The 71777-nt window shown below is 45.3% G+C and overlaps 4 protein-coding genes across 5 annotated transcripts; all 4 read right to left on the bottom strand.

The window, feature by feature from the left end:
- Positions 1 to 29370: 29370 nt before the first annotated feature.
- LOC130118671 (protein rapunzel-like) lies at positions 29371 to 33303 on the bottom strand. The gene is made up of 2 exons (XM_056287115.1): positions 32810 to 33303; positions 29371 to 30064 (listed from the first exon to the last, which is right to left on the bottom strand). Exons 1-2 carry the CDS (start codon positions 33301 to 33303, stop codon positions 29371 to 29373), a joined length of 1188 nt encoding a protein of 395 aa, XP_056143090.1.
- A 14039-nt stretch (positions 33304 to 47342) lies between these two features.
- Positions 47343 to 56692, bottom strand: LOC130117691 (protein rapunzel-like). The gene is made up of 2 exons (XM_056285846.1): positions 56633 to 56692; positions 47343 to 50625 (listed from the first exon to the last, which is right to left on the bottom strand). The coding sequence occupies exon 2, from the start codon at positions 50567 to 50569 to the stop codon at positions 49889 to 49891; it is 681 nt and encodes a 226-aa protein (XP_056141821.1). The 5' UTR covers positions 50570 to 50625; positions 56633 to 56692; the 3' UTR covers positions 47343 to 49888.
- On the bottom strand, positions 51568 to 53052 carry rpz2 (rapunzel 2). 2 transcript variants are annotated; one of them, XM_056285847.1, is made up of 2 exons: positions 53012 to 53052; positions 51568 to 52417 (listed from the first exon to the last, which is right to left on the bottom strand). In XM_056285847.1, the coding sequence occupies exon 2, from the start codon at positions 52312 to 52314 to the stop codon at positions 51775 to 51777; it is 540 nt and encodes a 179-aa protein (XP_056141822.1). In that variant the 5' UTR covers positions 52315 to 52417; positions 53012 to 53052; the 3' UTR covers positions 51568 to 51774. The 2 variants fall into 2 exon arrangements, with proteins under 2 accessions (XP_056141822.1, XP_056141823.1); XM_056285848.1 differs by having other exon boundaries at positions 51568 to 52351; positions 53012 to 53049.
- A 5918-nt stretch (positions 56693 to 62610) lies between the features above and the next one.
- Positions 62611 to 71459, bottom strand: LOC130118557 (uncharacterized). The gene is made up of 5 exons (XM_056287002.1): positions 71236 to 71459; positions 70858 to 71132; positions 69867 to 70160; positions 68307 to 68403; positions 62611 to 63034 (listed from the first exon to the last, which is right to left on the bottom strand). The coding sequence occupies exons 2-5, from the start codon at positions 71096 to 71098 to the stop codon at positions 62611 to 62613; spliced, it is 1056 nt and encodes a 351-aa protein (XP_056142977.1). The 5' UTR covers positions 71099 to 71132; positions 71236 to 71459.
- Positions 71460 to 71777: the final 318 nt, after the last annotated feature.

Here is a 71777-nt window from a genome sequence, read left to right as displayed (position 1 = left end):
TACACATACAATTATACAATGCAATATACAATAATCCCTCAATGACCCGGGTCCTAATACAGTAAGCGCTTTTGGTTAAATAAAGAAAATAAAAATAAAAGTGTGTGTGTGTGTTTTTCAGAGTCCTTCCACACCAGGCGTGTGGGAGATTTGTGGGGTTAGATTCAGTGTCCTACCACACCAGATGTGTGTAAGATAGTAGGTGGAGAATCTTCTCTTTCTTTTGGTTCCGAGCGGTGGCTCGCCAGTTCCTCGTCAGGAATAATCAATCACTCAAAAGACCCAACCTGTATTACAAACAGGGTTTAGTCACTATATCAATTATCAATTATCAACTAACTGTACAGCAAATATTCTCACACAACTGTAACATATGCTTTCACAATTGAATAAACTCAATATATATATATACACAGCAAATTGCCTGTATACTACAAAATAATAGCCATTCAAAATAGCTACAGTCAGCTACAATGGTTTTGTAGTTCTGGCCCCTGGACTACTCTCGGTAAACGTTACACTCGAGTTCAAAAACAAACATACACAATGTTCTTCTAACATTATGAAACATACTGACATGTAAAATAACCCAAAGTGAAGACTTTCTCTTCAACCGTTTTCAAGTAAAATGCTTTTTTCCAAATTCACATTATGGTGAGGTTAGCTACATCTTCCAGGCTGGCTAGTTAGCTTTTCATGCTAGCTACATCGTCTGACTCACCAAGACGAACGTTTCTCACGCAGCAACGATGCAGAAATTCCACCGGAGCCCCGGTGGAAAACAGGAATGCTGGCGATATCTCTAACTTTCATCAACTCAACTTAAGACTTCTCTGATAACAAATCAACACAAAGACACGAGAAGACAGGACGATTGTCTCCCCGCTGACGGACAATGGCGAATTCTTTCGTTCACTCTTTTTTCCTCTCACTTTTAGCTCGAGAGATCGCACGTGTGTTTTCTGTGGCGCGTTCTAACAATCTCGCGCACACAGCAGCTGACTGCAATGGAGGCAGGACTTCCAGATAGACAGACGCTTCTCATTGGCTAGAAAGCATTGCTCTACACAAATCAATCAAAACACAATATTAACCCTTTGCTGGGATAACTGGATCACATCTAACCAGATATTATTAATAACCCATTGTGTGACTGGGTTACATCCTCTCCTTCTAAATTAACATGAGTCCCTTCATGTTCTTAAACAACTGCTATCGGCTCAAGATAAGGGTTTTCATGACTCTCAAAAACATCAACAAGCACTTTGTTTAACCCTTCTAACAGACTATGAGCAAAGGAAACAAGTGGATTCCCAAGCTTTAGTACGTTATGCGTCCAGGTGCTCTTCTAGAACGCTCTGATCTCCGAGGATCATCATCAGTTCCTTCACTGGACTGAAGATTGGTTGCTTCGATCTCTGCTGGAGGGATATCATTGTGACCCCTTTCATTGGAACTTCGTCTTCTGGACTGGACAAGCCGAGCATCGGAACATCATCATCATCTTCAACAGTTTCCGTAGGCACTTCTGCAGGGAAGTTCGGAATATTTCCATCCTCCTCAGTTGGAGACTCCTCAGGCATGGATATGTCAGAAGGCCTTTCAACGTGTTGCTCTTCTTTTCCAGCCTCCTGAGAAGACACATCAGGTAGGTTCTCTGTTTCCGGCAGGACTTGAGTAGACTGGACAACCTCAGTAGTGGAACTCATAGGTGAGTACTCCATCTCTTCAATAGGACTGGCTACGTCCGTAGTCTCTTCCATTCTCTTGGGGATATGGAACTCTAGTAAATCTTCTCTCCTCCACAGGATTTACAGGAGTGTGGAACCACTGAGAGTTGTCAGCTTCATCTTCCGACTCGTCGGTTTCCTCCTCTGTTTGGATAGGATCCTGCCTAGTCCTAGGCTTTTGAACGGGTTTGACTGTTTCCTCCTCTTCTGTCTCAGACAAGAAACCACAGGGAAGTAGGAGATCACGGTGCAGCATCCGTGTGGGTGATTCTTGACTTTCTGGACACACTACATAGACGGGTAGGTCTCCTGCTCTCTTCTTTATGATATAGATCGTAGACTCCCACCGATCAGCAAGTTTGTGTTTGCCGCGGGGACGGAGATTTCGCACAAGGACTCGGTCACCTACTTCTAGAGTAGACTCTCTCACATGCTTGTCAAACCGCTATTTGTTCTTGTTTGCGACTTTCTTGGCATTTTCAACAGCAAGTTGATAGCTCTCTTCTAAGTGAGACCTCAGGTTTTTTACATACTGTGAGTGGGATGTTGATGAACAGTCCCCCCTGACAGGTAAACCAAAGGCAATATCAATGGGCAACCTAGGCTGGCGGCCAAACATAAGCTCGTATGGCGAAAACCCGGTAACTTCATTTCGTGTACAGTTATAGGCGTGTGTGAGGGGTTTGACATGATCACGCCACTTTGACTTCTCTTTGTCGCTTAGAGTGCCCAACATACCTAACAAAGTACGATTAAAGCGCTCAACCGGATTTCCCCTAGGGTGATAAGGACTAGTTCTGACTTTACGTATACCAGCTAATGCGCAAAGTTCTTTGATCGTCTTAGATTCGAAATCCCTACCCTGATCACTATGGAGACGCTCTGGGAAACCATAAAAGATAAAGAACAGGTCCCAGAGGCATTTAGCTACTGTTTTTGCCTTCTGGTCTTTCGTTGGTATAGCGAAGGCATACTTTGTAAAGTGGTCTGTGATAACTAGAATATCTTTTGTGTTATGGCTATCTGGCTCGAGAGACAAGAAGTCCATACAGACCAATTCCATCGGTCTGCTGGTCTGGATGTTAACCAAAGGAGCTGCTTTCTCTGGTTGCTTCTTTCGGCGTACACATCTTCCACAGGTTTTCACCTTGTTTTCTACGTCTGCGGCCATCTTTGGCCAATAGAACCTCAATCTGACCAGCTCAAGGGTGCGTTCTATCCCCATATGCCCCATGTTATTATGAAGAGTTTGAAGAACGGGCTGTCTCAGTTATTGGGGAAGGACTAACTGACACACTGCTCGATTGTCACATTGACGTTTCCTGTACAACAGGCGATCGGTTAGTTCTAGACGGCTCCACTCCTTGAGCATTAAGCTTAGCTCATATGACTCGGCCTTGAGACTGGCATCTGGCTTTTCTCCTGACTCTAACAGGTTAATGACTCGACTGATGACAGGATCTGTTCTCTGAAAGTTGACTAGATCTTCATCACTATACTTTGGGACGGTGATGAGACCCTCTTGATACTCCTCTTCCTCAACTACAGCAGGGATAGCCCCGGGATGTATGGCTATAGACTCGACATAGCAGAAAGAAGGGAGTTTCTCAGACACTTGACTTACAGTATGCTTTTGACAGGTAGCTTTAACTACGTCCGTAGTAAAAGGACTGTCTTCTGGTGGTATGAGGTGATGAGAAGCGAAATGATGGATCCTAGTATCTTCCTCCTGTGAGACGCTGTCATTTGCTAGGGCACCATGGGGTCGTCTTGAAAGACCGTATGTATCCTGGTTTTGTTTACCAGCTCGGTACTTGATGTCAAAACTGAATGTAGAAAGGGCAGCTAACCACCGATAGCTGGCGGCATCCAGTTTTGCGGTTGTCAAGACATATCTCAATGGATTGTTGTCGGTCACGGCTGTTAAAGTGTTTCCGTATAAGTAGTCATGGGATTTTTCTGTTACGGCCCATTTTAAAGCTAAAAACTTCAACTTGTGAGCGGGGTATCGAGCTTCGCTACGGGACAATCCTCGTCTTGCGTAGGCGATGACGTGACTTTGTCCATCTTGTTCTTGGTACAACGCCACTCCCAAGCCCGTAGTACTGGCATCCGTATGAAGAATGTAAGGTAACTTTGGGTTGGCAAATCCCAGAACAGGAGGTGAAGTTAGCTTATCGATGATAAGTTCGAAGGCTTGCTGACAGGCGGTCGTCCAGCGCTTAGCAAACGGCTCCTTGAGATTGTAGTAGCCATCACTCGGTTTTGCCCTGAATCCTTTTCGAGATGGTGGCTAGCCAGCGGTGAGATTGGTGAGAGGCTTCACGATTCTTGAGTAGTTCTGCACAAACCTACGGTAATAACCAGAGAAACCAAGGAAAGATTTGAGGTCTTTCATGGTTTGGGGTCTTGGCCAGGTCTTTAATGCTTGAACTTTCGCTGGATCTGTCTCAACTCCTTCTCTTGACACGATGTGTCCAAGATACTTAACTGAAGTTTGGTAGAAACTACACTTCTCTGGAGACAACTTGAGACCATGCTCTCGGAGACGTGTGAGAACATGTGAAAGCCTTTCCTCATGCTCTTCCAAGGTGCTGGAAAACACGATAAGGTCATCCAGGAAAACCAGCACTTCTTTTAAGTTGATGTCTCCCATGCACTTTTCCATTAGGCGCTGGAAAGTGCTCGGCGCGTTCGTGATACCTTGCGGCATGCGATTCTATTCCCAAAAACCTAATGGGCAGACGAAGGCCGTTTTCGCTTTGTCGCTCTCCTCCATTTCTTTTTTCTTTTTTAATTTATTTCTGATTTTTCCCTTTTTTCTCCCAATCTTAGTGGCCAATTGATCCCTATTTTAATTCAAACACCCACCCTCGTATTGCACGCGTTCGCCAACTGCATCTCTCCGGCCGGCAGTCTCGAAGGAGACGCCTCCCCACTTTCGTGACAAGGCGAATCCAAGCCGAACCACTGTTTTTCCGACACACACAGAGACGCATTCACATGACGAACACAAGCCGACTCCGCCCCCCTCCCGAAGACAGCGTTGCCAATGATTGCTGCTTCATCGAGTCCGGCCATAGTCGGATCTGACGAGACCGGGGCGCGAACCCCAGTCCCCAGTGGGCAAGTGCATCGACACCAAGCCGATGCTTAGACCGCTACGCCACCGCGGACCACGCTCTCCTCCATTTCTATCTGATAATAACCAGACTTGAGATCCATAACTGAAAGCCACTGGGATCCATGGAGTGCAGAAAATGACTCCTCTAGATTGGGAAGTGCGTAGTTGTCCTTGATCGTTTGGGTATTGAGTTTTCTGTAGTCCACACACAATCTTACATCACCATTTTTCTTTTTGACTACAACGATGGGTGATGAAAATGGAGACTCGGATTCTCTGATGACACCTGCATCGACGAGGGTTTGGAGATGCTTTCGAACGGCTTCGTAGTCTTGCGGGTGTATCGGGCGTGCCCGTCGTTTGAACGGTGTTTCATCTTGAAGTTTGATGTGATGCTTTACTTTCGTTGCATGACCAAAGTCTAGGTCATGATGGGCAAAGACATTAGAGAAAGTGTTCAGCTTCTGAGTCACCCTAGTCTTCCATTCTTCTGGAATTGGAGAAGCATCAAAATCAAATGACAAGTTTGTACTAGACTGCTGACTAGAACACTTGGCTGTGCCAGCTTGACCATCAGTATTTTTCATAAGCTGCTCTGGTACATTTAACTCTGCAATAACACAGTTTGTTGGCAGACTAATGTCATGGTCAGTTTCGTTCCTTAGCAGTACAGGGAGTTTGTAAGGATACTTAGTCGGCAGAGTGACTAGACAGCTGTCTGCAAATACCCCACCTGACAGAGATGAAATAGATGGCTGCTCTAGTAAAGCCCAGCTCTCGTTACTCGTTGCTTTACAGCAGAAAAAACCCTCTAAAATAACCTTCTGACCAGCTGGGAGTACTTCTGGTGTAAGGCCATTAAGCTTTACTAAACCAAGTCGACCAGTAGTGGTCTGCTTCTGTCTCATCTGAAGGGTTTTGAAGACCCGACAGTACCCAGAGAGAGATGTGGTGAGGTTCTTGTGGTGGCAATATTGCTCATAAAGGGTGTCAGGTGTGTTTGTTCCTATGAGTAAGGGCATATCAATGTTAAAGCGGATGTCGGGTACAACCAAAGCTAATGTTTGTACTTCTGTTTCTGTGTCGATTAACTCTTTAGGAAACTTAACACTGATCTCTACATAGCTCACATATGGGATAAACTCACCATTTGCCCCCTCTACCTCAAGAATATGGTTCACAGGATTAATAGGTTGCTCTGAAAGATGCTTGTCGTAAAATGACAGTGATATCGTGGTAACCTGAGAACCTGTATCTAATAAACAGTTACACTCTATACCAGACACAATGACATTGGCTGTGCATACATCACCAACCAGATTTTGGGGGAGTTTCACTTTCTGGCCTACACTATGTGAGTTAAGGCTTGCTTTGCTCTTTTTATTGGATTCGGGACAGTTCGTTTGACTTTGAGTTTCTGTTTGTCCCTCAACAGAACTCACTTCTCGTTTAAAGAAGAACCCTCTGTTCCATACTTTGTTTCCCAAGCCTGTTGCTTTTCTTTGAGCTCTCTCTTTTTTGCTGTGACAGGTGTGCCTAATAAAGTGGCCGGTGAGTGTATTTCACAGTACAGTACACACAACTCCCGGCTGGCTCGCCAAATTTTTACCGTGTAACCCACTTGGATAAGGAATAACCTGCAAGGATGATTAATAACCATCTAAGGTAAGTAGTAGTAACCATAGGGTAAGTACACCTCTTAACTAGGTTCGTAGGAGTCTTGATTAACTGGACTGAGAAATGACAGGGGCCGGACAACCAGGATAAAATGGTAAGTAGAAATATTTAGTGTTGTAGTTGCAACACTCAAAGGTACACATACAATTATACAATGCAATATACAATAATCCCTCAATGACCCGGGTCCTAATACAGTAAGCGCTTTTGGTTAAATAAAGAAAATAAAAATAAAAGTGTGTGTGTGTGTTTTTCAGAGTCCTACCACACCAGGCGTGTGGGAGATTTGTGGGGTTAGATTCAGTGTCCTACCACACCAGACGTGTGTAAGATAGTAGGTGGAGAATCTTCTCTTTCTTTTGGTTCCGAGCGGTGGCTCGCCAGTTCCTCGTCAGGAATAATCAATCACTCAAAAGACCCAACCTGTATTACAAACAGGGTTTAGTCACTATATCAATTATCAACTAACTGTACAGTAAATATTCTCACACAACTGTAACATATGCTTTCACAATTGAATAAACTCAAAATATATATATACACAGCAAATTGCCTGTATACTACAAAATAATAGCCATTCAAAATAGCTACAGTCAGCTACAATGGTTTTGTAGTTCTGGCCCCTGGACTACTCTCGGTAAACGTTACACTCGAGTTCAAAAACAAACATACACAATGTTCTTCTAACATTATGAAACATACTGACATGTAAAATAACCCAAAGTGAAGACTTTCTCTTCAACCGTTTTCAAGTAAAATGCTTTTTTCCAAATTCACATTATGGTGAGGTTAGCTACATCTTCCAGGCTGGCTAGTTAGCTTTTCATGCTAGCTACATCGTCTGACTCACCAAGACGAACGTTTCTCACGCAGCAACGATGCAGAAATTCCACCGGAGCCCCGGTGGAAAACAGGAATGCTGGCGATATCTCTAACTTTCATCAACTCAACTTAAGACTTCTCTGATAACAAATCAACACAAAGACACGAGAAGACAGGACGATTGTCTCCCCGCTGACGGACAATGGCGAATTCTTTCGTTCACTCTTTTTTCCTCTCACTTTTAGCTCGAGAGATCGCACGTGTGTTTTCTGTGGCGCGTTCTAACAATCTCGCGCACACAGCAGCTGACTGCAATGGAGGCAGGACTTCCAGATAGACAGACGCTTCTCATTGGCTAGAAAGCATTGCTCTACACAAATCAATCAAAACACAATATTAACCCTTTGCTGGGATAACTGGATCACATCTAACCAGATATTATTAATAACCCATTGTGTGACTGTGACTGGGTTACATCATGCTTTCTCATGATTTTCCATAGACCCTGTTGCCACACTCTGTCAATGGCTTCCTTAAAATCAACAAAGCTATATTATACAAGTTAATTTTAAATGCAATGACCCTTACTTATTATTGTAGTGAATTCGGGGGGCAGTCTGGGAGACCGTCGCCACAGCCGGGACGCGAACCCGTGTTTTCTGCTCCGCAAGCGACAACGTTAACCAGTCGACTAAAGGGTCCGACCTGTTAGACAAGGACCAACGTGTCTACTTATCCATGCACGTTACAGTATTATGGGTATGCCTCTGTCTCTGGCTGGGGCTCAGTATTGCTCCCTGCCAATCAACGTCACTGCCATGTAAACCGTTTTACTCAGACTCTTACAAAGATTTTCATATAATACGGAGGGTGTCCGGGTAGTGTAGCATTCTATTCCGTTACCTACCAACACAGGGATTGCCGGTTCGAATCCCTGTGTTACCTCCAGCTTGGTTGGGCGTCCTATTGTATTTTTAAATCACGTCAGGACACAGCGCTGTCGCTCGACACACCCTCTCCGTGGCATTCTTTATTTAGACTGACACAGCATCAAAGGCAGACCCGATCAAACAACCCAGAGCCCGCAGGCATCACCAATCGATCCCAGCACAATAGAACAGCACCAAATCAAATGCAGCACTGTCGATGTGTGCATACATAACATCCCCCCCCCCCGGCAGGATTTCAAACATGAAAGGTTGACACAAAGTCCTCTAGGTGGCCAGGGCGTAAACGTGTGCGAACAGGTCGCGGGGCGGCCTGAGGCTGGGCAGGCCGAGGTGGGGAGGGAGATGGCAGGGGAAGCTGAGGCCCAGAAATGTCTGGGGCCCGTGTAGGAGCTGCATGAAGCCCCGGGGCGTCTCGCCATGCTGAGGGAATGGCTATGGTTGTGTCACCAGCTGTGTGTGGCGGAGCTGACACCTTCCGTAGACGACTGGAGTGCCACCGAGTGCCATCACTGAGGAGGTAAGTGGCTGGGCCCAGCTGACGGGTGACTTGGAGAGGAGAGCACCAGTATGAAGCCATTTTATTGTCCCTGTGGGGCCTGCGGACCCTGACCCAGTCTGACACATTGATGTCTGGCACCCTGGTTCGTTTTGACTGGTCAAACCGTTGCTTCATCCGCGTCTGCTGACGAGTGACTGAGGCTCTGACCCCAGAGGGAGGTGCCTGAGGTGTGGAGGGGCAGAGCCTGTCAAGGGGCATGCACAGTTCCCGGCCTAGCATGAGAGAGACTGGGGAGACGCCTGTGGTCGAGAGCTGTGTGGCCCGATAGTGCAGCAGAGTGTGACGGATGGCCTGCGCGAAAGAGCACCCTTGGGCCATGTGTGCTCTGAGGCCGTTCTTCAGTGACTGGTGAAAACGTTCAACGCCGCCATTGGCCTGGGGGTGGTAGTACGCAGTGCGTATATGACGGATGCCCTTGCTTTCGAGATAAGCAGTGAACTCAGCAGAGACCAGCTGAGGGCCGTTGTCAGTGGTGATGGCCTTTGGGAGGCCGCAGCGAGAGAAAAGAGAGTCCAGGAAGTCGATGATGATCTGTGAGGTCACAGTGCCAGAAGTGGTGAGTTCAGGCCATTTTGAGTGTAGATCGTAGGCGACCACCATGAAGCGTTGGTGGTGGGGAACTCCATGGATCTCACCACAAATGTCCAACTGCAGGTGTTCCCAGGGCTGAGAGGGCCAGGCGAGAGGTTGCAGGGGTGGGGGAGCCTGGTGGCCAGTCTTGCCACTCACAAGACAGGCAGAACAGTCCTTCACCAGAGCCTCAATATCTCTGTCTATCCCCGGCCACCACACCAGGTCTCGGCAGCGCTGTTTCAGTTTCACAATGCCCAGGTGGCCTTCATGCGCCGTATTCAAAACACGTGCACGGAGAGCAGCTGGGACCACAGTGCAAAACCCACGCGCCACGCAGGTGTCGTTCCAGCAGGAGAGCTCCTGTCTGACTCGGGCGAACGCAGCCAGCTCCTCTGGGACCTTGTGAGGCCAGCCGTTCTGGATGTAGGTGCGGAGCTGGGAGAGGACAGGGTCCTGTTCGGAGGCTGCCCTCAGCTCCTGCAGAGAGACAGTGGCCTGGAGGGGTGTGTGTAGCATTTGGACAATGTCCTTTTCCACACAGTCAGTGTCCGTCTGTGGAGCTGGGGTGGAGACAGAGCGAGAGAGCAGGTCGGCGACAACATTGTCTCTGCCTGGGGTGAACTGCAGGCTGAAGTTGTACTGGCGGAGGCGGTCAGACCAGCGGTGCAGCCTCAGGGGTTTGTGGCCTGTCCCAGATGTGGACAGCAGCGCTGTCAGGGCCTGGTGATCTGTCCTGAGGGTGAAGGAGCAGCCATAGAGGTAGAGGTGCCACCTTTCACAAGCCCAGATACAGGCTAACGCCTCACGCTCACCCACGGAGTACCGCTGCTCGGTCAGGTTGAGGGCACGGGAGGCGAAGGCAATGGGCTTCTCCACACCGTTCTGGGTTTGAGACAGCACGGCCCCTATCGCTGTGGCTGATGCGTCACAGGTCACAAAGGTGGAGCTGGAGATGTCGAAGTGAGCCAACACTGGTGGTGAAGTCAGTTGAGTCTTGAGATCACGCACAGCGTCACTGCATGCCTTTGACCACACCCATGGCTCGTCCTTACGCAGCAGCTGGCGCAGGGGGGCTGTGGTCGCAGAGTACTGGGGAAGAAACCTCAGGTAGTAACTTGTCATACCCAGGAAGGAGGCGACCTGGGCGGCCGAGCTGGGCTCAGGGATGGCCTGAATGGCGTCCACGTTGGATTGTAGTGGAGTTACACCGCTCGCTGACAGCCGGAACCCCACGAAGTTGATGGCTGGCACAGAGAGGACACATTTCTCAGCATTGAGAGTTAGCTTGTGCTTGGACAGGGCTGCGAAGACCATGTTAAGGCGCTTGTCGTGGATTTCACTGGTGGGCCCGTGTACCACTATATCGTCCAGATAAATGGCCACGCCCAGTATGCCAGCCATCACGGAGACCATGATTTTCTGGAAGCAGCTAGGGGCGGAGCTGAGACCGAAAGGCATCCTGGTGTAGCGAAACACTCCTGCATGTGTCACAAAGGCTGTGAGGTTTCGGCTGCTGGGGTGGAGGGGCACCTGTAAGTACCCCTGTCTGAGGTCGAGCTTGGAGAACACCTCAGAGCCATAGAACTGAGCAGTGAGTTCTTCTGAGGTGGGCAGTGGATACTTATCAGGGACCACTGCCTTATTTACTGCACGTAGATCGATGCAGACACGCAGGCCCCCCGACTTCTTCTTAGCCACCACGAGGTTTGAGACCCAAGGTGACGCGTCCACCGGTTCAATGATGCCAGCTTCCAGCAGTTGTTGCAGCTCGGCGGAGACCCCATCACGGAGAGCCAACGGGATGCGGCGCAGTGGTTGGATGACAGATTTCACAGCAGGGTTGAGGAGAGGTTGATGGGTGAAGGCGGAGAGGCAGCCCAGCCCCATAAACAGCGATGGCCACTTCTGCTGCCAAGGTGTGGCGACAGTCAGGATTGCTGCCCCCCTTGTGTCTAAGAGGGAGAACCCCAGAGCGGAGAACAGGTCCAGGCCCATCAGGTTGGCCCCACGGCGTGCCACATGAAAAACTGCATTGGGCACCAGCTTGGTTCCATAGCGGACAGTCAGTTGGAGAGAGCCAACCAGATCGATTTTGGAGTCACCATACCCACAGAGGACAGCTGAGGCTGCGGACAGTGGCAGTGAACCGAAAAATTGACTGTAGGTATCAACATTCAGGAGAGACACACTTGCACCGGTGTCCAACAGCAGGGGGATGCACACATCATTAATGTTGACTGTGCATGATTTGAATGACACTGGCCCAGAGCTCACCTTGTGAATGACGGCGGTTGAAGACTGGGGGGTGTGGCCCTCTGACCCAGCCGGGGAAGATCGACAGACGTTGGCAAAGTGATTGTGCTTACCGCAGCTACGGCATGTCTGGCCACGGGCAGGGCAGTTCTGAGCCCTTGAAACATGAGACCGAGACCCACAGTTACCACAGGACTGTTGAGGGCGGGGCCGAGAACGCCGTCGTTGCAGTTGCAAGACGTCCCCAGGGGAGTCGGCGCCCGCCTCGCTCTGGTTGGGTTGCGTCCCGAGGGGCAGCCGTGAGTAGAGGGAGGAGTCGTTGGCAGCTTGACTGGAGGTGGCCACTTGCTGTGTATTTAGCATAGCAGCACACTCAGCTGCTCCCTCAACCTGTAGTGCGATGGTAATTGCCCTGGACAGCAGCAGATCGTCTTTTTTCAGCAGGAGAGTCTCACGCACCTTTGCGTTGTTGGTGTGTTCGATTAGCTGGTCGCGAACCATCTCGTCCTGAAGCGCGCCAAACTTGCATGAGCTAGCTAGCCCTCACAAATTAGCTACGTACTGCCGCACAGACTCACCAGGCAGTTGGTGTCGCTGACGGAATATAAATCGCCGAAGGAGGGCACTCTGTGGAGCAGCGAAATGGGTGCTCATAAGTCCCACAGCTTCGTCAAAGTTTGTGACGTTCCCCAGAGTCCCGAGCACACGATGACCCTCTGCTCCCAAGCAGTGTAGCAACAGAGCCGTCTTCCTAGCCTGGCTCACGTCGTCGAGCCCTGAGGCGATGATGTAATTTTCAAAACTATGTAGCCAGCGAGTCCATGGTACCGGAGGCTCGCCAGGTAATGCCAGGAAGGGGGCAGGTGGTGGGAGAGAGATATCAGCCATCCTCGTCGCCAATATCGTATATTTAAATCACTTCAGGACACAGCGCTGTCGCTCGACACAACCTCTCCGTGGCATTCTTTATTTAGACTGACACAGCATCAAAGGCAGACCCGATCAAACAACCCAGAGCCCGCAGGCATCACCAATCGATCCCAGCACAATAGAACAGCACCAAATCAAATGCAGCACTGTCGATGTGTGCAGACATAACACGTCCCTATAGACACATGTCTGCCGGTGGGTATGTGTCATGTGGGTATGTGTCCTGGTGGCTGCACTAGTGCCTCCTCTGGTTGGTCGGGGCATCTGTTGGGGGGAATAACGTGATCCTCGCACATACTACACCCCCTGGGGAAACTCCTCACTGTCAGGTGAAAAGAAGCGGCTGGCGACTCCACATGTATCGGAGGAGGCATGTGGTAGTCTGCAGCCCTCCCCGGATCGGCAGAGGGGGTGGAGCAGCGAGTGGGATGGCTCGAAAGAGTGGGGTAATTACCCCAATTACAATTGGTATAATTGGGGAGAAAAGGGGCAAAATATAGTATTAAACACGAGTTACTAAACATTGGTGACGTATAAGTAAGTTATAGCCTTCTCTATGGTCTTCCATCAGAAAGCAAGCTCCACTATGTACATAATGTTGCATGTGTGCAACGTTGTATAATATTATAATATCTCCATAGCTCACTGCCAGTAAGATTGAAAAGTATTACTACAAGAAGATGTAACTGCAGAGTAAGATTTGAATGGGTCACTCAGGTTCAGGAGGTGTGGTTACACCGATTGTTCAGGGCTGGAAATGACCTGACCCGGGGTCCAATACTATACTTTTTTAATGAGGGCCAGAAACCCTGGCAAACACGCACGCATGCACACACCTTTATTTTCCCTTGGTAGTTTTTCAGTGAGATTCCATTTTATGCAATTTAACTACACCCTGGCGTCCTACTTGTCCCCCAGGAAAGTATTTGTGATGAACCAACACAAACCGTGTGAGATAAACACATATTTTCAGAGGAATGCATCTTTGACTTTTGGTTTCAGGAGGGGTTTATATGTTTGAGTGTGCAGCGTGGACCGACCAGCCTCCCCTGCAGATGTTTCCAGGTCACGGGGAACATGCCGCATGGTGACAGATTGAGCATCTCTTGGTTGGAAGACATTGTTGGGGTGGGGGAGGGGGAGAACAGAGACAAAGTACTTCCATAGAGGGATTAACGGGAAACTTTACAGGATGTGGGGACAGACAGAAATGCTATCCACACTTTGTTTTCCATCACCCACTGGGTAGTGTGAGCAATAGGTGTAAAGTCTAGAGAGCTGGAAGAGAAACTGAGATAGAATTCCATTGATAAACTGCCTCCTACACCGCTCATTTCGTTGACCATGCTGTTTATGTGCTTTGGAAACATAAACCTGAATTGGTTAATTACCGGTTATCAGTTTATTACCTGAGTCATTCAAAAGCTCTTCAAAAACAATCGCTCAGCTGCTATCATGAAGTCTAGTGTGGACCAAACTTACTCTATTGTACTGCTTTGTAGAATTACCGTAGTGTCCTGATTTTGTCAGTGGTTTTGCTGGAGCCGTTGTAATAACGTCTGAATGGCAGATATCTCGCTAGATAGAAAAACTGTATGTTTGTATCATTAGGTTCAGCTACCCATTTGGAGGGCATGATTGTTAAATTTACTGGACTCTGACCTGGACCAATAAGCTGTCACCTTCCTCGGCCTCACCTTCTTTTTCACACGTGCTTGTGTACAGACGGTTTATGGGATCTACAGCAGACATATACATATAACATGACTGACCTGTCCGAGTCAAGCACCAGTGATCTGTACGCACCCTGAGGGGCGTTTTAGTCTGCCTCGCAAACCACAAAGGTGGACACCGGCCCATTTGTCATTGGTACAGATCGATGCAAACCAAAGCTGGATGGGAGGAAACGGATGAAGGTCCAGAGGTTTGCAAAGGGCAGCTTATTGATTGCAGGGCAAATTTACCCCCGAGTCCGTCTTTGCCCTTACGAAACCGAGTGATGCTGTCTTCAAGCTTCATGAAAATTGGAAATCCAATTACTCTCCCTGCCAGGCATTTTTAATCATATCATTTTATTTCCGATTTGGTGGCTTTTCCCGAAAGCCAGTAGAGGAAGGCTTGTATATTCGGATTTTATGCCAGGCTGGGCATTACCGAAATGGCTGAAATGAAAACCAGCTGAAATTACTCCAAATTCTGAATGTCTTTTACACTGGATTTCTTTTAGGTATATTATTTAGACATATTATTTACCTGTCATAACTAGTAAAGTAGTGGTAAATAAAAAGGGGTGTAGGGTCCGCGGTGGTGTAGCGGTCTAATTGTGTCGATGCCGTTGCCCACTGGGGACCGGGGGTGCGAATTTACGAATCCTACTATGGCCACGCCAAGACCCCGAAAAGACACGCCCGCTTCTATTTCTGATTGGTCCGTCACAACACGTCACCCCTATGCGTGATTTTTTTCGTGCCCATTTTCCGGGAACTCTGCCTCTGATTGGCTAGTACTCGTTGCCTCCGTTGGTTAGGTTGGTTAAGGTTAGGGGGGGGATAGGGATAGGGTTAGCCAATCACAGACAGAGTAGGGCGGGTCTTGGCGTGGCCATAGTAGCATCGTAAATTCGATCTCGTCAGATCTGGCTATGGCCGGACTCGATGACGCAGCAGTAATTGGCAGCGCTGTCTTCGGGAGGGGGCGGAGTCGGCTTGTGTTCGTCACAGGAGTGCGTCTCTGTGTGTGTCCGGAAAAGCAGTAGTTCGGCCTGGATTCGCCTTGTCACGGAGGTGGCGAGGCGTCTCCTTCGAGGCTGGCGGCCGGAGGGATGCAGTTGGCGAACGCATACAGTACGAGGGTGGGTGTTTGAACTAGAATTGGGAGCGGTTGGCCACTAAATTGGGAGAAAAGGGGAAAAATCAGAATAAATAAAAAAGGAGCGTAAAACATTGATTTTTCAGTTTTCAGTGGTCCCAATTTGCCAACCAACTACCATCACCATGGCGGCGCGAATTCACGTTTGGGGTGGTCTGACCCAGTCCCAGTACCGTCCTTGCAGTGTCTTTGTCCATGTCTGCGTCTAAGTTTTGTCTTCGTTTGATGGCTGGAAGAGCTTGGTCTGCTGCGTCCTGTGGGCCCACAGCCCTGCCTGGAGCTGCGCCCATGGAGGTAACACTGAGGGCGGTCACAGGAAGCGGAAGCGGGGCAGGCTAAGCTAACTGGTAGCCCATGTAGACCGGCAGTTCCGATAACACCGAGGGTGGTCTGGCGGCGGCTTCGCCTGGCATTGACTGTGTTTTGGGTGTCGTCGTGGAGTGCGGGGAGGTGTGTCGAGGGTGTGTGGCTGGGAGAGCTGAGGGAGCCTGGTCTGCTGCGTCCGGTGGGCCGAAGGGCCACGGCCCCTGCCCGGAGCTGCGCCCAAGAGGAAACACCGAGGGCAGTTTCACAGGAACCGGAAGCGGGGCAGGCTAAGCTAACTGCTAGCCCATGCAGACAAGCAGTCCCGACAATCATCCTGGCTGGCGTTCGTTCCCTTGGACAGTGATTTTTTTTGTTTAGTTTGGATATATGTGTTAGTTTGGATGAGCGTTCTTGTAGTTTTTGGAGACATGTTTATATCTTTGTGTTGCACTGCTGAGGGCTGGGGGAAACGATAAGTCGTTTCACAAATAAAGTGTTCATGATTCCTGATTATGGGCAAAATTCTCAGAATAGCATACATTTTCGTATTTTGCCATTGAAATACACTATTCACACCATTCTTTATAATTTTTAAATACACACTGTTATAATAATATGCTATAATAACATCAGTTTAATACTATTTACATTGATGTAAACTATGAATTGATGTAATAGAACATTTAGGTCAGCCCTAAAGCCGGTGGGCTAACGACAGTATAGTCTGCAAATGGTGAATTTACTCCCCACTCCTCCACTGGTTATATCATCAACCAAATGAGGTGGCGTTCAGTTCTGGAATATTTGATTCAATATGTGTACGGGTGGATGACCAGACTGGCAGTCATGTGCTTTCCATGCATGATTTTTATTCTGATGGTCATTTGAATGCCCCCCCCTCCCGTTGTGGACCCGAATCTCCCATCCAGCGGGAGACACACTACTAAACAAACACGGCCATTCATACAGGAAATGGGATCTTGCCACGGTCCTTTAGGAAAGGACACGCAGTAACAATATTAGTCACAAACACATTGTTCAGGCCCATTTCAACTTATGATGCTTTCCTACCAAAGCCGTTAAGTTTGCAGCGGATTTTGCATCGATCAGTATGGCAGGGTAAGGCAAAATCTGAAAGAAGTTGATGCCATATTTGGTTTTTTTGTTTTGTTTTTTTAACATCATTTTAAAGTTTCCTTTCCCCCCCGAGAGCCCGTGGAATCATGGGAGAGGAGATGGACCGACAAGAGAGACGAAGAGTGTTTTACAGCGCGCGCCCGAGCAGATCAATATACCGATTACAACTTTAATTCACTAATGGGTTTGTGGACAAACAAGCCTGGGGGACTATTTATAGTCCTGCAAGGTGGGCTCTCCTCTTCAATGTTAAAGTCTCACATCACCCTGCGTCCCTCTCCTAAAATAATACTGCCTATTAAAAAACAAAACAAAAACAACAACTCATTTTCTTGTTCACAGAGGAACCTCCTCTACTGTGTTGCTTATGGTACTGCGCTATGCACGGTGCCGTGGTGTAGCCATGTTTGGCTTAGATCGTTGCTGTGAACTGATAAAGAGAGTTTTATGAAATCAACACTTAACTGTTTAATTACTGTTGAACCTTCTGCACTTGACCATCATCATCATCATCATCATCTTCATTTGTGGATGACAGAGGCTTGGAAGTAGAGCGGGTCGTCTGGAGGGTTGCTGGTGCTCTGTCGGCTACCTATCGAGATGTGCAACATAGCGGCCCTGCACATGGTTAGGGGAGGTTAGGGGAGGTGATAGCGTGAGACTGCTATCGATCCGCGGTACGGTAGCATAAATCGTCAGAACACCGGTTCGATCCTCGGCTCTGCCTTGCAAAAATGTCGAGGTGTCCTTGAGCAAGACACCTAACCCCGATGTGCTCCCGGTGAGCTAGCTGGTTGTTAGCACCTTGCGTGGTTGACACCCCCGCCGGTGTGTGAGCGTGTGTGCATGGGTGAATGTGAGGCATTCATTGGTTGTAAAGCGCTTTGAGTGGCTGTTGCAGCTAGAAAAGCGCTACAGAAACGCAGCCCATTTACCACAATCAGCATCAACACGTCTGCCCTCACCCGCCATTTTATTGTCTAACATGCAGACCAGGTTTCTCACCAAAACCTCTTCCTCTGGGTTTGCAGACGTTCTCATGAAGACGCAGTGTAGGGGATTGAGCTTGTTTTTTCTGTAAGCGGTTATTTTCTTGCCCGGTGCGGGATTCGATACGAGGTGTACTGCGCCACAAGGCGACATCACTAACCGCTCGACTAAAGGATGTGTCTTATTAGTAGTTCACATTTCTACGTGATGAAGGTGACACTTTATACTTTAACAGAACAGGTTTTTCCTGCCCCCCTCCTCCCCCCGCCTTCACTTCCTCTTTCTCACGCTTTCTCTCTTATGACGACCCCCTCTGGTGGGATGAAATCGTCCCGATGGACCCCTCCCAATTAGCTCTGAACAGCCTCCCTCCCTCGGCTCTGTGATGGCTGCCATTGATGAAGGAGGGTAGTTTATTTTTTCTAATCACCTAATTAAACTAACCTTAAAACGATATGTAACAAACAAGAGAGTTGCTTTCAAAATGTTATGAGTCCCCAGTGTGGCTCACCTTCACACCACCGTGACCCCTGGCGCAGTCAAGCGAAACAGTCCATTTCAGCGATTCAGCTAAAGTCCCTTCAGTAAATTATCAGTACCTTTGCTGCAAAATGTCATAGAGTCATATAGTATTGTCTCATTATCATTTTTTGCTACGTCGCCTATTTTCACGACCTCACTTGTGGCTACTAAATGTTGTTTGTCCTTGTTTTTATCTTGTTTCTTTGAATCATTTACCTTGTCTAGTGCTGCTGGTCTGAGAGTCACTAAGTGAAATTTCACTGTGTGCGCACAATGACAATAAAGTATCTTATCTGATCTGATGTAATCATCATGGATTATGCTGCTAACTGAAGTGCCGGTCTCCATCAGAGCTGTTGACTCATTTGCTTCCTTCAAGACCTGGAAAGGTCTTTAAAAAGGTTCCTGGAGGCACTTTGTAGCTCAGGTGAATCGTCTGATACAACTATTTGTGTCGGCTATTACTGCTGTACCCTCACTCAGACGCCATTATTACCAGTGTCTAAAATGATGTCCTCATTCTGCCTGCACTTGCCATAATATGTTCTAGTGATGACGGCATGTCTGTTACACCGATATGTATCAATGTAAACCTACTTTGTACTTTAATTCTCCTACTGGCTGTCTCTTGATGATCTAAGACACACTTACACTAAGTGATTACTAGGACTGATACTTCACACACTACAACTATGACATGATTACTATGTGGAAAATGTGCTAGTACTTCTACTACTGCTTCATATAGACCAGACCGGCACATACGGGTACTTCACGAAACATCACGACCGCGCCCCTTCTGAAGGGATACAGAGCCTCAGATCCGAATGCGATCTGACGTGTTTAGCTGAGAATTTTGACAAGTTTGTATGCATCTATTTCGTGTTAAACGAACCTTTGTTTTATAGACATAGCTAGTAATTATTTTGCTACCTTGCCTGAACCTGCGTGTTCGCGATACCTTAATAAACGGAGGTTGATCGCAGTGGCGGCTCCTGCCAAATCTCTCGGGGGAGAGGGGCAATTGTCGCAGTGATGGCTAAGGTGACCCGTTCAATGGTTAAAATAACTTAAGCCAGCTAGCTAACTTGAAATGGTCACATTGCATTGTACGAGTTGTTTTTGTTTTTTCTGGTCACCTCATGTAGCAATACCAACCGGTAGATAGCAACATAAGACAAGGATTGTTCCTTTAGGCTACATACGGTAGAGTATTTGTGGACAGCTACATCCAGGAGTTCATTATATTGAATAAAATTATTTTTGGCTCGACAGTAACTGAACAATCAAGCCACTGTGGTCATCAACAGATACATTGTCATCTATCAGTTTGCCCTCACCTTTGAATGTGAAGTGAGAGCGACCTGCTTTACCACTAATCAAATGAAATTGAGCAAGGTCTTCACTCTCACAATAATCTGATTAAGTCTTCATCAGGAGCACTTCACAAAACTTCCCACAGTCGATAAGACGGGCTAGAATGTGGCGGTTCTTGCTCACCTCATCACTGTGACGACGCACAGCTGTCCTGTAGCTCTCATCCAACTGTGTGGCGGTGTTGACCCTCCCCGTTTCATGCTTTTTCACCGTCTCCGAGAAATGATGCATGTCGGTGATCCCCGTAGTTGTCCAAGCAACCAGGCGGCTTTAAACAATATAAGAGGGAAATTTACATTTTAGTAGAAACTCACAAAAGCTAATATTCTAAATAACTTACACTTGATGTTGCCTATTCACTGCTGCGATAAGCTCCAGCATCCCGCGACGCAAATTGGAAGTGGCTTGGATAGTGGATGGATGGATGTTTTGGCATAGAGCTGATTAGAGCCGCACCCAGTAACTGAATTTAACCAACAACCAGTATAATATTCAATTTCTCACCTTTATAATAAACCAAATTTCATCTGTCAATACACGTTGTATTTGTTCATCAGCTGACCCCCCCCCCCCCCCATTATGGTGGACGCGCAGACGCATAGCAGTGACATGGCTGCCCCGGTTACATATGACCAAAAACCCGTTAGTCAAGGACCAACGTGTCTACTTATCCATGCACGTTACAATATGTTAGTACAAGCCCTCCCGGAACCCGCGGAGAGTGCATTGCAGCATATGCAGTACGAAGAAAAATGCCTTACCATGAAAATCTATCAGAGTGATTTTCATTAATTAATTCATCTTCAGCCACTTCTCCGGGGTAGGGTTGCGGTGGCAGCAAGCTAAGTAGGGCACCCCAGACGTCACTCCCCCCACCAACGCCCTCCAGCTCCTCGATGACCTCACACCAATGTAGCGAATTAGTGGGGGCAGCCCAGGAACCGCCACGGCCTGGACGCGAACCCGTGTGTCCTGCATCACAGGCGACTATGTTAACCAGTCGACTGAAGAGTCCGACTCGTTAGCACGTCACGATATTAACAAATTTTTTTATTGTATTATTTATAATATATGTGGTATTTATTTAATTTATTTTTTAGATTTTATTAATTTATTCTAATAATTCAATAATCTAAAATAATAAATTCAATATCTAAAACTATTGTAGTTATAATAATAATAATAATAATTGTAATAATAATAATAAAATATAAAAAGGGTAACACTTTAGTATGGGGAACATAGATGTCACTTTAGTATGGGGAACATATTCTAAGTAACAAAAACTTAATTTAGAGTAAGTTAACACTACTAACTGGTGTATATGTTCGCCATACTAAAGTGTTACCAAAAAAAGAATTAAATATAATTACGAATTGGGTGGCACAGTCATTAGTGTGGTCACCTCACAGCAAGAAGGTCCTGGGTTCGAACCCCGGGATAGTCCAGCTATCTGCAGAGCTAAGTACATTGTGGTAGCAAACTATTATATCTAATATATATGATATTGTAACGTGCACGGGTAAGTAGACGCGTTGGCCCTTGGCTGAGAAGTCGAAGCCTTTAGTCGACTGGTTGATGTTGTCGCCCGAGGTACGGGTTCGCGTCCCGGCCGTGGCGGTTCCCGCGGCCGCCCCCCCCCCCCCGAATTCGCGACTATATATATGTCATATATATATAGTAATCTAATCTTAGTCTGATATAAAATTAAAGGTATTTGCATTTATTGCATTAGTTCTACTCAGGATACAAATGATTACAGATTATATATTAAAGGTTAGTTTCGTTTTCTAGAGGGTCTTGCTTCTATCCAGCTGACTAAAGAGAAAGTAAGCAGGCGAGAGGCCGGATAGACGGAGACCTCATGCTGACAGTGAAAGAAGACAGATGGGATTCAGCTGCAGAGACACAGCGGGCGGAAATGGGAGGTCACAGAAAACGAGGATGGCCAAAGGCATTCTGAGATTTTCTGGTGGTGCTCGAGGTCTATGATCTAAGGGAGGTCTGTGTAGGGGGGGCGGGGGGCTGTGATACAGTAAATGGGGCCTCGGGTGGGGGAAGGCAGTCTACAAGGGCACCTGAAGAGAAAGAGAAAGTGCTGGAGACCGTGAGAGACATTTTGAGGCACTGCACATGGTTGACACACAACGGATGATTCACTTTCGCTTTAAATGTTTTTCACGCAGCTTTTCTCTCCACACATTCCTGACAGGAATTACTTTTAGTCACATATACACAGCAGTGCTCTGCAGCTCGGTGCTTAAAGGCAGGGTATTATCGCTGCCACGGTGCAATTACAACGGGAGGCTGGCCCGCACATGAGAGGAAAAACAGGAAAGCTTGCTGGGAAGGGGGGGGGGGTCATGATGGACGGCCTATCCCTGTTCATTCTGGATTCATCTGTGCCAAAGCTAATTTTGGTAGTCTTTCTTTTTTTGGGGGGGGGGGGGGTGCATTCATTTGACTTTTTCAGGGGCCGGTTTTTACTTTGTGTGGGCCAGACTGGAGGTGTCCATGCTAATGATGAGTGCACTCATGCTACATGCTGTATGTGTTACATTACCTGTAGCAGGTCGTCTTGTGTCTTTTCGAACAACAACTAGGTATGCTTGGCTTAAGTAGCACACCTTCAGGTCATCAGAGGATTTTTGCTGAAGTTTATTTGCAATTAATTTGTCTACCCTGTACATGCTGCGATGCCAGCTGTGAGGCTGAATTGCCACTCATTCATTCTACATTTAGGATAATTTATTTTATTGTGACAAACTATTCTGTATTTTGCTAAAGACAAAATGGAGCCACCTTAACGACCCCTGGAGCTTTGCCCTATGTCTACAAATGTGGATTGACGCCTCAAAGGATTAAAAAACTAACAAGCAAAACCCTGAACCAACGGGAAACCTTGAAAATGTCTGTCTGAGTTTTGGGACCAGACCTGCAGCTAGTGTGTTACTAAACAAATGTTTTAATGCTTTTTATCAGATTAAGTCCCTTTAAAGTCCAGCAGCCTGGTCGATGGTCCTCTCTGGCTGATGGGTAATAGCATTACGCTGTGCCGGGATTGGCAGACGCCGGGAGACAGAGCTCTCCTGCCATTGATCGACTCCCCCTTCAGGGCCGCTCTGACTCGAGCTTCCATCCAGTCTTTCATTTGTTTATGAAATATTGATATTGGCTGCTATCTGTTCTTGGAGATGAGGAGATTTCCCTTGATGGAGGCGAAAGAGGGTGCACGATGCCGGAGGATGCTTTCTGGTCTTTGTGTTGTGTGTATGGGAAGATTTATTTGCAGGGAGTGAACATTAGTTTACAATGTTTTTGCGCTTGATGCCATGCTCACTTTTCTTTAAAAGCTAAGCCTGGCTTTTCCACTTCTGTCCCCTCAGATAGACACAGGCCTCTTCATAGAAGTGATCAATTATTGATGATTGATCTTTCACAAGGATCACCGCTTATACATTAAATGTATGTGGATGCCGCCTTTCATCTGTGAATCTGCTTACCAGAAATGCATGATGGGAACGTGTATCCCCTGGAATTTGGTGGGGACCAAGCCATTTTAAGGTTTACACTCTTGTTCTCTTCTTAATCATAAAGACTCAACGATGCTCATTTTTCTAGAACATGGCAGAAATAACTAGAAATCTGACCTTAAGAATGCATTGGAGCTGGTAAAGGCATTTTGGCAGGACTAATGAGCAAAATTATTCGGGCTTGCCTGTTGATCTGTATGTTGACAGCGCCATCTGTCTGCACAGCACCTCTGGTACCGATTCCCCATCAGATCTAAAATCCTGTCTAATATCCCCAACCACAAAACCAGGTAACCCCGGCTCTCGTAACATGAGATGTAATAGATCTTGCCAGTAAAACGGATGCTTTGGTCTTGCCATCCTGACAGTTTGGATTGACGCTCTCCCACAGACAAAGCCTCTTATGCAGGGGAAGAGCTGCTTGGATCAATAGTTGTTACCAAGGCAAAGCCCGCACAACCGCTAATGAATCCTCTGACTTACAGGCAGCTGCCACAGCCCTGCATGTCTGTGAAACAGATATACTAAAATCATTAACCGGCTTTTTATAATGTACAATTAACATTCAGATATATTCAGCACAATGCATCAAAAAAAGATCCCAGTGGTCAAAGTTCTGCATGACTGTGTAGGCCCCAATGGCGTCCAAAATGAACTGCATGAAAAAGAGACAAAGCAGGTTTACAGATCCAGTATGAAAACTGTGTGTTCAGATTTTGATGTATTTTCAAAAGGGGGATCGGTAATGTAAAGTTGCCCAAAATGTTGGAACGACTGTTGTGAAAATATGACTAAAGCCCCTTGAGAAACTATCGGAGACAGTCTAACGGACGCAGTGCTCTTTTTCATTTTAGGAGAGTAGAGTTGGAAACACAAAGCTGGTGGCATTGATAACGCAAGACCGCGTGAAGTCACGCTGTCAGCAAAACTGAGCAATCAAATCATCCAGATGTCTGGACAACATAAAGACAATCCACCAACCAAACATTCAGATTCATGCACCCGTAGTACTGTTTTTACCCACAGATCACACGGGAATTTCAGTGATTCCTGAGGTGATGAATAGTGAATGCATACAAGCACCGGTTTAGTGGAAAAAAAGACCCGTTTCTGTGAAAACAGCATCCTTCAGCATGTTTAACACTGCATGTTGTGTACAACTTGCCAGTGTTCCTATGTAATCCAAATGGTGATATGTGATAATATGATAATATGCTTCAGAGCTTGAGATACAGACGACTTCCCATTGTAAAAGAAGGGGATCTAGTCTTGCTGGACAAGAACTTACTGCACGGCAGCATTTGAAGGTGCCCAAATGACACGGCTTCTCTTGAGAGGCTTCAAAACGCTTCTCCTGGTGGTCAGCACAAACCATTTCAGAAAACCAATCTCCTTCAGGTAATAAATTACGTCATTGATACCTTGATTTGATCAGATAATCAATGCAGTTGCCTAGCAATGTCATGCAAGTTAGCAAGCTAGCTAGCTATCAATAAAGCATCTTGTGAACTGAGGGCAAGAAAATGGCTGAGAATCGGCTTTACACAGAAACCATGGGCTAAAGCAGTTATAACGAATCAAGCGATACTTGTGAAGCTGGAAAAAAAATGGCATTCCTGGCATTAATATTCCACAACAGAATTGACTTCATTAAAATCATTGGGCTGCATCTTTAAGAGGGAGGGAACAGAATGTGTCTGCAGGCCTCCAGTGGGTGCCAGTGTCCTGATGTCCTGTCACACCTGAGAAATGTCAAAGCTGATGAAAGCAGTTGGCAGTGTTTTTCCTCTGCTGTTGCAACATCTCAGTGATTCTTTGTCATGTTTGAAAAGGGGGGGGGGTTTCTTATTTAGCTGCTGTCTGGCACTCCCGACGGCTTCATTTTGTCCCTTTCAGCCCTCTGCTGGGGTTGTGTGATAGGCTTCCAAAGGTTGTTAGTCACCTATCTGAGATGTCCGGCTATAAAGAAGGTGTAATGACCAGGCAGCTGGTGCTATGTTGCGTGCTAAGTAGCTACCTGTATAAAACACCGTGAAGTCACAGCTCAGCGCTGTGAAGCCTTGTTTCTGGAAATATTCTTTGACTCCGTCTATTGTTCTGCTGATTAGAGTGGATGTGATGAAACTTTAATGATGCCTATGGGGGAATAATGACAGCAGAGGAAATGTGAAGAGAAATATGGACAGAAAGAAGAGTAAGCATAAAAGAAGCATGAAACAAAAGTAGTAATATATAAATATCTGGGCAATATATCAATATATATTGTGATCAATATTGTGATTTTTGACTTGATATTGTTTGGGATGTTGGTTATGGTGATATAACTTAAATGTTGTCATTCCCTGGTCTTAAAGGCTGCATTGCAATAAAGTGATTTTCTGGACTAATCTGACTCTTTTAGCTGAGCGAAGTGAAAAATGAATGCCTCTACCTGCTTGGTCATCATATCCACATTTTACTAATGATAATTTCTCAACATTTTCCTATGTGTTAATATCTTCCAAAAGCACAAAATAGTCATCCCTAAAATATCCTCACATAATCAGTATGGAGGAATTCAGTCAAAAACTACTGTGATACTTGATTTTGTCAAAAAAGCCCAGCCGTACTAATATGTAACGTCTTTCATCTACTGCAGGATCATTTAAAAATAATCTAGTTTAAAAAAACTTGCTGTCTATACCATTACTGTAATGTCTTATGTAACGATCTTTTGTAATCAAAATCAATTTCACATCACTCAAAACATGCTTTTAGTCTTTTATAAATGAGGCCACACTTACAATTTACAAAATTAACAATGTGAAATCTCATAACCATCGTATCTTTTTGCCAAGTTATCCTCCACATACAGCAGCCCTCTGCACAGAGGGTTGAGACCTGCAAGGATGATTCAGTGACGTCCATTTTCTCCTGCACTGGATATGAGAGATAACGCATGATGGATTCTGACAGGTTAGATTTGCGACAGGCCGTTTGACTAAAGACCCATCCAGATCCATCATAGCGCTATGAAATGATGGCTGCATCCACCCACCCTGCAACTACGATGGGTGCAACGAGTGATCCCATCCCGCTGAGCCATGCACTTTGCAGCTCATCTGCAGAATATTAGCTCAGCCAGAGGTTATTCATAGACTATCAAACTAAAGCTGTGGTCAGAAAATGCTGACTTACGCGCAAATATCAATTCAATTAGGGGTCCCTTGTTGCTGAGAGTGCACTGGCTTATTATAATGAGTGCAGACACTAACAGTGCTCCCTAAATCACATTTGTACACGGAAGGAGAGACAGTTATTAGATTATAGTGGTGTACACATCTGTTAACCGTTCATGCATTGTCATTAATTGTCATAAAGCAAAACAGCTATGCCAAACATTTGTTATATGCCTTTTTTATTGATTTGGTATAGGGACCAAGAAACTTGCTTTCAGGTCCATTCTTCTGACTCAACCCCCCATATCATTTAAATAAGCTCAGTTCATGCAGCAGGAGGACTCAGCTGCAGCCGTTTTGGTTTTGGTTCACTATAAGGGGGTTTTAAAACATCAAGCACATTTTAGCATTCAGAGTGCCAAGTCCGAGCCTCTTGCTCTCTCGTTTTCACGGTTGAAAAGGTAACCTGCATGCTGCTTTCCACTATTATGTAGGCCAGTCTGTCTTGCAAAGACAAAATGGGGGCAGAGATCTGCAGACGCAGCCAAACCGTGTCTTCATAGCTGGAGGCACAGAAGCCGTTTGTTAAGAGGACTTGGGGGGGAAAAATGATGTCAGAATTACTTACTTTAATTATTATTTTTATCATTACTACTGTATAGGATCTTAGTGGCAGTTATTTAAGTATAGCTACTAAGTTGTAAGTAGGGTTAGTTGCACTCATAAATAGACACGTATTGATGCAGTTCATAGCATGAAAGCATTTAAATTCCTCATCAGCTACCACATGACATTAAAAGCAAGTTGATACCATGTTCAAATTTTTACAGAGTCAAACTCTGTTACTACTTGATTACTGCAATATCTCCAAATCTAAAAAGTGCATTATCTATTGAAAAATGAATTTGCCAAAAAAGGCCTGAATTTAAATGTTTTTTTTAAGATTGATATCTTCTAAAACATTTATATTACTTTCATACAATTAAAGACATCTGTTTGCATAACTTCCATTTAGATATGACTTTTTAAATAAAAAGTTATTATTTTCCTAAATCCTCTAGATGGACAAGACAACACAGTTCTTTGTCATTGTGATCATAACTGTCTTTGTTCCTCTTGTTCCCAAGTTTTCTCATGCGTACATGAGCCTGGCAACATGAACAAAAACTAATCTCACACTATTTCCTCCGTCTAAACGATAATGATATACAAGAAAAAACAATTGTGAATCAGATTTTATGAGCCTTTTAAAATGATAGATGACAAAAAGATCTACACTGAGTTGCCAGTTTATTGGGTACACCCCTCACCTTCACACAAATGGTACATTCATACGTTAGCCGACTGCGGTGTGTGCCATAAATCAGGCATACCAGTGTTTTTGGCACCAGTCAGGAGTCAACTGTACATTGGAATGAGAAAAACGAGTGACTTTAGTGACTCTGAATGTGGCATGATCGACCGTGGCAATGATCTGGCCTTCTGATCGTTCCAGCATCTCCTGCACGGCTGTCATTCTGGGCTTTTCACGCAACCGTTTAAGGGTTTAGTGGGAATCGTGTGAAAAGCAAAAAACAAAAAACTATCAGTGATTGGCAATCTTCTGGAGGAAAACAGCTTGTGGCGCAGCGAGGTCGAAGGAGAATCACGGTAAGAATCATGCAGGTGAACAGACGGGTCACAACCAGAGTCAACGTTGGTGTGCAGAATGTTATCTCAGAACGCCTCACTTATCAGACTTTGTCTCGAATCGGCTAAAACAGCCGAAGAACATGTTGGATACTGATGTTGCTACCGAATAATAAAAATGTATGTCTCCAGTGGGCGCAGGAGCATCAAAACTGGATCATTGAAGAGTGGGGAAAAAAGTTGCCTGGTCAGACGAATCCAGGTCCTTTTTGCATCATGTTGATGGAAGGATCAGAATTTGGCGCAAGCAACCTGAGCCCATGGAACCATCCTGTTCGGTGTCAACAGTGCATGCTGGTGGTGGCAGTGTGGTGTGGGAATGTTTTCCTGGCATATCTTAGGGCCCTTGATAGCTATTGAAGAACGTCTGAACAGCATGGTACATCTGAACATTCTTGCGGACCAGGTTCGTTCTGTCATGGCAATGGTTTATCTAGACTAAGACAGACACTTCCAGCATCATAATGCAGCATGTCACAAGGCACGTATCATCACAGAATGGTTCCAGGAACTGGACAGTGAGTTTTAATTTCTTCAGTGGCCTGCACAGTCCCTGGATCTCAACCCTATCTAGCGTCTTTGGGATGAGGTGGAAAGGGCTGTTCGCAGCAAGACTTTTGCAGCTGTCCAATTTGTGAAAACTGCACTATGCAATCATGTCCTCATGGCACAACAGTCCTGCACAACACATCCAGCATCTCACAGAATCCATGCCCAGATGAATTTGTGCTGTTCTGAAGGCCAAAGGTGGTGCAACACACTACTAGATGTACCTAATAAACTGGCAACTCAGTGTATTCTAACCTTAAATAACCAGATTGTACATTGTATGCAGATGAAACTCTTTTTTTAGAGCGCAAATTTCTTCACTTCTGAGGTGAAACAGTACAAAGACACAAAATGAACAAAGGCGTGTGAATTGAATAAAACATAATATAAAATCCAAATCCTCAAGAGATATTTTTCCTCCAAAATATTCAATGTAGCGTTTTTACAGCACAACTGTCTGTATAGGGAATTCAAAACTGTTGCAACCTTATCAAGTAATTCTGGCCCCAAATTACCTACAGCAGCTGAAAGCAATATTACGATAACCAAGATCCCAGATGATATTATGTCTCATATGACAATATCGGTATCATATCAATATATCACCCAGCTCTATGTGAGCCTCATTCGGAGTGCACACATACTGCCACGTTCTTGTGTTTCTCCCAATAGTGGCATTCTACCGGAAAGCTCCATGCTGCTGCACTCTCCTTATGACAGCTGACAGCATGCACGACAAACCCGCTGAGCTGCTTGGCCAGGATTTCCACCACCGCCTGGGCATTGCCATTCTTTGCCTGTCCATCCATCACCTTCTGAATGCAGCCACGTGGCACCGGCTGTGGCTTGCTGCTGTATGACACCACTAGGTTGGTGTTGTTAACCTGGAGCACCTCGAACCAGTTCTGTCCCGCCACGTGGTGGAAATGTTTTCCGGCACGCCAGTTGCGATAGGTGCTTCCCGAATGGTTGATGACTCGCACGGACCAGTGGACCCAGTCGTACTTCTTTACCAGGAAATCCTGAAGTTCCTGGGTGACATCTTGAAGCATTTGCTGGTCTTCCTTCTCTTTAAGGAGTTGTTGGATATCTAATTCAGCTTGCTCCGAGAAGGCCACCACACAGGCCTTGATGGCTGTCTTCATTTTGATCTCGACTTCTTCGATTTTGCTGCTCCAGTCTTGGATTTTTTCCTGCTCTTCATCCAGGCCCAGGGTCAAGGCACAATGTCCAAGCAGAGCAATTAGGCCCAGACAGAAGAGCTCCTTCGTCCGGACGCAGAAGTCCTCCAGAAGGCGACGATTCCTCACCACATACCTGCAACACAAAAATATTGATATACACTACATTGACAGGCATTAAAGGACCATAGCAATGTTTTTGCATGTCTTACTACAAATTTTCTACAAACGGCCCATGCTTCACATTACTCCCAACTACTTTCAAAAGCATTGAGTAGTGTTTTAGAAATTATATGAAAGCATTTTTCTGACCTTCCAGGCAACCATTAGTTACCTTTCATTTCAGCACAATATGAAAATCAATTTGAAGTTGTTTGAGATAGGTAATCCACCACCATGACCATTTATTCAACTTTATGGCGGGCAGCTGTACCAACATGTACCCTGGCTCTGCCAAATGACAGTACCTAAGCAGGTATGGGCTTGGCTAGTACTTGGATGGAAGACCTCCCGCGAAAACTGAGTTGCTACCAGAAGCGGTGTTGGTGGGCCAATAGGGGGAATTCTTCCCTCTTGTCCTAAGAAAGACAACAAATATCAAGCCCCAGTGCAGTGATGGGGACACTGTGCTGTAGGAGATGCCGTCCTTCGGATGAGACATTAAACTGGGGTCCTGACTCACTGGTCATTAAAGCTCCCATTAGCACTTATTGCAAAGAGTAGGGGGGATCCCCTGGTGTCCTGGCAAAATTCCCAACCTGGCTTTCTCCAACTGGCCACCTAATCATTCCCCCATGTAACTGGCTCAATGATTCTTCCCTCTCCACCTCAAGCTGATGTGTGGTGAGTGCTCTGGTGCAAAATGGCTGCCGTGCATCACCCAGGTGGGAGTTTCCCTGTCAATGTGAAGCACTTTGGGTGTCTAGAAAAGCGCTATATAAATTTAATAATGATGATGATGATGATGATGATTATTATTATTACTGTTTCTTTCATGTTTCCTGTTTTACATCCTGTAGAGCCGGGTCCAAACTATGGACCCGCGGCACTATAGGGCAGATGTAATATGTGGGCTGTTCCGAGTAGGGCGATCTTCTGGACTGCATGGATGTTGGCGTTGCCTGGGATATGGTTGGTGAACTTTTCCATTCCCTTCTTCATGAGTTCTAGAGTACCGATGATCACTGGTTGTCCGTCTTGGGAGAGAGATCCCTCATGTGTTGCTCTCCCTGAGGTATCTTCCTATTTTTTCTCCCTGTTAAAGGGTTTTTTTCTGGGAGTTGTTCTTTATCCGACGAGAGGGTCTAAGGACAGGATGTTGTGTTGCTTTAAAGTCCCCTGAGGCAAATTTGTAATTTGTGATATTGGGGTATACAAATAAAATTGACTTGACTTGAGTTGACTGGCATTTTTTCGGTCTTCATTCCCCACATCCTGTTGATTTCAACCTCTAGGTCTTTGTACTTGGTCAGCTTCTCTGTGACTTTCACTGAGGTGTTTTTTTCGGATGGTATTGCCATGTCGATGAGCATGCACCTCTTTTGCTTCCTGTCCTTGATAACGATGTCGGGCTTGTTGGCTTTTATCTCTGTCAGTGTGGATGGGCATGTCCCAGAGGATGATGACATCATTGTTTTCAGTGAACGTTTTTGGCTGATGTTTGTACCACTTCTCAGTCGTCTTGATCTTGTAACTCCTGCAGATCTTCCAGTGCAGGTACGCTGCTGCCTTGTTGAGCCTGTGATATGTACTCGGTGTTTGCCGGTTCCGGGCAGCCTAAGACAATGTGGTCAATGGTTTCTTCGTACAGTCCACAGATTCTGCATTTTGGGTCTGTTCCATCTTTGATGATGCGATGGTGATAGGATCTGGTTGCCAGGCTCTGGTCTTGTGTAGCGATTATCAGGCCCTCCATCTCTGCTTTCATTCTGGTGCTCTTCAGCCACTGGTGTGTCGTTTGTTGGTATTATTATTATTATTGTTATTATTATTATTATTATTGTTATTATTATTATCAGTATTTCTTTCATGTTTCCTGTTTTACATCCCGTAGAGCCGGGTCCAAACTATGGACCTGAGGCACTATAGGGCAGATGTCACTTGATTGACAGTACTCGTCGTACTATGTGGGCTGTTCCATTCTTTTCCTTCTTCTTCTTCTTCTTCTTCTTCTTCTTCTTCTTCTTCTTCTTCTTCTTCTTCTTCTTCTTCTTCTTCTTCTTCTTCTTCTTCTTATTATTATTATTATTATTAGTAGTAGTAGTAGTAGTAGCAGTATTATTATTAGTAGCAGCAGTTGTAGTAGTATTAGTATCATTAGTATTATTTATTTATTTATTTATTTGTCAAAGTTGTATTACCATTGCATTGGACAATGTGGCTGAAAGCCTCAGTATACTTCCCAAATCAATCCATGCTTCAACTGCATCTTCCTGCAATGACAACATAGCTTTGATAAACTAAAAGACAAAATAAAAACTACTAAATGTTAAGGTAATGGAGTACATATACCTCAAGCAAGTTTCAAGTCTTTGCAAGTTGATTTTCTCACTGCACTGAAAATCATTTCATAAAATTTCTAAAATACTCTGGTATGTTTTGGAAAATGGTCAGGAGTAATGCAAATACACAATTTGTGGTAAATAGGTAAAAACACCAGTATGCTCCTTTAATCTGAAGCTATTATCCGACAGGACTTGTATATATTGTTTAGTTGGATCATCTTAAAATCCTAGATCTCCACCATGACAATCAACCAACAGAAGGGAGGTCAAGGGTCAAAGGAACCACCAAGACGACCATCCCACTGTGGAGAATGAGGACATTCACAAACAAATACAGAAACATGAAACGTTCATAGTGCTTAGAAATAACAGATTACCTTTCCACCACTTCCAAAATAGACTCTCCAAAGCTGTTGGTCCCCATCAGACCATCATATAGCATGTAGAGGTTTTTCTCTCCTCCGGTTCGGTTAAAGTGCTCCAGAAAAAGCTTGGTCTTCACCTCTTTAAACTGCTGTTTTGCATCCAGGATGTCCATGTACTTGCGGAACTGGCTTCTTATGTTCTCCTCTATGGAGAAATACTGGAAATCCAGTCTGGCCTTCTCTATCTCACAGCAGATATCGTTCAGCTGGCTGGAGAGCACGTCCAGCTTGTTCCTCACCGTCAGGAACTGCTCCTTCACGTAGAAGACCTCTTTACTCTGAACGTTGTCCAGGGCCAGACGGAGAACGGGGGCTGCCGCCTCGCAGAGCGGAAAAAACTCACCAACGGCACTGGCCAGCACCTCAGCCCCCCTCTCAAACATCTCCATCACCGCCTCGATGGCCTCCTTCTTCTGGGCCACGACCTTCTCCAGATGACTGCTCATGATCTTGGGAACACAGACGGTGGGGAAAACATCAACGTGACAGTTTGGAATAATGAATTTCAACGTGTTTATTTTTCTCAGGGACCATATGCAATAAAATGACAGTCAGAGAGAAGAAATGCCTTGCACCAGATTTAGCTCACAGCCCATTTCTCTCCACCGTCCCTGGCCAGGCGGGCTTAAGAAATAACACACAAGATGCACAATGAAATTGCAATAAAATGCACAAATAAAATCCACAGATTTACAAAAAAAAAGTACAATGAACCAGTGCCCCTCCCTCTTCCCCACTACAGCAACACACACACACACACACACACACACACACACACACACACACACACACACACACACAATGCTGCTATAAACCCTGGTGTCAAAATATAAATGTTTTACTGGATTTAAATGATTGCAACCACGTCTGGTCACATAAAAACACATGTTTCAACTTAATGGCACAAAAGCTTGAAAGTCTGTGCAAATTGTCACATCAGTTGGGCGAGTTGGGAGCCTGTTCTGGAGATTGTGTAGTGTACATATCGAACATGATTACATACATGATTAAGGTTGGTCATGTGTGAAATTGATGAAGGAGTTTTGCTGTTCACCTCGCCGGATCAAAAAGGCGACGCCAGACGTGTAAATATCCAAGTGTGGTCCTTCCCAACATGTTTTGTGTGTTTTTAAGTTTTCCTGTTTTCCCTGTGTGTGCCGCAGGAGCAGTAGCTGCCATCTTAACCATGTGTGGTGCTGAATAAAAACAGCATGGCATACAAGGGAGACAAGCACTGCTGTCATATGTCATCAGCGAGCCAGGGATTGATGGAGGTGTTCTTTGGGTCTGTTTGTGACTCACGTCTGCAGACCAAAGTCAGACCATGTTTAAAAATCCCCTTTCATCCCTGCTGCAACCCGCCATTAATTCTCACGTCCTTTCTGCTCAGGGATTCTGCATGCTGCGTCATCCAACTTTCCAGCAACGTCATCCAACAATCAGAAGAAGGAAAAAAAAAAGGAAATCATGAGCCTCATAATCAGTTTAATTCTATGAATACACGGTGGGACATGTGTCCCTTTCCCAGCCACGACTGAGAGGACAGCATAGATAACAGTGTAGACACGTTCAAATGACAGGTTACAGACCCGCGTGTGACAGCAGAGTCATTGTTGGACTGGCAAAGCAAAATGTTCATGCAAGAAAATCCGCAGTGGTGTTTTTACGCACCGGTCCCCTGAGGCGCACCGAACACACCTTTCAATACCCCCCTCCCCCTCCCCCTCCTCTCCGGGGCACGAGGCGCCCTCAGACGTCATTCCTCATCTATACAACAACGTTTTCTTTTTCTTTTTCTTTACCTGAACAAACGAATGGGCTGGGTCCTCACGTCAGATCTGGCTCACCGGCTGCAGAGGGTTGCTGTTGTTGTTGCTGTTGTTGTTGTTGTTGCTGTTGTTGTCGTTGTTGTTGTTTTCTATTCTTTAAATCAAGTTCGAAATAATCCTCCACGATTCTGTCCTGGAGCTTAGGAGGGTCCAAAACAAGTTCCAGAGACGAAGAAGTGATGCGCACGCAAGATCTGCAATGTGTGTGCAAAAGAGAGAGAGAGAGAGAGAGAGAGAGAGAGAGAGAGAGAGAGAGAGAGAGAGAGAGAGAGAGAGAGAGAGAGAGAGAGAGAGAGTGAGAGAGAGAGTGAGTGAGTGAGTGAGTGCACACAGTGAGCCGCAGAATCTCGACGGTTCCATCGCCTCCTTGGCGCACATTCTCCGTGTGGGTCTGGAAATAGATGATTAAGTCTCGTCTCCACAACACAAGACCTGTTTTGTCTCAGGGGAATGTGTCTACAGGTTTCTTTTTTGTTTTTTTGGGGTTTTTTTGGGGGGGGGTTGTTTTTTTGTTTTTAACCAGAGTTTGGAGAAGAGGCCTTTTGCGCACGCTGCGCTATCATCTCCTTACCAAGTCCTCCCCGGTGGAACACGAGGCTGTGGATTATCAGGACCAGGACTCGAGGTAAGAACTGGGGAACATTTCAATATGTTGTCTTTTCAGCGCTGAAAAAAAGAAAGCCCATATGATGTAACGTCATTCGGCACCTCCATTCAAACCGTTTATGCGCAGCAAGAGTGACGCAAATCGCCGCCAAGACGAGATGTTTTCACCTGAGATGCGTTCAGACGGAGTTGGTGCGTTGAGGGGGAACGAACCGGAGCTCTTAGAGGACGGAGGTGTTCCGCGTCCCTGTAAAGAGCGCCCACTCCCCTTTCCCGAACCACGCGTCTCCATAGCCGGCTTCGCCCACCCACATCTGAAACCAGTCAACAATACGTGAGTAGGAACCAAACTGTAGGCTCAGGTTCGGGTGTTGTTCGACCTGAAGATGAAGCGGAGCCTCTCCTCCTCTTCTTCCTCCCTGCGCGCGACGCGCCCTGCAGCCGAGCCGCCATCCTTCATAAACCATTACGCCAATAATGACTGTTTGACGAGGCTTCTTAATGATATGAGTGCTTCACACCTTTGTTGCGAGGCTTTCCGAATCCGTAACGGTTTTCCCTTCCCTTGTAGGTGAGACATTTGGCACGACTCTCTCCAAACGAACCAAATCCCATCACCGGTCGCAGCCGGTTCTGGTTGCATGAAGGGCTCCATCACGAAACACGCCAGCCCCTGTTGGCAGGTAAGAAAGCTCCGATTTGTTGGTTTTCTTTGAGAGCTGCGTTGCTGAAGACTAACCGACGCAGATTCCGGTTTAGGGCCACCAACCCAGCACGGTAAACCAGTTTTACTGGATCATGGCGCATGAGGGGCATACCAAAGGTACTTGACCTGTGTTATGTGCTCCTGTGGGGCCGCATGTTAAATACTTCACTGTTGTGAAGAAATATTCTGTGTAGGTCCGGATCACACTTTCAAAACCCCTGCGGTAGGTCTAAATAAATCCATCCCTCAATCCATCCGTTATCCAAACCGCTAATCCCCCTCAGGGCCGCGGGGATGTGGATGAGACCAGATATGAGCGCTTTGAAAGGTTTGTCACTGAGCAGTCGTCACTTTGGGCAGAGCTTTTGAGATGGATGGTTTACACTGAAGACGACGCAGGTTCCGAGATGCGTTGTTGAACCGTGGTGATTTAACTCCGCCCCCCTCTGGACATATCGGGGAACGACATCCTTAAAACGAGCTTGTTGGTTTGGCGTGTTCCGAGTTAGATTCTTATGAATTTAAGCCCTCCCGCGCGGGTGTGCGATTCTCCCCCCTGGATTCACCGTGTTATAATCAGGAGGATGTAGTCTCCATGCCCAGACTAATTCTTCTGAACCGGTTTTCTGTTCTAGAATGAGGGGCCAGTTTTATATCGGCCAAGTATGAGCACATTAAGAGGAATCTGACCTGGTGCATTTATCTCAGTGATACATGACATAAACACACAGCAGGATAAATCAACTTACAGAATAGTAACACACAGCTACGTATAAGCTCATTACATCAGCAACTAAATGTAGAAATAACGGAGGGAGTAACAGAACAGAGGTGCGCGATAAGTAGGCTGTGGTAAGACCAGTTACTGCAAGGAACGAAGCATGTAGTTATGCATGCAGGGTTGCATTGCTCGAGTCTGGACTTGGCCTCGAGTCCACATTTTGAAGGTTTCGGTCTCGTGTTAAACTTTACACTTCACAACATAATGATTTGGACTCGGACCGAGTCTTGGACAGTGAGTACAGTGATCATTTTCATTTTCCAAGACCGGTACATACAATACACACACACACACACACACACACACACACACACACACACACACACACACACACACACACACACACACACACACACACACACGTCAGGTTCAGACAGACAAACTGGGACCCACAGAGCAGACCGGTGTGGAGAGGCAGTTTATTAAACAGTCCAGGGTCGGTACACAAAAGGCAGAAGTACAAAAACAAGAGGCAGAAAGGTAAGTCCAAAAAACAGGCGAGAGTCAAAACCATACACAAGAAAACTGCCGGAAAACTACTCACGAGTGATGCAGACAATCTGACAAAGACACACTGGGGAAACAGGCATTTATACACATGAGGGGAGGAGATAATGACGCACAGGTGAAGACAATGGACAAATCACACACAGAGTCAAAACCAAACAAACTAAACTGTATAGGGCCTGACAGTACCCCCTCCCCCTCTGGCCGACCCCTGACGGCCCAGGATCGTGGGGGTGATCACGATGGAAATCCCGTATGAGGTCAGGGTCCACGATGTTCCGGGAGGAGACCCAAGACCTCTCCTCCGGTCCGTAACCCTCCCAGTCCACGAGGTACTGAAAAACCCTCCCCCGGCGGCGAACAGCCAACAGCTTCCGGACCGTGTAGACCGGACCCCCATCGATGATCCGGGCGGGAGTAGGCGGGACCAAAGGGCTAGTCCTGACCGGCTGAACCTCACTGACATGAAAGGTGGGGTTCACCCGAAGGGACCTGGGAAGGTTGAGTCTCACAGACACAGAGTTAATAACCTTAGACACAGGGAATGGTCCAAGAAAACGAGGGGCCAACTTAACGGGACTCCGCCTTGAGAGGTAAGTGCTTGGTCGACAACCACACCCGTTGTCCAGCTTGATACACAGGGGCAGCTCTCCTCCTGTCAGCAAACCCCTTGTAGCTCTGGGAAGACCTGAGGAGGTTCTGACAGGCCCGAGCCCACATCCGTCGGACCATGGCGACAGCAGACGGGACGCTGACCTCCCTCTCCAGCGCAGGAAACAGAGGCGGCTGGTACCCAAAAACACACTGGAACGGAGACATGCCAACAAAAGTGCAGGAGAGCGTGTTGAGCATACTCCACCCACATGACGTACTTGCTCCACGAGGCAGGATTCCGGGAAGTCAGGCAGCGGAGCCCTTCTCCAGCTTCTGGTTTAACCGCTCCGTCTGCCCATTGGTTTGAGGATGGTGGCCTGAGGTCAGACTAACAGTGGCACCCATGAGTTGGCAGAAAGCCCTCCAAAACTGAGCCACAAACTGCGGACCCCGGTCAGACAGGACATTCCTCGGAAATCCAAAAACTCGACAAACATGACACGAGCACCTCTGCCGTTTCTTTGGCAGAGGGAATTTTTGGTAATGGTATGAACCGTACCATCTTGGAGAAACAGTCTACTACTGCAAGTACAGCAGTGTTACCCTCTGAGGGTGGTAAACCAGTCACAAAGTCGAGTGAGATGTCAGACCAGGGCCGCTGTGGCAAAGGAAGGGGCTGGAGAAGTCTAGCACTGGGGACGTTCTTGCTCTGCTCACAGGTTGTGCAGGCCGCCACATACTGGACATCACTCCTCATACCAGGCCACCAAAACCTCTCGCGGACCCGGGTCAGAGTTCTGCGGAAACCCGGATGACAAGAGATCGGAGAAGCATGAGCCCAAGTAATCACAGAACCCCGAAGGTCAGGGGTAACAAATAACTTGTTTAGTGGTACCTCGGGAGGAATCTGAATCCCTTGATTAGCTCTCTTGACCCACTCTTCAATTTCCCAGGTGACAACCCACAACACAAGTCTCGGGTATTATTGTCTCAGTTTCCTTAGGAACGCATTCACCTTTAAACAGTCTAGACAGGGCATCGAGTTTAACGTTCTTGGAGCCAGGACGATAGGATATGGTGAAATTGAACTGGGAGAAGAAAAGGGCCCACCTGGCTTGTCGAGGGTTCAGTCTTTTAGCGGTCGTGATGTACTCAATGTTTTATGGTCCGTCCAGACCAGGAAAGGTTGTTCAGCCCCCTCCAGCCAATGCCTCCACTCCTCCAAGGCCAGCTTAATGGCCAAGCAGTTCACGGTCCCCAACATCATAGTTCCTCTCTGAAGAAGAAAACCTGCGAGACAAGAAGGCACATGGGTGGAGCTTGTCGTCCTTTTCAGACCGCTGAGAGAGTACCGCCCCTACACCCAAATCAGGCGTCCACCTCCACCACGAACTGCCGTTTGGGGTCAGGAAGAATCAAAACAGGGGCGGCGACGAAGCTGCTCTTGAGCCTTTGAAAGGCGGACTCTGCCTGGGGGGGACCAGAGAAACTGCACCTTGGAGGAGGTTAGAGCATGCACAGGGGAAGCAATGTGACTTAAGTTATGAATAAACTTCCTATATGTAGCCCGTGGAATTAGATACCACACAGGACACAATTACTTCCGGGGTTCTTGTAGCTTTATTTTTATTGTTTGAACCTTCGAATGCAGATCGTTTTACTGAGTGCATAAATTCCTGTGTCTTTCGAGCAAACAGCTCATAAATGTTCACAGATGTGGCAAGTTAAACAGAAAAGATTTTGAAAGGAAAATAATAAATATAAAATACGGTGCAAAATACGGCAGTGGACTATGTATGTTAAACAGGGTTTAGCAAAGACATGTGGAACTTCCTGAAGATTGCGCAACTTCTCACTCGGTCAGTTATCTTTAAACAGAATTAAAATGCATATAAAACCTTTACATTTCCCTTACTACCCAAATACAATAGCATGATGTGGCTTTATGCATGCCAACATTACCTTGTCATGCGTGCAATGGCGAACAGTGGTCGACGGCTCGCGCCCAAAAATCGCCGAACATCAACTCCAGTAGCGTCTAAATCAACCCATCTTGTCAAATTACCGACATATAATATTGTTCGGAATAATGTTACAGGTATATTTCACAAGACATTTACACCTACTTACTACGGAGTCAGAGCACCGTCACACCGCAATCTCCAGGTGGTTCACACAAGAAAAAGAAAGAGTACCCAAGATGCACTTGGATAACTTGCACGGAGTTACAATAAAAGTCCGCAACACTGCCACTTACTGGTCAAAACATGCAATGACAACCAAAACTATAAAAATACACTCACAATCTGCTTCGCAATTTAAATACATCAAATTACATTTTACATGGCTTGACAGTGTAACAATTACATATATTAACAGTTAAACTATACTAAATTTAAGTGGAAAATCATTTAACAGATTTACCACCCGGCTACATATGAAAGTTCGCAAACCCCAGAAACCGTTGGACTTCTCTTCTGGACGTGGGCCACTCTTGCACTGCCCGAACCTTCTCCGGATCCATGCTGACCCTCCCCTCAGACACCGCAAACCCCAAGAAAGACACTGTAGACATGAAATTCACATTTCTCAGCCTTGACAAACAGTTGATTAAGCAGTAACTGCCCCAGAACCTGCCTGACATGTTTCTTGCGAGTCTCAATATCAGAAGGTCATCTAAATAAACAAAAACAAACTTGTTCAAAAACTCACGAAGAACGTCATTTACCAGTGACTGAAACACAGCAGGGGCATTAGTGAGTCCAAAAGGCATAACCAGATACTCATGTCATGTGGGGGGTGTTAAAAGCCGTCTTCCACTCATCCTCTTCTCTGATGCAGACTAGATGATAAGCATTGCGCAAGTCTAGTTTAGTAAATACCTTAGCCCCCTGGAGGAGCTCAAACCCAGAGGACATGAGTGGAAGAGGATACCTGTTCTTTACAGTAATCTCACTGAGTCCATGAAAATCAATGCAGGGTCGAAGGGTTTTGTCTCTCTTCCCCACAAAGAAGAAACCAGCTCCAGCAGGTGATGAGGAAGGCCGGATGATCCCAGCCTTAAGAGCAGCACCAATGTGACTTGATGCAGCACCTCCATGGCTTGATGCTCGGGTCCCGATAGAGAGTACAGACGGCCACGAGGGGGCGAGGTACCAGGAAGTAAATCTATGGAACAATCATGACAGAACCTTGCCGGAGGACCAGTCTATAGGAGGATTATGCAGTGTTAACTAGGGATAGCCTAAGACAAGTGCGTGTTGGGGTGCATCAAAAAGGTGGAAAGTTATCTGTTCAGTGAGAGTCGGGAAAAGTCAGAGTCACTGGAGAGGTGCAGTGGGTAACCAGATACATCACATGGCCGTCTAGGGCGGTGGCAGGCACGGGGGAGTCTATACGGACAAAAGAGAGGTTAAGTCTCTTGGCTAAGTTAATGTCCATGAGACTAGCATCAGCAGCAGAGTCAATGAGAGCAGTGTGAGGGAGAGACGGAGATTCTGAGGAGAGTGTCACATGAGAGAACTGCCGGCAAGATCTGTTCTTACTGGGGGAGGTACATACCAGCACAGATGCCTAACGGGCAGAACCGCTGCGGCGTATAGGACAGTTCTCCAGGAAACGACCCAGTTGAGTGCAGTAGATGCATCGTCCCTCATTGTGTCTTCGAAGGCGTTCCTCAGGAGAGAGCCGAGTGCGTCCGATCTGCATGGGCTCCTCGGACTCACTCCTGGTGTTGGTCGTAGGCGTGGGAGCTGGAGCAGGAGAATGTCTAGGCGAGGGCCCCCGGGAGGAGTAGGAGCCAGGTTGCAGACCGGGGGGGGGGGGATTCCTTGTCTGATCACGCTCCAGCAATCTCTTGTCAATCTTGGAAGCAAGGGAGACTAGAGCATCAAGCTCAGAGGGCAGGTCTAGAGGAGTCAAAAAGTCTTTAACACGCTCAGAAAGGCCATTAAAAAAAGCATCAACCACTATCTGCCGCTAGTGTTCTGAATTCAATAGCATAGTCCATTACACTTCGCCTCCCTTGACGCATGGCAACTAGGGCTTTGGCGGCCTCTCGACCAGGAGCAACAGTCTGAAATATCTGGGTAAAAGTCTTTTCAAAGAGGGGCAGAGAATTGCAGATGGCCGAACGGCGGTTCCACTCAGCCGTGGCCCAGGCTTTGGCTCGACCAGACATGAACAAAATCATGTAAGCTATCTTACTGCGATCAGAGGGGAAGGCTGCTGCTTGAAACTCAAAATGAAGCTCACATTGGGTAAGAAATGGCCTACAGTCACCAGACTCACCAGAGAACCTCTCCGGGCTTGACAACCGCAAGTAAGTCGGTTCAGGAGATGTGGAGGAGTGACTCTCAGTTTGAGGTTGTGACGTGGATGAGGCGACTGCGCCCTCTCTGGGAGGCGTTGTGGATTCCCCTTGCTGCAGGCCGACCGTCAGATGGCTTAGCTGAGAGGTTAACAGAGTAAACGCTGCCTCTTGACGTTTGTTAGACTCAGCTAATTCCTGTCTCAAAGAAGCCATTTGCTCCTCATGCATGCGAAGCCACTGGCCTTGAGTCTTCAGTGCCTCGCGGACAGGCTCTGGATCTGCGGGGTCCATGGTAGTGGTCAGATTGTACTGTCAGGTTCAGACAGACAAATTGGGACCCACAAAGCAGACCAGAGACAGACAGGTGTGGAGAGGCAGTTTATTAAACAGTCCAGGGTCGGTACACAGAAGGCAGTCAGCTCAGGCAGAAGTACAAAAACACGAGGCAGAAAGGTAAGTCCAAAAAACAGGCGAGAGTCAAAACCATCAAACGGTGGAATAAAGCTAAGGTAACAGAACGCTAGGCTAAACTGGTCTCAAGGGAAAAACTGGGTCGGAACACGAGGAAACATACACAAGAAAACTGCCAGAAAGCTACTCACAAGTGATGCAGACAATCTGACAAAGACACACTGGGGAAACAGGCATTTATACACATGAGGGAGGAGATAAGGAGGCACAGGTGAAGACAATGGACAAATCACACACAGAGTCAAAAACCAAACAAACTAAACTGTATAGGGCCTGACAATATATATGTGTGTATGTAGCGTTTTTCCCCGAAACCGTCTGTGGTGTTGAGTGCTCGGCTAATGAGGAGCGGAATATCAACACGGGTACTGGTAAAAAGATTTTAATGCATAGGGGTACAGGCCTGTTTCCTGCGTATTGCACTCAACATCAAAATCTTTTTTCCTGTATCCGTGTTGATATATGTATATATGTATATATGAGTGTGTATATGTATATATATATACATACATGCACATATATATACATACACATGTAAAACACACACACACACACACACACACACATATATATATATATATATATATATATATATATATATATATATATATATATATATATATATATATATACAGATGCAGCTCAAAAAATTAGAATATTCTGGAAAAGTTCATTATTTTCCGTAATTTAATTCAAAAAGTGAAACTTCCATATATTCTAGATTCATATTACACATAAAGTGTATTCAAATTTTTTTTAACTGCACCTGTATATATAAAATCCAGTGAGTCGATTAAATTCTTTATGTCTCCTAAAGAATACTTATTGTCTCATAAAGAATTTACTTGACTCACTGGATTATTTTGCTCCTTATTTGTTGAGCACGTGTCCTACTGTTGAGTGTTTCTTTTAACAAAGTTTTATATATGTATTTTTTCCATTTCTGAAATTAGCCCACATGAGAAAATCAGCACAGTTCAATCTAGTATAATTTCTTTCTTTTTACCATTATTGTTAATTTATGTGTCTGAAATACTGGAAAATTGGAATCTGAAACTGTCTTTCCTTAGTGGAGGCTTAAAAACATGGGCAAATTGTGGTGGAAATGTGACTTACTGCGATGATAGACTACAGTTACAGTCATGGTGTTTAACTGGAGTTGTGTTATTCTGGTGTCAGAATTTATGCAAGTTTTACTTCCTCTGGTCTTGACTCAGACCCATCCAAGTAAAGGCTTGGTCTGGACTTGGGTGGTCTTGACTACAAGGCTAATTGCACGGTAGTAAACAGATATAACATTGCACAGATCGATGGCCACTGTACGTCAGCAGTGGAGACGGTTCCCTTCAGTCCAGTGTTGGTTGTGGTTCAGCTGTTTAGGACTGCAAGGAGACTTTTTGTTTTTTTGTTTTGTATCTGGTGTTATAGAATTTTCCAGCTCCCCTGCAGAATCTGAACGGCTTAGGGTTCGGGGGGGATCAAGGTTAGGAGGTTAGGGTCAGGGTGGGTTAGGGTTAGGGGGTATAAGGTTAGAGGGTTGAGGGTTAGGGGCTAGGGTAAGCCTAACCTAACCTAGCCTCACGCCAATGGGAGTCAGATTCTGTGGTGGAGTCCGGTCATTCTGAATCAAGCAGGGTTATTTCACATTACACACAATCTGGTGTAACCTTATGTTTTATTAGGGGCCACTATGTGCATTAGCAGCTTTGCATGGAGAAAAGGACGAGTGGTGAGAAAGAATAGGTTCCACTGAGAAATGAATGAATTACGACCCCTCTTTTTCTGGCAATTTGGAGTATACCCACCTATCAGCCTAACCTCCATATATAAGAGAGCATATCCCCTTCACCCTCACCTGCTTAGTAGTACACCCACCTCTCAACTATCACTGCAGCCCTGATTGCAACTTCTGTCGTTACTCAGTACACATTCCCCCATAACAATAATTTTCTGAGTTGAATAACAGTACTTTGACCTTGAGGGGATTAATAATGAAGTATTCTACTTCGGTGTTTTTATTTTAATAATCACTACAAAATGAGGAAAAGGTGTGACTTAAGCCCTGCTAATGGCTAGATGAAGAATAAGTGTAGTTTCCTACATCTGGCTTGTTCAGATGATATCGGGTATTGTTTCCACATTCTTAGAGCCACAGCTGTGTTTGTGGACATGAAAAGAACAAAAGTTACTTACAAAGTAATTACTCGAGTAGTTTTCCACTAGGAAACTCTTTACTCTTATGTGAGTTATTTTCTCAATCAATACTTTTACTTGCACTTAATTGTCTCTAAAGTATCAGTACTTTCACTTAAGTAGGAAGTTTCATCAATCGTTCGTATGTACAAATTTGTTCTTACACACTCGTGGAATATTTTAGCTGCAACAGTGTCTGACAGGTAGTAACAAAGCCTTATGGCCATTTCGAGGAAGTTTGAATCAGTTCATCTGGATACAACGTTACTGACAGATATGTTTCGTCACTCATCTATTGCCCCTTTTCCACTTCGTAGTACCGGCTCGACTCGACTCGCCCTTTTTTCGTTTTCCATTACTGGAAAATACCGGCATTTCTGTTACCACTTTTCTGATACCACCTTTGTCGAGGTTCCAAAAACCCTGGAGCGGGTACCGAAATCAGTGCAGACCTCTGCTCGGTCAGAGAAACGCGTCACTGCGTCATTTTGCGTCACTGCGTCATCAGTGCGCGCATAGGATACCGCCCGGCGTCCTTGAATACCGAAGCGGTCGAAGCGGAGTTATCTTAAAAGTACATTTTGAAATTGGAAAAATAAAAATGGAGAGCTGAAAATCCACGTCGTGGTCTGTTGAGGAGGTACGGCAATGGGAAACAACACAGAAGCGAGTCGAGCCGGTAGTGGAAAAGGGACATGACCTCTGAAGATGTCACTTAGATGAGTGACGAAACATTCATTCATTCATTCATTCATCAGCCGCTTCTCCGGGATCGGGTCGCGGTGGCAGCAAGCTAAGTAGGGCACTCCAGACGTCCCTCTCCCCAGCTCCTCCTGGGGGATCCCAAGGCGTTCTCAGTCCAGACTGGACATGTAATCCCTCCAGCGAGTTCTGGGTCTACCCCGGGGGTCTCCTCCCAGTTGGCCGTGCCTGGTAAACCTCCAAAGGAAGGCGCCCAGGAGGCATCCTAATCAGATGCCCGAACCACCTCAACTGGCTCCTTTCGACGCGAAGGAGCAGCGGCTTTACTCCGAGCTCCCTCCGGATGTCCGAGCTCCTCAACCTATCTCTAGGGCTGAGCCCAGCCCCCCTATGGAGGAAACTCGTTTCAGCCGCTTATATCCGTGATCTTACCCTTTCGGTCACTGCCCAAAGCTCACGACCATAGGTGAGGGTTGGAACGAAAATTGTCTGGTAAACTGAGAGCTTTGCCTTCCGGCTCAGCTCCCTCTTCACCACAACGGTCCGGTACAACGTCCGCATTACTGCTGATGCTGCACTAATCCGCCTGTCAATCTCCCGCTCCATCCTACCCTCACTCGTGAACAAGACCCCGAGATACTTGGAACTCCTTCACTTGAGGCAACAACTCATCCCCAATCCGGAGGGAGCAATCCACCATTTTCCGGTAGAGAACCATGGCCTCAGATTTGGAGGTGCTGACTCTCATCCCGGCCATTTCACACTCCGCTGCAAACCGCCCCAGTGCACGCTGGAGGTCGCGTTCTGATGAAGCCAACAAAACTACATCAGCTGCGAAGAACAGCGATACAATTCGGAGGTTCCCATAACGGACACACTCCTCACCTTGGCTGCGCCTTAGATCCTGTCAATGAATATCACAAACAGAATCGGAGACAAGGGACAACCTTGGCGGAGTCCGACACCCACCGAAAACGTGTTTGACTTTGTGCCGAGAATGCGGACGCAGCTCTCACTTTGGTTATACAAGGACCAGATATACAGGGACATGTAGTTCAGATTGGACTGCATGACTACACAAAATGGACTACATGTCCAATCTGGCCTGGGAATTCCTTGGGATCCCCCAGGAGGGGCTGGAGGGCGTTGCTGGGGAGAGGGACGTCTGGGGTCACTTTGGTTATAAATGGACCGGATGGCTTGTAGCAACTGCCCCGGTACCGCATACTCCCGCAGTACCCCCCACAGAGTGCCCCGGGGTCCACCCCCCGGGGCGATGAAACATATGTTAATAAACGTTGTATCCAAATGAACTGATTCGAACTTCTTAGATTTTCTTACCTGGATTATTGAGAATGCATCAAGGCCTTAAGGTCATTTGTAATTCTTTCCCCCTAACATCTATTGTCTACCTCTTGCAATGAGCAATCACTCGGGCTTGCAAAAAGACATTAGTGTTAGCCAACTGGTGTCTAAATTCAGGGGTTACCCAGGTTCTACATCAGCCTCTGGGACAAAGTTCAGGGTTAAAATATCCCATGGGTGTGCAAGATCCCAACCCTCTTTTATACCTCTGGTCATCAACCTCCTATCTTCACTGTTCCCTGGGATTTGGCTCCCCCCAGCTGCAGAAGGCTCAACAGCACATCATTCTGTCCTACTTTACATTTTGACTTCAGCACATGAAATGTTAAATATCATTTAACGACTGGATAACCGTTTATCACACCACAAAAAGTCAGTCCACATTATTACTTTAAAATAATTCAACACAAATGAGCAGTTTCCTTTAAGTGTTTATTTGTAGTGTTGCATCATATTCGACCAGGAAACAAATTTACATAACAAAAAAAGGCAGCATATTCTCAAAAATAACAATCTCAAAAAGCCTCAGATCATAATAATATTTAACAGCATTATCGCTATGTATAGTATAGCATGTTTCTGTATGGTTTTGATTGCAGATGTATAATATGAAAGAGTAGAAACAAAAACCTTTAACCATTATAATGAAGCAGCTCTGGACTAAAAGCAGGACCGCGATAGTGTAAATGTCAGACCTGACCTGGGTCAAATATTACTTGCAGGGGTAAAAAAAGGCGTTTATTCCACGTGGACGATGATGGTGATTACCAAAAGGGTCATAAAATACAAGGTCATAAAAGTTTGACAATTATACATAGATATAGATTAATAGACATGATGATCATAGGAAGATTTTAGGAAGTCAGATATTATGATTGATTACGTTCATGGCACAATAACCCTTGGATCTCCACCTCTGGAAATTAAAGTGCGTCTAAGCAAATGGCTGACTTATCTGCAAACACTATTGGACCCAGCATTGTACATGGCCTCAAGTTCTGGCTGAACAGACACGTGGAGACTATAATAAACATAGTACAGTTAAATGAGCAAGACAAACACCCAAAAGAAAAGAAGTAAAACGTGCAGCACAAATTCAGGCACTGTTGGTCTTGAGGAGGTGCAAAAGAAGAGCAGGACAGCAACGTTACTTTAACTGAAGTTTAACCTGAGATGAAAAATAATTCAAACTATAATTCAACATCAATTGCAAAAAATTTGCAAATCACAGTGACCTACTAACCAAATTTTTCTTTCTTTTTTTTTTTTTTAAATTCTGTTCATTTACATGCAACCCCAGGCGCACCTCTTGCATTAGTAATGTTGGTGGTATACATGGGGGGGAATAGGAACCACACTGCTCAGAGGGAGTTGTCGCAGGACAATATCCATTTACCATGACATAGATATAGAAATGCATCTTCTCTAAAACAGAAAGGCAAGCTGAAGACAGGAAAAGCTCGAGTTGTTCCTGGTACATTGGACATTGGAAAAAGATTTTTTTTCTCTATTTTTTACTCATAATTTCTATACTGACAAAAAAAATGGAAGTAATTTACAGATGCAGAATTATTTGACTGCTTTATGATCTGGGAATTGTGATGTTCGGTGTCCATGTTGCTCTGATGGGGTCACGTCACTATTGTGCTTGGCAGTGATTCATCAGAACTCATGAGGCATTTTAGTGTTATGATCTGAATTACTTTCACCTTTACAAAAACTCGAGTGCCTGCAAATACAAAAAAATCAAATAGAAATTATTACAGTGGTAGCTGTTTAAAATTTAGTGTAGCTTTTCGATGAAATCTTAGTGTTCATGCATCTATCATAAGCTCAGTGTATGAGGAACACGTGAGCATGCTCGAGTGTGCACCTGCATACAGGAAGTGTTAACGCAGTGAAATCTAGACGAGTCATGTTCATATTTCTGAAAACAGTTGAATGTTTGTTCCTTGTTGGTCACAGCATTTTGCGAACAATGTAGTCGCATAAGTTAGGATAATGAAGCACTCCGTTTGACTAGCACATTTAAAATGCCATACTTTACTGCTATTATAATGATGCGGGCCCGCTTAAACTATTGTAGAATTGGTACAAGTGATGCCCTCTAGTGGTCATACATTCATATTACAGGAAAACCCAGTCCTGGGTCCTGTTTGGGTTTTACTCACAAACTTTATAATGTGGCTCTGCCTCATTCAACAGCCTAATTGTTGATTGCAATACACCAAGCTTCTCTCATTGTTATCTGTATGCTCCTGAACTTTCAATATAATCCAAAACATTCTCCAAAGTGCATACTGTCAGGGGTACAGACCACAGCCAGTCAACAGAAGGGTTTTCTGCCGTCCGGGTGACACAAATTTAATTTTTCCGGAGATGGTGTCAATATTTAGGGAGGCAGACACACGTAGATTTTCATGTAGCTCATTTTTGTTGGAAGCGTTTCGTAAGGATGATATATTCTTTCACGGAGTCAACCAATTTTAGCTTTGCGAGATAATGTCTAAAGAATTGTGATTATCAAACACCTAATAACTGTCTGATTGTAAATCAAATATTTGTGTCTATGTCAATTCCAACCACTATATTTTCCCTGGAGTAATCGTATTAACAAACCTTGATAGTATGGGGATGTTGATGAAGGCAAATTGAAACTTTAGGCACATTATCGACCGATAATATCGGCATTTTAATTAAGACTGGCGCTAATATGTTCCCTATTGGTTCAACGACCACTTTGTGTGCAGCTCTGTCACAAGCTGTTGAAAACAGAAGTTAGCTCAATGTTAGCAGTGTCTCTACAGACCTGATTTTCTTCAATACCCAGTGTGGGTTTGAATCAAGCAGACGGCAACAGAGGGTGCAAACACAGTGTTATCGGGGGAGAAGATGGTGAGAGAATGATGGACAGGGTCCTCAACATGTCGGCTAAGCAGAAAATAGAGAGGGCTCTTTATCTTCTTCACTTGCACCTCCGCAGGGCCTCCTGCATCTTCTCTTGCACGTTCTCCATCTTCTCAGCCCATTCCTCACTCAGACCCTCTTCATCGTCTCCAATGATGGCGGCGTAGCCCATGAGGGCGATGAGCCCGATGCAGAAGAGGTAGGTGAGGCGTGTGCAGAGGCGCTCCATGGTTACACGGTCACCCTGTGAGTGCTTCAGATACACCTCCAGGATGGGCCTGCTGAAGAGCTTGGGCGTGCCCACTACACCCTCGTAGAGCGTGTGCAGGTTCTGGTCACCGAGGTCGTTGGCGTAGCTCTCCTCAAAGTCGTCCTTTTTGCGCTCACGGTGCTCTGGTCGTGCGTCCACCATCTCCATGAACTTTCGGAATTGGTTGCGCAGGTTTTCCTCCACCTTGCAGTACTGGCCATCAAGTGTTTCCTTCTTTATCTGGAGCAGAGCGCTGCGGTTCTGCTGTGACAGCTGGTCTAGGGCCCGGTTGACAGAGCCAAACTCACGCTTCAGGGTGCGGATGTCCTCGTCGTCCACATGGTGCAGGACCACCCGGATAAGAGAGCCAGCCACGCCGAAAATGGGGTTGACCACAGCTGCTGCTGAGGAGATTGTCGCCACACACTCCAAGACCTTTACCAGGCCCTGCTTCAGTTTGGCTCTGTCCTCAATGATCTCCTCTGACATGGCTACTGGGACCAATGCTGTTTAACCCACTGAGGTAAAGATGTCGATATGGCTGTCTGTAAGAGAGAGACAGAAAGAGAGAGAGAGACATTACACTAAATATGTCAACTGTTGTAACTTTAAGGGACATGAGCAGAGAATGAATAACACTGGAAATACTAAAACCTGCTATCATTTATTTGTCATTGTCCCAATTTGTTTTACCCTGTAGTATTCCGCTGTGTAAATTGAGTTGAGAGGGGGAGAGAGAGAGGGAGAGAGGGAGAGAGAGAGAGAGGGAGAGAGAGAAGGGGAGAGAGATATATATGTAGAGACATTATGTAATAAGACAGTTTACATGAAACATGCATCACTTAAATCAAATCGTAAACGTACTACAGACCTTTTACTCAGTTTTAAAGGGGGTTTAAGAAATAGACTGGATCATTTTAGATGCTGTGAAAGCAAACAAAAGAAGATGTACTCTGGACTGTGTCACATCATCATGGACGACAAGTGTAATTCTGATAACCAGTCTGGAGGAAGTATGTGATTTGAGAGCCCCATTCCCAGATTTCCATAAACAGCTCTAAGATGACAAAGACACACCTCTCTCTGGTGCTAAAGTACTATTCAACCGTTTTACCGAAAGGTTGGTGAAATTTGTAACATTTAGACTTATTTTCGCGAGTCAGATCATAATCTGAACAAAATAACTTAATATGAACATTTGTTGACTTTGTTTTGTCACACTGTGACTTGGGACGTTAGCTGTAAGTAAAGGAGATGCCCTCAGCGAGAAGAAACCTTCTCAGTTTATGCTCATTTAAACTGCTTGTGAGCGTCACTTGTTGCCTCACTTCAAAAGTGTTTTCACTCTTTATTTGAGCTGGTATTGTAGAAAATACCTGTTTTTGTGTGTATCTTGTGGAGGAGAAATAACAGACTTAAAATCAGAAAAACAAGATTTAATCAGTGAAAAAGACATTTGGGAAAATGAATCACAAACACCACAAAATACAAAAACCTGAGCACTAATACAATTGTGCCTCTGTTTGGCCCACATAAGAAAATGTCAAACAACAACAACAACCTCTGACTTGTTGGCTAAAAATCACTGACACCAAAAAACCACCAATATAATGTCAGTTAGTCCTCACATTTGTAAAAAGAGAAAGTAAAGTCTACAGTCGACCCAACATAAAGGAGGTGCTTTGGTGTTAGTTCTAGTTGCACCGTCTCAACATGTCCTCCATCTTGGCCTGTATCCCTGCCAGCCTGCCAGCCCATTTCTCCTTCACCTGATCTTCATCATCCTCTGTGACGGTCGTATACGTCATCAGCGCCAGAAGACCAATTTGGAAGAGATGAATGAGATGGGAGCATCTGGCCTCCATGACCCCTCTCTTTCCTCCGCAGTGCTGGAAGTATACGTCCAGTATCGGTCTGCTGAAAACCAAACCCCGCCCGGTTACACCCTTGTACAAGGCATCCAGACCGAGGTCACTCTTATTGCCCTCGAACACCCTCTGGAAGTTTCCTGCGTGGACCTGCGAGCGTTCAGGGTCGTTCCTGACATGCTCTTCCATTTCAGTGAAAGCGGCGTGCTGGCGTTGGATGTATTCTTCATGTTTTCTGTAACTCTTGCTCACTTCGTCCAGATGAATCTGCTCCAGCATCTGCTGGTTAGTCTGAGAGATGGTGTCGAGTTTTGTACAGATGGTGCAGAGGTCTCGGTCAAAGCTGTATGTGTTGGAGGTTTCCATCTGTGCCAACCTGACCAAGAGGTAACGATGGTGAAAACTGGAGTGAAGAAGAAGGGAAGATGGAAAGGGTTTCTTGATATTGAAAATCACTCTCACTGTGGTCCTTGATTAAAAAAGGAAAAGAAAAAAAAACACAAGAAGAAATCTGTTATCACAATAATCAAGACTGTACAGTCTTATTATGGTACAGATCAATCTTATATGACCATAAGTGAATAGGCAATGAAAATGGGTACATTTTTTATATGTGAAAACCACTGAAGATGACTTTTTTTACATTAAGTTATTAAGCAAAGTGGCTCTAAAATCAACGTTAAACTATACTGTGTATACAAGATGAAAATTATCTCCAATTTCCTAAATTAAGGACCCAAGAGAAGAAAAAAAATAGCAGTTACTCCAAATCAATAGAGACATGATTACTTCTTTAGCTTTTAGTTTTACATAAAAATAGAGCTGTTAAAACAACCACCTACATGCACCAGGTGTAATAACAGATCAGTGACGTCAGGTGAGTTATCAATGAATTAATTATTAGTCAAGTTTATATAAGACTGGTATTTTTCTCCTGATCATTTTGAATTGAAAACCCAAAGCTGGGAAGCTGACCATATCTCTCGATCGGAGTAACTCTACTCTTATATTAACTAAAAAGAAACGCCGTGTGGCTGCTAGTTTTATAAATACTTTATCTTACCTTTAGTGTTGAAGCGGCCAGTACACATTGCGTGAACCAGCAGGCGTTAGGCTGCGAAACGGAAACGTCCGGTGTTTGCCTTATAAGGCACGGCATGGGCGGGACTCGGAAAAATAAACGACTATGATTGGTTTACTGACTGGGACGTCTCTGTCACCCCTGCGTGATTGGCGGGGACACTTCCTTTACGGTTCGGCAGCTTCTAGTGTGGAGCGAAGAACAATGGCATGAAGAGAGCGTGTTGTATACACCGGGTTGTAAGGTCGGGGAGTGTTTCAGCAGGAAGAACCTGAGTGATTCGCTCGGAGTTCATCTAACAAAAATGCCAAACATGTTGTCTATCCGAACTATTAAAACAAACAAACAAACAAACAAACAAAACATAAAACAAGAATTAATTACGAAGCTGAAAGGCCGGTGTATAACCTCGACCTACTCAAATAGCGAACAAACGCCTTTTGTTCCCGTGGAGGCAGGGCACGTGCAACTGTTTGACAGCTGTGCGCAGCTGTCGCCAGTAAATAAGATGTCCCCCCCAAACCCCCCTCCCCCCCAAAACCCTCCCCCCAAAAAACCCCAAAACAGAAACGCTCTTCAGTCTTCATGCGATACTGCCATCTTTCTTGTTTCTATCCAGAGCGACTTGTATTGAAACCCTCCAGTCTGACATAATGTGTTGCTGTGTGTCCTTGCTGTGCGGATGGGGTATTATAACCCAGGAGAACCAGCACTTTCTCTCCCTTTCGGGGGGAACGTGACACGTCCGTGATTTCGGGAGACATTTGAGGGATGACGAAGCAGAGCGGTAGTTTCTAAAAAACGTCCAATCTCCTCCTTTTTATGTCCCCTTCCGACGGAGACAAAAGGCTGCCAGCCCGATTAAGCTGCCCGGCAGAAAACGGCAAGACCCGAACTCTGCTCACGGCCGCACCGCGTTTATTCCGTCATTCGGCTTCATGCCGACAGATCATGAAAAGGCTTCATAGTTCACGAGGTGACAACGCATTACACGTGAACGCCATCCAGGAAGGACACGTGAGCAACGGCTGCATGTCTGTCCGTCTGACAGCATTCACGCATTTCCATGTTCCCCGAGGAAGGAGTCGAGAGCTGCTTCTCCTTTGGCATGGCAGACCTCCATTCCGCACACCAGCACTTCAGCACCAGCCCGCTTTCAATGGGCGTCTATGGTGGGAGCTGATAGCTCCTGCCTGCGGCGACGAAGTCCGACTCCCTTAAAGAGGAAGGGACTCTCGTTCCGCCGCAGTTCAGCAGGAATAACACACAGGACACCAGGCAGGGCTGACCCAACTCACCGTTCAGCCCCACCATGACAGCCCGCAGAGCTGCTGCTGCTAGACAGGCTGATCCAGGGACTGTCAAAGCTGCCAGAGTTGTCCTTTTGCAACAAAAAGCACATTTCCTGGATGTTGAAACCAGAGACCTGGTGTGTTTCTCCGAAAGTAGAGGCTTCATGTAGGACTGCGGTGTCAGGGCTAATTTCGGATGACGACCAATTAAAATCATTTGCATTGCAGGAAGAGGTCAGGAGTTCGTGTTTGCTTCCTCTGCCATTAGGTTAGATTGTTTTATTAGCCACACGTCCAAGGCCGGTGCAATTTGCTTTTGGTACACATTAAACTCTGCAGCACATCTCCCACACTTCAGCACATTGGCTATTACAGCGTGGTTGCAACAGGGAATGTGTCTATGGGGGCTCAGACGGGGGGGAGGGGGGCACTGGCAGGGTTGTGCATGATGGAGCATCATGACTGTAAACACAACATGGACGTCTAACAACCAGCCCCAGAACACGACTGCGAGTCTTGTGTTTTTTAATGCACTTGCATACCAGAGGGGGGCGGTATTTACATATATATTCGGATCAGCCAACCTCCCCCCTCCGTTCATTTCAGCACCTGCGTTATGGACTGAAGAGCAATGACGCATCCGGAGCAACGACTTTAACCCTTTGGTTCCAGGTCAAAATTAGTTTTCCAGCTTCAATGCATCTTAAATCGACAGTATTTGGGGTAAACAAAGGGATACAATGCATTCGAGGCAGTGTGCAAGGGCACATGAACTACCCTGTGATGTCCACTGAAAGACATTTTAAACACCGGCAAGATTTGTTTTCCATTTTGGATCACAATCCTAAACTCAGTCAGCTCTGCAAACGCTCCATGTTTTGCCCTGGCAGTAAAATTGGCGTTTTGTTTTTGACGCATTCTGACAGTTATTGACTACTGCCAGTAATTTCAGGCTCAGTTGTGATTATTTTTTCTTCTGTTTTTGTGTTCTTGTTTTCAGGCGACGCTCCACACAAGAAAATCCCAAGCCTCAACATCACAACTGTCCTGTCTATTGAAATGGAGGTAATGAAGGGGTTAATACAACTATTAGGAAGGGACACCCTCTTCAAAATAATACCTCTACAAAAAAATAAAAAAATCAGCAAGGTGTGCAAATACTTAAAAACAACTTAATCAAAATTAAGCAGAAATTCCCCAATCCAGCATCCCATGTGAGCAGTGCTGTAATTGCAAGTGTAGAATTAACCCTTTATACAGACCAGATTGTTGTTTAAACAAGTCCTCGCCCCCGAAAAACAATTAACCATGTCCTCTTGTCCATTCATATCCCATTTTAAAGCATTTGAGCACAAATGCAAAGGATACTAGACTCACTAATGTGTTCTCATTATGAGGTGCTAAACAGACAAGGCCCTCGGTTGCTCCTGTACACTAGTCTTGTCTTTAGGAAACCATTCACTGCTGTTTGAAATGAAGGCCCTTGAGGGAAAGAGGTGCACAGCCTTCTCACATCTGTCAGCAGGCCCAGGCCTCAGTCCTTACTTTCACATGATTTATAGACACAGCAGTAGCATCCACTGCCACTATGTCTACATAAATTAGCTTTAAGCTAAGCTAAAGATAGCTATATGTGAAATAAATGACAAGGTTTTTCTTCTGAACAAAACCTGAGTTGTCTAATCAGGAAGTGAGGAGATGTCTCAAGTCTCCCAACGACAGAGGAGCCATCTTGAATGTTTCCCCCCTGTGCTCATAGCAATGCTAAGCTAATCAAATCCAACTGCTACATCACCTTGCATTGCAATCTTAAATACAACATTTGCATGTTTGTGGCTTATTTTAATGTAATTTTGATACCGCCAATAATGGTAGAATGACAGTTTCATCTCTCTCTTCACAAGGCATGGCCTGTTTTTCAGTGTCAACACTGTCCATTTAAAGCAGAGCCCGGAGACTAGTTAGTTCAAACAATAACCAACTAATCAAGGCTAAACTACAACAATGCAGCGGTTTCCGGAGATCTGCTGTGTTTGTGAGAATAAATCAAGCTAACATCCTCTTTGCCAACAGCCCAGAGCCAGCAGACTGTCTTCCTCCTCAGCTATGGCTCCCCCTAGCCAGCGCTCCATATTTCCTTGTTAATGCACTGCATAATGCCCTGGCCCTCCCTCCTCTATCATGATTTGCAGACACCAAAAAACACTTGAAAACAGGTCCATTTCTGACTAAATGTGGCGTATACAGTCTCCATCTGCCTTCCCACCAACTTTTGGGACCTTTGGCCATAGCAGAACATAGGTTTTCTTACCTTCTAGCAAATGCCTTTTGCTATACCTCCCTCCCCAAAGCCTATAACTCGGTAGCTTCCTTCTTCTTCCCAGCAATCCCTGCAAAAAAAGGACACTTCCATGTTTGTTGAATATGTAGGGGTGCTCATATTGAAATGAACAATTTCCAGACAGCTTTTTGGGCCACAGATAACAAGAAATGGCCACAATAAAAGCACAAAATAGCAGGCTCTAACATGCCCTTTTAAAATGGAATGTCAATGACCTTACACAGTATAACCCCCTCCTCAAATGCACCCTATCCCCCCCTCTTGAATGTCAACTTATTCTGCCCCATCCACTGTTCCTGCGGTCTATTCATAGGGACTGATATCAACCAGTGTGTCGCTGCAGATCCAGAGACTTTCCAGTGTGTATTGTGTAGTTACCAAGCCTTGGAGCCTTTTTGTTGGCTATAAATGAGCCCATTTTGGAGACTTATGACTGAAGGAGACCCTTTTAGTGTGGAATGGACCAAGGAAACGTGAAAGAAAACGTTTTTTAGCCATTGGGATTCAAGCAATTTAGACATGATTCCAAACGCACCTCTCCAAAATTGAACATGTGTATCCAGGCAGACAAGGAACTCTCCACTAGTTCAAGGCATTAAAACAGAAGTTTCCTTCCTGTAAAAAGGTCATAATAATTATATTTCAATTGTATTTTACCCAAACAAACGTTAAGTGTAAGAGTTGCACGAGCGAAATATCAAATAAGTCCCCGTGTAAACAGGCGCGCCAAAGGATGGCACTGGCGACCATGGCGGACAAATCTGCAGTGCAGAGAGTAAAGTTGCTTCTTCCGCTGACTGGAACATAAGGTTTTAGATCTGAGCATCTTGACAGAAAACCCCACAGTACTGAAGACATAACGCCAGTTATCTATCCGAGAGCAGCACGGAGGACAGCGTGGTCAAGCAGCACACAGCCGTGCGTAAAAGCAGTCCTGAAATGAGCCGACGTGTCCATATCTCATGTGGGTAAACTACAAAACAAGTAAAGTGAAAAAAAACAAAACATGCAGGGGTAAAATAACTCCCAATAAGCAGGTCGTTAAACAAATACAACCGGAAAAGCGACCGCGCGCGTGCTCGATAGTGTTTACCCCAAAATACTGCGCGATGCAAATTCTCAGCAAGCGGTGTTGAACAAACAGCGCTGCGTGCATGGAGGAGTCTGACGTGTAGATTTCGACAGCAACCCCCCTCCCAACACACAACCCCCCTCCCAACACACAACCCCCCACCCCCCAAACAAAACACTGCATACATACAAACGTGTCCGGACCTGATTCTCCCGGAGGTATGAGACCCTCACCACGACCCACATTCTCAACGGAGACCACAACTGCAACACCCATTCAAAAGGTACAGTAGCTCTCACCGTGGGGTTCAAAGATATTGGGCTTTGACACAAACATCCGCTTACAATATTATATATCTGACACACACATCCTCCAAACACAACACACCACCCGCGGCAACCCACAAACCGTGCTGTCTGCAGAGCACACGGCGCGTCCTGGACCGGCACGCGGCAGCGGGTACGCGCAGCTCCAGGGAGGCATCAGCTGCTGCTGCACGCGAGAGCGCGCCTGCCCGTGCCGCGTGTCGTCATCCGTCGCAGCTGTTCGCCACCAGAAATAATGAACGCGCTCGGTCGCGTGCTCTTACCTAGCGTACAGCCTTTGCCAATGAGCACGCGGGTTTCCTCCACTCGGGTTAAGCAGCGCGCAATAACCAGGTTTGGCTGAACGCGCCACCCGCTGTGGCAAGATGCTGGTGGTGTCGCGTAGGGGCAGTAGGGTTTTGTGGGTAGATCTGGGGGTAGTAGGGGTTTGTGGGCAGCTCTGGGGGTAGTAGGGGTTTGTGGGTAGATCTGGGGGGCAGTAGGGGTTTGTGGGTAGATCTGGGGGCAGTAGGGGTTTGTGGGTAGATCTGGGGGGCAGTAGGGGTTTGTGGGTAGATCTGGGAAGCCAGTCCGAAAAGATTTCCCCAAGGTGACAAGGCAGAGCAGAATTGTACCTTTTGGAATACAAATACTGTCTGTTGTTACTCCCCCTACAGTTTGCACCGTCAGAGGGTCAGTTGTGTCCCCTGGTCACCAACATACACCCGTGTTGGCACATCTGTGGGAAATGCGCCTTTCTGCTCCTTTGTTTTTGAATGCGGACGGTGATGATCCGAGAAGAGTGGACGTTTTGCAAAGGACGGAATGTTGCCAGTTATCTCTTTCATCTCATCTTCAGCCGCTTCTCCGGGGTCGGGTCGCGGTGGTAAGTAGGGCACTCAGGACGTCCCTCCCCCCAGCAACGCCCTCCAGCTCCTCCTGGGGGGATCCCAACGCGTTCCCAGGCCAGATTGGACATGTAGTCCCTTCAGTCAGTTCTGGGTCTGTTGCCAGTTATAAGCCATGTAAAGACTCTGCTGCTCATTGTAATTTAAATGATAATTTCATGCCCCCTATAATGCCAGACGAGGACAACTGACCCACAAAGCTCAGCGCAGGGAGCTACAGATCGACTCAGCGGCAGCATTTAACCTCTCCCAGCTGCTAATCTGCTGTTGAGACATTATGGGTGACTTCATTGAATCACTTCTGATTCATGTCGATCTGTTTTATATTTGTAGCATTTTGCACAGTTTTATTGGGATTGATATTTGACCCAGTTGTCCTGCGTTCTCCTCGTATCATCTGGCTCCTTTTAGTCTGTACACTTCCACTACTGCATTGCACCGCATTGTACAAAATGAGCTCTATGAATAAAGTTTGATGGATGGATGGATGGACAACTGGATGGATGGATGGATGGATGCATTGATAGATCAAAATGAGTTTTCGGTTAAGGCACACTTGACTATCTAAAAGATTTAGAAAACTGTCTTGGCACTATTAACCTCTGTACAAGCACTTAAAATCAACGTATTGATTTGATTTTCGGCCTCATCTCCCTTCATCATTTTGACCCGTTACTGGGAATGGCTAAAAATGAATAATAGTTTGCCCGTTATTCAACATTCAAGATTCTTTATTTGTTACGTCTCATTATACAAGTACAAGACAGTAAAATTCTTGTGTTTTGGCTCCTCGACACTGCAGCAACAATAGCAACAAAATAACAACAAAACAGAACAAAAAAAACAGTAATGATAATATAAATAGTGTGTGGTGTATGTAAGGTGCTGTGTGTGTATGTGTGTGTGTATGTAAACTGGTGATCCGCTGAAGACCATAGGTCAGTACCAGTCAGTCCGGCACTAGGCTTAGTGTCTTTAATGGTCTTTGTTTTAAAGCCTGGTTGCTTGGTGGAAAAAGCTGTTCTGGAGCCTACTGGTCTGGGCTCTGAGGCTGTGGTCCGCTTGCCTGCCGGTGGCAGCTGGAACAGTCCATGGTTGGGGGGGCTGGGGTCTTTGATAATCCTATGGGCTTTGCTGACACAACGTCCATTGTGTTTGCCCTGGATGGAGGGAAGGCCGCATCGCCTGGTGTCCTGGGCCATCTGCACAGCCCTCTGCAGTGTTTTGCGGTTGGGGGCAGTCCAGTTCCCCTGCCAGGCGGTGGTGCATCCAGTCAGGATGCTCTCGGTTCGGTTGCCGAACTTCTTCAGCATTTTTCCTGGCTACTCTGGCCCATTACCATTGTTACTTGCTCAATTAGTGTAGTCCTGAATGACTGCAGGGGACTCGAGGATGCATGTATTAGCCAGTTTGCCATGTATTTAATGAGGCCTTGGACGTTTAAGTTTCTCTCAGCTTGTTTTTAGTTGATGACTGACACTTTTACCAGATGGATATAAACTCTTGTAGCTTTGCAGATGTTATGGTCCTTTAATGCTGCTTTTGTTTTGTACTGTCTAATGGGAAATGTGTTGTTTGCCGTCGAGACCAAAGTCCAACCAATTCATCACTGAATTATCTTGTAGGATTCTCATCTTTGCCTTGTCTGGTTTTATTTCTTTTGTAAAGTACTGTGTAACACTGTTAAGAAAAGTGCTATATACATTTTATATTATTATTATTTCTTTCGTGTTTCCTGATTTGCATCCTGTAGAGCCGGGTCCAAACTATGGACCTGAAGCACTGTAGGGCAGATGTCACTTGATTGACAGTACTCGTCATAATATGTGGGCTGTTCCGAGGAGGGTGATCTTCTGGACTGCATGGATGCTGATGTTGCCTGGGATACGGTTGGTGAACTTTCCCATTCCCTTCTTCGTGAGTCCCAGAGCTCCGATGACCACTGGTGTTGTTCCAGTCTTATTATTATTATTATTATTAATTATCATTCATGGTCTGTCATTGAACATAGCATCATTATTGGATGATCATCATTATACCAGGCAGTGTTTTATGATAAAACAAAGTTATACAGTAGCTGACAAAAACACTGCCCGTTTCTGATATATTTGTGTTACATTGTGCTTTCTTTTCATAGCAACAGTGAGCTACAAATTCACAGTATTCAGTTCAGTGATGAAACTGTAAATATTTCAAATAAAATGCTGTAATTTTACATTTGTTTCACTTTTTTTTTTCAAAAATCATTTGTTCATCGTGAATACCAAAGATGTAAACCATGTTTAATAAAAACCTCTTTCTTCAAACGAGTGTGTTCATCTACAGTGTATCGCCCCCCGGGAAACACATCACAAGTGGCTCATGAGAGAAAGACTTGGTGGAAGCTTCCAGTCATCTGAATGGAGTCACAGCTCTCATTTAGAGGACGGGCACATTTACACGGACATGATCCGACTCCTAAAAGAACACGGGGAGCATGGCCCTCAGCTTTATTTGGATTATTCCTCCTTTAAATCGGTGTTTTATTCTGGTTAAGTTGTATTTAAGTTAAATAATAGCAGTGGGACTCGTCCCCATATACTAACTGATTAGATGCAAGTTCTCCAAAATTCAGTCTGTCTTCCCGCTGCTTGGTTTGGTAGCACACCGGTGACGTTAAAATCACAGATAAACAGAAAGACATTAGGTAATCAGGGTAGGAAAATCAGCGCTGACCCCACTCACGTCCTGCAGTCACAATACAAACCACTCCCATCCTAGACGCTACAGGGCTCCAAACACAGGAAAAGACACCCGAACAGGTATAAAAACTCTCCCATCCCTCCGTCAGTGAATCTCCTAAACTGGGATAGAAGGAGGAGGTGAAATGAAGGGCAGTGTTGCACCCATTTGAATGTCTGCACTATGCACTTTATGTCTGTTACTGCATGTAGGTAGTTTCAGGTGGCAGCCTTTATGTCCAAGACAAAGTTCCCTCGGGACAAATGAAGTAATCTAGAATCTTGAATTAGGATCCATCAATAATGTTCACCTGTAAAATATCAAAGGGTAATCAATAAATAGGTAGTCAGTCGGTAGTCAGTTAACAAAGTGGTAGGTTTTAAAAAAAAATCCACTATAATAGTCTTAGAGTGACTGTGCTTTATGTGTTGGACTCTAGGTGGCGCCAGAGCTGCTTCCAGACTGATTGTGCTGTTATCAAACAACTCGAACATCTATTGGCTGTATTCCTTCATGTATTATTGTAACCAAAAAGCTTTATTTGCAGAAGGTATTTTGTACAGGGATGTTATGTGGTATAAAATAAAATAAGGTAAAACATAAAACAGAACTTTTTACAGTGTACTGTTGGTAACAGTCATTTTGCAATGTACAGAATGCAAAGTTAGGACATAAGTAAAAATTCAGATGCTCGTTGTAGTTTAAATAACTATTTTATGCCCTCAAACACCAAGTTCAAAACATCATAATAGGATCAGAGCAGGACAACTGACACAAAGCTCAATACAACTACAAATCAACTCTTAAAAAAAAATCCAGTCACAAAAAAACAAATATTCATGTAGTCTACTCGATATTATATTTGTACACCATGACAAATCTTCTCAAAATGCATAGGATAAAACAAAGCATTGCTTTGACCTACGGTTTTATGACTGTCTATTAGCTACACATAGTACCTCCAAGTCCGCTCATGTTAGCCTGGGAGTCACCCTGGTTGGTTTCGATGATCTCTCCACACGTCTCTGTGTTCGGCATCAGGAGAGAGAATGGTGCTGGGTCTGCATGGAGGCGCGCCACTTTTCGAGCGTAGTACCTCCGGGACGCCACTCTCCACGCCTCCCTCTGCATGGTCTGTGTTTCTGCAGGCAGCTCAGATATAAGAGTCTTCCTTCTCTTTTCTCGAAAAGCAACCCGTGGCAAACACAGTGGGCTGCTATTCTGGGGAAAAGGGCCGGGTTGCATGGGGGCCCCCTGTTGACGGGCCACCTTGCGGGCGTAATACCGTCTGGAGGCTGCTCTCCAGGCTGCCCGCTTCAACGTCTGGGCCTCTTCTGTCAGCTCTGACATTGGTACGCTCCTCTTACTGTTCCAGTGGGAATTCAGAGAAAGTGCATGGAATTAGTACCGAACACCAAGAGACACAAATTCAGACATTTCGGGCTATAGTATGTTGACGTATATACAGAGAATTGTACAGCAGTTTCTATCCATGTTAATTGATATGTCAGTGAACCACTTTGCTTGAGAAAGCTCATAGGTACTCCATACTCATACTTTCTTCATACTGGATACAGCTCCAGCATGTCATCTACAATTCAATGCACTTAATGGGGGGAATAATCCAGTCGTATTTCATTAAAAAAAAAAAATCTGCTCAGTTCAGCCAACGTCAGCTAACATGACACTACAGCAATCGATCATAGTGAATCTGAGTCAGTGTTGTAGTACTCGAGTCCAGGACTCGGACTCGAGTCCGACTCGAGTCCTGATTTTCATGACTCGTGACTCGACTTGGACTTGAGCACTGATGACTCGGACTTGGACTCGCGAATTTACTGCATTCGGACTCGGAAGTTGGAGACCCGGACTCTGACTTTTTAATTGATAAAGACTGTTTTTGTTAGATTTTTTTTAAATAATAGGCCCTATTAAAATATATTGATAGCTATATTAATACTGTAACATTATTCAATTTCGTGTAAGGGCAGGCACGTGTGTTCCACCTACATGCGGATTCACGTGGCGTGCATACCGTCATGTTCAGTAGCGCCAAGATGCCTAAAGAGACGCCCCGAATTGTGCGCTTTGCTTACACAGATTTTACAACAAATTCCAGCAAGATCACTGCTAGATGTTCGATATGTAAACGAACTATTGAGGAGAAGACCGGGACAACCTCAAACTTCAACAGACATCTGTCAAGGATGCACCCAAAAAAGTAAGTGATATGCAGTCAGTTGATGATATGGTTGGTGATCAGTTAACGTTAGCTAGCTAGCTATCTAGCTACGGTAACAATAGCCTCTGAAGAAACTCAACCACTGGTCCAAGATGTTGGGTCGGGTCGTGTAGCGGGTATATCATATCACTAGAACCAAGTGAAATTGTGTAGGTAAGTTAAGTAACGTTACTGTTAGAATGCTAATGCAGCATTGCACAGAAAAGTCACAGTACGGTTCTCTTTCGGTACGAGCGTGCCATCCATCTCACTAATGAATTGGTAAGTAACACGCAGCGTCTTTGTGTTATAGGGAGATTAAAACGGATTTTTCCTATTTATCATTTAGCTAATTACCAAGTAGCATATACTTAACGGAAAAAACACACCACTCTGAACTACCATGTTAGCATTTATCTTAACTAGCAATAACAAATCCGCACATTGCAGGTCTCCGCCATGAATATTCTCAAAGTGCGGAGAAGGAAGAAGTCTAGCCTATATGCATCCACAAATAATGTTGATAAAATGTGCACAACTTTACAATGCAAATAAAAATAATTGTAGGCTATTACTCGCTAAATGGACTAATTGAAGAAAGCTAATGTGGATGCCGCCACTGGTTTTCTTGAGAGCTGGAGACGGTACAAGATTTGACGGATGTGGCATCCCCCCCCCCCCGATGTACCGAAAACTACCGAACCGTATCGTGATTCGTGACACCGCATAGGCTACTGTAAATATGGGGATATTTTTCTTTGCATATATGCAGCATTGGGTGTGCCAAATTCTAAAAATAGACACGCGCGACGTAGCTTTTGAACAGTACTATGAACTGGCTCTATCTTCTAACAAAATCACACCCTCCCTGACCCATACAAAATAAACATACAGACTCACGGAGGATAGAGAGTTAAAGCTCAGCTAGGTAGCATGTAACATACTTAAATCAATAATTAAATGACTGGGTTTTGCTAATTAATCCCTGTCCTGTTAATCTCATAAATTATGTATCTTTTCTCATACTTTTCATTTATCCAGCTAGTTTACATTAGTTAATCTACTAATATGGTAATGTTAGTTATATAGATAACTAAATATGTAACTTAACTGGTTATGGTTCAAACAACTATGTGTATAATGTGTAACATTTGTATTGTTATTGCATATTGTTATAGCTATAACGTTACACATTTTCTGCTGTAAGAAAGATTACTTGAAACAGTTTGGCATCAGCAAGCTAAAGTGTGTATCCTATCTTCCCCTAGGTTCCAAGAATACCGTGCCTCCACTGCTTCAGATGTGATGCCAGCTGCTCCAGGTCAGAAGACTATCACATCATTTTTAAATGATGGACAGCAAAGGATGTACGACCTCAAACATCCACGTCAGAAGGCTATAAGTGATGCCCTTGTAAAAGATCTAATCATTAAGTGCTGCTTGCCACTCTCCATCATTGACAACGAGGACTTCAAGCACTTCCTGCATGTCCTGGACCCTCAGTACCGGCCCATAGCAAGATCTACAATTTCCTCTGTGACCATTCCAGGAATGGTGGAAGTCAAGAAAGAACAGATAAAGAACCAGCTGGCAGAAGCATCGAGTGTTGCTGTTACCACAGACATTTGGAGTGATCGAAAGATGCAGTCATTCCTTGGAGTGACAGCACACACAGTGGCAATGGATAAAAAAAACAGGAACTCAGCCTTCAGTCATATCTTCTTTCCTGCAAAAGAGTGCATGGGAAACACTCAGGAGAGAAGATTGCAATGATGTTTGAATGCTGTGCTGAAGAATACCTGATTAAGGACAAGATCAACTTTGTCATAACTGACAATGCATCCAACATGAGAAAAGCTTTCCAGGCCAGCTTTCCCCTAGAGGATCCTTGTGATGCTGAAGCTCATGATCCCAGCACATTTGAGGAGGATGAGGAAATATGGCAAGACCTGATGCCAGAAGATCAACAGACAGTCAATGACACTTCGGCTGAGAACTGTAAGATGCAGAGACTATCATGCTTCACACATTCACTGCAGTTGGTCATAAAAGATGGTCTGAAAGACACCAGTGGGCTGTCAAGCACCCTAGCAAAGCTATCCCGTGCAGCCAACCTCCTCCACAGTGGCACCTTGTTTAAAGACTGCTTTGAAGCGTGTTCTGGTGATGCAACAATTCCAACAGCGAATGCCACACGATGGAATTCCACTCTGAAGCAGGTGAAGGCTTATGTGCATTTAGACATGCAAAAGCTGTCCAGTGTGTTGGAATCAGAGGGGCACAAAAGCCTTATCTTATCCCCGCGAGAGTATGCTCAGTTTAAAGAACTGATCGAAGTTCTTGATCCGTTCTTAGAGGCAACCAACCTAACTCAGGGTGAGACTACTGTCACCGTCAGTGTGATTGTGCCCTGTGTCCTCACTCTGCGCTGTCACCTGCAGGAAATAAGAGGAAAAGCCAGATACTGTGGGCCTCTGGTGAGAGCTCTGGAGAGCTCCTTGAAAACAAGGTTTGCAGAGGTTTTCAGTGCAGTCAAGATACCAGGATGTGAGCCAGCTGAAGGAAGAGGCCCCACCAAATTTCCTTTCACCAATGCCTACGTCATAGCATCTGTGTTGGACCCAGCATTTGGCTTCCAGTGGCTAGAACATGATGTGCAGCTGGACAGTGACATCAAAGATGTGCTGAAGACTGAGATCAAAGGTGAGAAATGTTTTGATTAATGTTAGTTAAGTGATTAACTATTTGATTGTTGTGATGTTTATATCATTGAAGGTGTTACAATAAAGCACATAGACATGTCATTTGTCATGTAGGCCTAGTCAATAACATATTTGTAATGAGTCCCCCATGCCCCCCTCTCATTTTAGAGTATATAAAGGCAGAGGGTGACAAGCAGGACCAGGGGAAGGTGAACTTTCAGAGTCTCCTCCTGAGAAGCAGTTGAGAATGTTCTCCCACTATAGGAGGACTCCCTCCTCCGCCGAGAAGAAGCCGTCTGGCCAGGCTCAGTTGACTGCATACCTCAACTTGATCGCTGAGCAGGACTCTGACTCAGTCCCGTGCCTCAGGTTTTGGCAGCAAAACAAATCCAAATTCCCTACCCTCTATCAGATTGCCACACAGGTATTCTCTATCCCTGCCTCCAGTGCACCCATTGAAAGGGTATTTAGTCATGGAGGCATTTTGATGAGGCCTCACCGTGCAAGGTTGAGTAGTTCCATGCTGTCAGATCTTATGTTTTTGAAATGCAACGTGTATGCTTAAAACTAGTGCCACCAGCCTTTTGTTCCTAACTATTCCTGAGAGACAATGTCTTTTGACTAGTTTTTATGAATGTATTGTATGCTGTGGAACTTACTTCTGTATACTGTTTCCACCATTTGCTAATATCATGCTATTCACAGCTATCAAGGTGTTTTGAAGCACATCCAATGTTCAGAATGTCAAAGAAATTCAGACTGTTCTAAAAATGTGTGTGTGCGCGCATGCTTGCGCGTGCATGTTTGCGAGTGTGTGGGTGTGCATTTGTTTGGCTATCGTGTTACAAAGTAATTAAACTCCCTTTGAAATGGTGACAGCTGTGTCATTTTTGTTTAATGTAGACCTTTTTTATTTGTATGTCAGATCTTTGACTGTGCCCGAGTGGATCACCGGAGCCATCTTGGAACTCGACTCAGACTCAACCTTGATGACTCGGACTCGGACTAGGGTAATAGGGACTCGACTCGGACTCAGGTAATGGGGACTCGACTCGGACTCGACTCGACTTTTCTTTGGTGACTCGGACTTGGACTTGGACTCGAACACTGGGGACTCGAGACTCGACTCGGACTCGATGTTTAGTGACTCGACTACAACACTGATCTGAGTGATAATTTCTAAAGTTTACTATTTTTTTTGTGGTCAGTTAGGGTTATTTCCTACCGCGTTACTTCCTATAACATAGCCTACAAGAGATAACCAGCAGGAGACACTCCACTGCTACACAGCAAAGCACACACTAAGAGGGAATTTACCAATAAAAACAACTGTAATTTTTTTTTAATTATCAGAAAAATTCACTATGATAGACTGCTGTAGCATCTTGTTACTTTTCCTGAACCGTTAAGTGTTTTTATACACTGAACAAGAATTGTGTATTTGTCCTCCGTTAATTCTGCATTGCACTGTAGGTGACAAGTTGGAGCTGTGTGTCCAGTATGAAGAACAGGATGGATGACTGTGAAAATGAAACCGACCTATGTACTATACATAAGCGGTGGTTATAAAATAACAACAGACTTCAAAAAATCCAAACTCTTCCTTTAATCAAACAATAACACAGAGGGAACTCAACATTATTCTACTCGATGTGACTGCAGGGGAAATGGGTGTGAACAACAAGAACTTGGTTGGCTTGTGCATCTTTACTCACTTTGAGAACTGTTGTTGCTTGTATTCACAGTGTTTGGCTGGATCTGCATACATCTTCTCCCTGTACTTTCGTAGCCTCTCTCTGTTTAGACAGCTACCTGAAGGTGGCCAAGGAAAATGATCAACAACAATCCCAGTTACAGCAACAGTATCGTGAGTGCATAGGGTTGCAAAGATTTGGGAATATTCAAAGGTAGAAACTTTCCTTTGAAATGAATGGGATTATATGGGAATTAAAAGGCATAAAATGGAAATATAGGGGCTATTTGCTCAGGCTGTACCATGTCATAGAAGATAGAAACATCAACCTTTGTACTATATCATAAGCCAACATATTTGCAACTGTTCTTGTGGGAAAAAAAAAATCAACAATTTAGTTATGAGTTGAACTTGAATTAAATAAGTTGATTCTTTATATTGTGTTCTTTCACTGAACAACAACAAAAAAAATCCCTATGAAAATACCTTTTTAATATAAATCTGTAAATAGGGCTCAGACGGTGCAGTAGTGTGCAAGATGCTGAAAATCATGTGATGGGAAAATGCACTGTGGATGCAGAGGGTCGTAATTCTACTGTATTTCTATTAAATGTTATGGAGGCAAATTATCTGTACATGGAGGAGTGCAATGAATATTAATTGAACAGTGCAGGGTTCAATTTAAGTGAATTTCCATTAAATTGGGATATTTTAACCACACCATACCTTCATGACCTAGTATTGCCTTATGTTGTGTCTCATCTCATCATCAGCCGCTTCTCCAAGGTCGGGTCGCGGTTGCAGCAAGCTAAGTAGAGCACTCCAGACATCCCTCTCCCCACCAACACCCTCCAGCTTCCCCTGGGATCCCAAGGCATTCCCTGGCCAAATTGGACATGTAGTCTCTTCAGTGAGTTCTGGGTCTACCGCGGAATCTCCTCCCAGTTGGACATGCCTGGAAAACCTCCAAAGGAAGGCAATTAGGATGCCTCCTGGGCGCCTTCCTTTGGTAGACCCAGAACATGCTGGAGGGACTACATGTTCAATCTGGCCTGGGAATGCCTTGGGATCCCCCAGGAGGAGCAGGAGGGTGTTGCTGGGGGGAGGGACATCTGGAGTGCCCTACTTAGCATGCTGCCACTGCGATCCGACCCCGGAGAAGCGGCTAATGATGAGATGAGATGAGACACAACGTAAGGCAATACTAGGTCATGAGGTATGGTTTGGTTAAAATAATGTGCCTTATGTTGTGTAGTTTCCCCAAAATTAGTTCAGCATTATAAGGTAAATTTTTTTTTTAACTGGGCAAAATTTCCAAAATTCAAGAGCTTAACTTCTCATGGAGAATTTTCGTTAAGTTTACGAGAATTTATTGAAGAGTTTCCAGCCCATTGCAGCTCTAAAAGTAAATTACACGCAACCAATGATTAGGAGCGCAATGGTCCAGCCATCGCATGCAGACAATAGATACAACAGATTGCCCTGTGTCCGTACAAGATTCATATGCTTGAAATGAAAAAAACGAAACAAATGCGGAGTTACAATTTGGGATTGCTTTTAAAGACAGTGTTCTTTTGCTTACCTTTTAAAAGGGGACCGTCTTTTTCCCCACATGAAGCGCTTATGCTCTCCGGGTGGTCCTCAAACCGCTGTTCACTCACTTCCCAATTGATTAAGACTGAATCAATATCACATGGCTCCTCCTTAACCATCCGCTTGGGTGATGGGGCACAGTTTATAGTGCTGTTTGATACAACTGAGGTTTGAGAGGAGTGGGAGGTGCAGGTCTGTTCAGTGCCTGAGTTGGGGGGAGATGAAGAAGGAGCCGGCATGTGACTTTGGGAGATTTGTGAAGGAGGTCTTGCTAAAAAGCCCACTATCGAAAAAGAATGCAAAAAAAGAAAAGTAAGAAAACAGCTGATGGGATCACATTTATGGAGAGCAAGGCAAATAATAACAATTATATTTTTACTCAACAGTTGTCATTTCTCAAAGTATATCAATCAATAAATCGATCAATTTCCATTTTTATAGCGCTTTTCTAGCTGCAACAGCCACTCAAAACGCTTTCAATTACTTTATAAACTTCTCCGGGGACTTGGGTAACCTGTACTTACAAAACATGGGACTACAGAATCTCAGGATATTGCAAATATTGGTTTTGTAAGTGAAAAACTAATGTGTTACAAATGCTTCTCCTAATACCACTAACACCAGATCCTAATGGTGCTATTTTCATGATGCAAGTAGAGCAGGAGTAAAGAAATAAGAACGGGGGAAAAAACACAACTATTAGATATAGATCGATTACTTTAGACTTTTACTTTATATAGCCTTCTTTTCTGTATATAGTTTTATAAAGCTTTGTGTTACATCTAAGGGGCACAGTAAGCAATGTGCAAGTCAAATTTCATATATGAAAACCTACTCTGGGGAAAAAACACAGATTCTAATTTTGATAACAGCTTAATAAAAATAACCATAACGTAATTAGTAATGTAGTCTTACTGCTGAATCTAGTCCCTTTCCTCCACATATTGTGGTACTGGAATAACTTATTGAAGCTTACTCACATGAGATGCCCATCTCACACTCTTGCTCTGTGGTAATGTGGTTATCGTTGCTGCTGGACCCAAAGTTGCTTTCCTCCTCCTTTGTGAATTCCTGTATTATTTCCGATCTGACCAGGCCGTCGTGTTCATCCGCAAACATCCTGCAGGCGCATCCTTGTCTGCGGAAAAGCCGCAATTCATCCTCCAGGAGACCGGATCGACGCTCCAGTAACTGGATCTCTTTGTCCCTCTCGGCCACCATCCTCTGGTACTCCTGCGCCCTTCCACTGTGGACGCTGTACAACACGTTCATTATTGAATCGATTGCTATTCGGACGGCGTTTTCTATCACCAGAATTTCATCCTCACACAGGTGCGAATGCGCAGCTCTATTGTTACCTAAATTCATCTTCACAAACAGTCCGAAATCAAAAAGTGGAGGATGTTGGGCTGGATGTCAGGGATGCGCGGATGAAGTAGCCTCAGGAGTCTGCGCATCAAGCGAACCGTCACATACGAAAATGAAACGGTTCTCCTGTCGACTAATACCTCTAAGCGCCGAAGTCCTTGAAAACCGTTATTTGTGCGATGAGAAACCAATACAAAAACAACGCTACACGGTCCACAGCTGCCTTCGCCGCGATGGCGCTTCCTCCCTACGTTGTTCCGCTTCTTCGTCGCCTAATGGCAAAAGTTAGATTTCAGACCACAGCGCCCCCCGCTGGTCAAAAGTGCACTGTTCCTCTTCTGTATGATAAATAAGCGGTTCCCAATTTTTTCCTTTTGGCCCCACCAAATACTTTGTGCAGCAAAGAAATAAATAAATCCTAATTTTCTGACAAAAACTAAGAAAATTAACAATCTTCTATTTTATTTATCACTACAGCATTCCCCTTTTCAGTCTTCAATCATGGCCTACTACTCAGATGAAACAGACATGT

This window comes from Lampris incognitus, chromosome 9, assembly GCF_029633865.1.
Source record: "Lampris incognitus isolate fLamInc1 chromosome 9, fLamInc1.hap2, whole genome shotgun sequence".
Taxonomy (NCBI): Eukaryota; Metazoa; Chordata; class Actinopteri; order Lampriformes; family Lampridae; genus Lampris; species Lampris incognitus.
This window is presented reverse-complemented; position numbering and strand designations above follow the sequence as displayed.

Excerpts from the sequence above, each read along its gene's own strand:
- rpz2 (XM_056285847.1), bottom strand. The coding sequence starts at position 52,314 with ATGGAAACCTCCAACACATACAGCTTTGACCGAGACCTCTGCACCATC.
- LOC130118557 (XM_056287002.1), bottom strand. The coding sequence starts at position 71,098 with ATGGTGGCCGAGAGGGACAAAGAGATCCAGTTACTGGAGCGTCGATCC. Across the intron at positions 68,404-69,866 it reads AGACGGTCCCCTTTTAAAAG|GTAGCTGTCTAAACAGAGAG; the intron begins GTAAGCAAAAGA and ends GGCCACCTTCAG. Across the intron at positions 63,035-68,306 it reads AAGCAACAACAGTTCTCAAA|TAAGAGGAGCGTACCAATGT; the intron begins GTGAGTAAAGAT and ends CCACTGGAACAG.
- LOC130118671 (XM_056287115.1), bottom strand. The coding sequence starts at position 33,303 with ATGAGCAGTCATCTGGAGAAGGTCGTGGCCCAGAAGAAGGAGGCCATC. Across the intron at positions 30,065-32,809 it reads ATTTTGGAAGTGGTGGAAAG|GTATGTGGTGAGGAATCGTC; the intron begins GTAATCTGTTAT and ends TTTGTGTTGCAG.
- LOC130117691 (XM_056285846.1), bottom strand. The coding sequence starts at position 50,569 with ATGTCAGAGGAGATCATTGAGGACAGAGCCAAACTGAAGCAGGGCCTG.